At 36.9% G+C, this 72089-nt stretch overlaps 3 protein-coding genes and 1 pseudogene across 3 annotated transcripts; 3 read left to right on the forward strand and 1 right to left on the reverse strand.

Annotated features, from left to right (window-relative positions):
* Positions 1 to 2615: 2615 nt before the first annotated feature.
* On the forward strand, positions 2616 to 20900 carry LOC125580966 (annotated as a pseudogene).
* A 10277-nt stretch (positions 20901 to 31177) lies between these two features.
* LOC125579887 lies at positions 31178 to 31876 on the forward strand. The gene has a single exon (XM_048743785.1). It carries the CDS (start codon positions 31178 to 31180, stop codon positions 31874 to 31876), a length of 699 nt encoding a protein of 232 aa, XP_048599742.1.
* Positions 31877 to 36441: 4565 nt separating this feature from the next.
* On the forward strand, positions 36442 to 39658 carry LOC111209368. Its single transcript, XM_048743786.1, has 5 exons — positions 36442 to 37191; positions 37364 to 38068; positions 38338 to 38723; positions 38802 to 38883; positions 38966 to 39658. Exons 1-5 carry the CDS (start codon positions 36442 to 36444, stop codon positions 39656 to 39658), a joined length of 2616 nt encoding a protein of 871 aa, XP_048599743.1.
* Positions 39659 to 42969: 3311 nt separating this feature from the next.
* Positions 42970 to 44793, reverse strand: LOC106423993. The gene has a single exon (XM_048743787.1). It carries the CDS (start codon positions 44791 to 44793, stop codon positions 42970 to 42972), a length of 1824 nt encoding a protein of 607 aa, XP_048599744.1.
* Between the last annotated feature and the right edge of the window lie 27296 nt (positions 44794 to 72089).

The following is a 72089-nucleotide window of genomic DNA, read 5'->3' on the forward strand; positions in this document are numbered from 1 at the left end:
TGAGAACCCAAGGATTTCTCTGATTCTACTACGAGAAGACTACTAAAAAATAGTTTCTTTTGTCTAAATATGTTTTTCTTTATCAACGTCTAAATATGTTATACTTCTATTTGATCAAGAGTTATTCATGAGTTCCCGTACGGTAACAAATAAAAAATGGTAACAAATAAATATGTTTTTCATTATCAACGTCTAAATACACAGGATCACTTTTTTAAATAGTAACAAATTAAAAATTGCCACATGCTATATTTTTTTTATGAAAGAATAATAATTAAAATAATATTAATTGCAAAAAAATATTTGACATTACAAGATTCTACACTCTAAACTTTATAGCTCAAATTTTAAACACTGAATCCAAAATCCTAAAATTAACACTAAATCCTAGGGTTAACACTAAATCTTTGTGTTTGATTTACCTTGGAATCCTTTTGGGTCCATTTAAGTGTTTTTATTTTCAATTTGACATGTAAATCCGTTGCTTCGTTATGGGTCATCGTTACATGAATCGATTAGTGTCTCGATTTGATTTTAAGTTGATTGATAACAAGAGAGGTTTATATATTAGGAATTTATTCAATTATGATTCAAAATTTAGGGATTTATTCGAGTATGATTCAAAATTTGAAGTCAAACACAAAAATGATCAATGTTTTTTTTTTTTGAAATTTTCATTTGCCAAATTCGAGTAATTCACGAAAATGTAATTATTATTTATTATTTATTATTATTATTATTATTATTATTATTATTTATTTTTATCTTTTTTTTCAAAAATAAGTATTTTACTCATTGATCATCATCTTCCTCATTTATTTATAAAATTGCCATTGTCATCAAAACACCAACCACTATGAACAACCAATTTCAAGTTCTAAATGCACCTAAAATCAACATATACATCTTCGTATCCTCACTTTTTACACTCATAAAACTATTTTCCTTTCATTTTATCTCTTATTTCATCTCTAATTTTTTAATTTTAAAAACTATAAGCTTATTAGAGTTACTCAAGTTCATGATTCATGATCAAGAACGAGTGAGTAACTTCCGTTAAGAAGTTATGTGTGCTTGTAAAAGCTAAACATGAATTTCACTGGATCTAAAAATGATATTTGAATTTTTTCAGATCTGTTTCGCAGAGAAGACTTCTAGAGAAGTCTTTCTAGAAGTCTTTTAACTTTTCTTTGTCAACAAAAAAATAAGAAGACTTCTTGAGAAGTCTTCTCAGATAAACAAGTTAGTTTTGCAATTGACCGAAGTTTGTCAAAAAATTTGACTTTTTTATAGAGGAAAACTTCTCGGGAAGACTTCTTTACTGTTAAATGAAGTCTTTTCACTATTGCAAGAAGTCTGCGTAGGCTAGTTTTACAATTGACAATTAATAGTAAAAACTTTAATATTAATGAGAAGACTTCTTAAATTTTATTATGGGTTTTTGGTCAAACATATGGTTACGAAAGAAGACTTCAAGGCTACACTAAGAAAAAGTCAAATATGTGCAGAACTTTGGTTAATTGCAAAACTAACATGTTCACAGAAGTCTTCTCTGGTATTTTTGAGGATTTTTCAAATTCAAAAGTAAGCTAATATTTACAAAGGAAGACTTCTTAAAATTTTTGTTATAGAGTAGACTTCTCTAGAAGCCTTCTTTTGTAAATTTGCAATTGCAAAAATGATCTAAATGGAAGACTTCCTAAGAATTTTTCTTCAGGAAGACTTATGTAGAAGTCTTCTCTGAAAATTCCATAAAAGTCTTCTTATGAAGTCTTCTATGTTAATGTTTAATAAACTTTCATTTTCTGTACAATTAAAATGACTTTTTATATTTTTTTAATTAATTCATGTATATTAGTCAATATTTGGGCTCCTGAATAAAATTCATAAATTATTTGGTGATAATTACGAGATTTCAAATATTCATGTTTACTCATGTTTCTAGCTAAGAGAAGTCTTCTACGTTAGATTTTCAAGAGTGTTAAGTAACTTCAAGGTATGTTTATTTTAACTTTCAAAAGTGTTAAGTAACTTCAAAAATATCAAGTCATATGGTTTAATGTGTCTTTTTAGATCATAAGATATAATTTTTAACTTCCATGAGATTTAAAATTTCAATTTTCACTTAAAATTCAATTTTAATCTTTTGTGAATTTGACTAAGTTTACTTGAGAAGTCTTATCTCTTAGTTTTAGTAAATTTGACTAAGTTTTGGTGTTGTCGTATTTTGTTATGAGTGGGTAGAATGGTTAAAAAAAATTCTTGCTATGTTGTATCAATAACTTCAATAATGTCAACTACTTTTGGCGGAACATGAATGCATTTACCAAATTCTTTTGATTAACATCTCTTAAAATTTACAAAAGAATACACAACTAAAATAGTACACATAGAAATCATAAAACAGACCGTAAAGAAAACTATTACACAAGGAGCTAGATATCATTGCTCAACATAGATAAACTTGGACTCTGCACTTGACATCATCCCTTTGTACCACTTTGGGTAGAAAACTTCGGAAGACTTCTTGAAAACTTCGTGGGAAGTCTTTTAGCATAAAATACATTAGAAGACTTCCCAAGAAGTCTTCCGAGTCTTCCGAGTCTTCCGAGAATCTTCCGAGTCTTCCGAGAGTCTTCCAAAGTCTGACTCAAATCTGAAAAATCTGCATATTCAAAAGCATTCAAATGGCTTCAAAACAAAGGAAACTTCAAAAATAATTTATTATGCTTAAATAATAAATAAAACAGTCACATTTGGTTGAATCTATAACTTTTTAGAATCTAATATATAAAACACACAAAATACATATTCAAAATTTATAGTATTTTGGGTAGAAAACTTCGAAAGACTTCCTGAAGACTTCCTGAAGACTTCGTGGGAAGTCTTCTAGCATAAAATGCATTAGAAGACTTCCCAAGAAGTCTTCCGAGAAATCTTCCGAGAGTCTTCTGAGAAGTCTTTCAAAGTCTGTCTTAGATCTGAAAAAACCTTCAAATTCAAAAACATTCAAATGGCTTCAAAACATAGAAAAACTTCAAAAATATAATTTGTATCCTTAAATAATAAACAAAATAAGCACATTAGATTGAATCACAAAAAATACATATCTAAAATTAAAAACCACTTTGGGCAGAAGATTTCGAAAGACTTCATGAAGACTTCCTGAAGACTTCGTGGGAAGTCTTCTAGCATAAAATGCATTAGAAGATTTCATGGGAATTCTTCTAACATAAAATGCATTAGAAGAATTCTCAAGAAATCTTCTGAGAGTCTTTTGAAAAGTCTTTCAAAGTCTGTCTCAGATCTGAAAAACCTACAAATTCAAAAACATTCAAATAGCTTCAAAATAGAGAAAAACTTCAAAAATATAATTTGTATGCTTAAATAATAAACAAAACAGTCACATTAGGTTGAATCTATAGATTTTTTGAATCTAATATATAAAACACACAAAAATACGCATCCAAAATTTATAGATCTATCTTTGATTGAGTGAAAGATGAGAACCAAGCAATGAAAAACCTACAAAAAGAAGATAAATTAGTAAGAAGACAGAAGAAAAAAGTGAGAAATGGATTTAAAGTTTGGTGTTTGGATGTTCAAAGAGATTAGAGAGACGCTCGAAAGTTTTAAAGTGAGAAACAATACATTTTTGCTGCAGCCATTTGAGAGGAGGAAAAAAAATGACTAAATTTTCTTTATATATGGAGACAAAAATTTCAATTAAGTTAAATATTTTTGACACATAAGACTTCTTAGGAAGTCTTTTAGGGACCCTAAAATCAAATAACTAACTAAATAGCAAAAAACATTTCATTAAACTTAAAATCAGAGTTTAAAGTTTTTAATATATACAAAACTAAACACATATATGTAAAATTTAATCGGTTTCTTTTAAGTTAAGATTTCAAATCTAACCTTAAAAATACCAACAATACTATAACATATTTTACCAAACCATAAACCAAGGACTATCATGACTCAATCTACATTCACTCATATATGTTAAAAATAATTTAATTTTAGTAAAATTAAATTTACACCATTTAGAAATGTTTATATTTACATGATTTAGTAAAATAATTCAAATTTAAATAAAAAAATAAAAAATATTTACATGATTTGGATTTTTTCCCCATCAAAATATATTTTAAATTTTTTAAAAATTACTTTTAAGATCAAATACATGAGAATACTTCTGAAAGACTTCGCTTTAGGCGGGAAACTTAAATTCTTCTAAACTTTAGGTGGGAATATGTCAGAAAACTTTCTTGGGAAGTCTTCTGGAAGTCTTCCAAACCGTAACCTAATCAAATAACTAACTAAATAGCAAAAAATAATTCATTAAACTTAAAATCAACTTATAAAGTGTTTAATATACACAAAACTAAACACATGTAGGTTACTTTTTTAAAGTTAAGATTCCAAAATCAAACCCTAAATACAAAAAAATACTATAACATATGTTACCAAACCATAAACCAAAGTCTTCTGGGAGTCTTCCAAACTCTATAATCAAATAACTAAGAAAAAAAAAACACTTCCTTAAACTTAAAAGAAACTTCAAAAGTGTTTAAATCGAGTTATTAGATAGTCACTAAACACATATATGTCAAATTAAAAAAAAAATTTCAAAATCTAGCCATAAAAATACAAACAATACTATAACATATGTTACCAAACCCTAAACCAAAGGCTATCATGACTCAATCAACATTCACTCATTTATGTTCAAAATAAGTCAATTTTAGTAAACCTAAATTTCTATCTTTTAGAAATGTTTATTAATAAATGATTTCGGTTTTTTTCCTTTCAAAATATTTTCTTATAAAATTTATGTATTAGTTTTAAGATCTAATAGATAAGAATACTTTCCTTAGAATACTTCTGGAAGACTTCTCCTAGAAGACACCAGGAAAACTTTTGGAATACTTCGATATAGGCGGGAAACCTAAATTATTCTAAACTTTACGCGGGAACCCTAAATTCTACTAAAACTTAGGCGGGATATGTCAGAACACTTATTGGGAAGTCTTTTGTGAGTCTTCTAGACCATATAATCGAATAACTAAGCAAAACACTTCCTCGACCTTGAAAGATACTTAGAAAGTATTTAAATCCAGTTATTAGATAGTCATTAAATACATATAGGTCAAATTAAAAAAAAAACATATAGGTCAAATTAAAAAAAAAGATAAAATTTCAAAATCTAGCCTAACAATACAAACAATACTACAACATATGTTAACAAACCTTAAACCAAAGAATATCATGACTTTTCAGTCTACATTCACTAATCTATGTTGAAAATAATTCAATTTTAGTAAAACTAAATTTACATCATTTATAAATGTTTATTATTACATGAATTCAACTTTTTCCCCCATCAAAATATTTTTTTATAAAAATTTAAAATTATATTTAAGATCTGCTGAACGAGAAGACTTACAAAGAATACATTGTTTAAGAATTTTTTATTTTATAACAATTGATACTTAAACTATTTATTTGTTTGTATCATAAAAATATATATTACTATTATTAATGTATTTATTTTGTTTATAAAATACACAATTTTTTATATTATATAGATTGCTCAATACATATACACTACTATACCATACATTGCTATATACTACTATGAATATTTTATTTTCTCTTTTATGTGAATACATAAAGATTTAATCCATTGGCATAATAGCTCTTGTTTTGTATTTTTAAATTGTTTACGATGTGTGTGTGATATATATATATATATAAATTTTGATTGTTTTTATATATATCAAGAAATATTTTATATACATTTAAAATAACCAAGCCAGATTTTTTTATCTATCAAACAAATAAAAACTAGAAATTTAAAAAAATATTTTTGGTCAAATTAGATCCTTTTATACCGGAACTTTAGAAGATACATAGCTTAAATTAGATATGTTTCAATTTTTATTTATCTATAAATATACTTCTCTGTCTTTGTAATTTTAAAACACCTTTAGTTTATTATCTAAGATGAAAAATGCTTTTCAACCTCCGTTTATTGGTCTTGTTATGCTCACAATTATTATGTTCGGTTTGTATTTACATTTAAAATTTTATTAATATATTCTATAATCATTTAAAACTAAAGTTATTCTTATATCACATTATTTTATATACTTATATAATTTTTATATCAAATTCTATATATAATCTTGAGTTTAGCAATTTTCTCAGAATAATCAATGACTAAGAAAGAGATGTTCATAGTTAAAATTTTTATTTTACTATAAATATGCAAAAGAAAAAAAAATCTCTAAGCATATGTTTTACAAAAAAACATTAATTTTCTATTTTAAATATGAAAACTAAATTTATGTTTTAACTATTATAATAACAGGAGTCTTGAGACATACCCAAACAAAACTGGAAAATGTGATATTATCCAATGTAGAACTAAATGTACCAAAAAATGGAAAGGAGATGGTTATTGCGCTAATCCAATCCAAGGACCGAGTGAGTGCAGATGCCCTTATATTTGTTAACCCTGATTTTTTATCTACATCAAGACTCAAATATTATTTATGATAATACATGCCTTTATCAAAGAAAAAAATAATAACATTACTATTTGTTGTTAGTGTATGTGACATAATAAAGTGTATTAAGTTGCCGAATATATATAAAAATAACAAATATTGATACGTTGGTCATCTTTTGCCTTTTTCTTCACTAAAGTGAATTGACAAAATATTATATTAGAATTAATACTAAATTTCATGTAAAATTTGAAGAGAAAAATAATAAAAACATAATTTTTTTTTGCCGTGCACCAATCTTACAGATAAAAATGATTTTATTTTGTTTTTTATTTATTAAAAATTTAAATATTTTAGTTCTCAGTTAAATAAGAAATTAAAAGTACCGGTGAATATCCAACACGAAACTAGTGAAATATCAATGGAAGTAAAAAAACATATTTCATCGGAAGACGAGTAAATTTTTGAGAAATTGCTTGAAGTATATTAAATTGGATACAATTTTTTTAAAAATACACTCAATCAAAAATATTATTATCTTTAGGTTTAAAATTTTAGTGATTATTTTTTAGGATTTAGTAATTAGAGGTGAGGTTGAGTTTATAATTTTTTATAAATAATTCTTACACATTTACAAATGATTTAAGAGAGTTAATTTTGCTTTTTGTTTTCATAATAAACTTAAGGTCTTTATTAAAATGTTTATTATATAAATGTAAATTTGAAAAGTTAGAATTCCCTCAAAAATTTAATATATATGAAAATATGTGACCTTTCACAAAATTAAAATTAAATAATGATTTATAAGTTACTACTATATCATACATTAATTTTAAAATTCTAAATATCCATAACATATATATTATTATTGCGAAGTGATATTTTGCATTTGAGATCTCACGTTAAATATCTAGTTCATCCCACCAATCATCCAAGTCGGAGTCTTCTCAGCTACAATGATACCGGAGGCTCTCGAGATCACGAGGAAGTTTATGAGCAAACCGGTGAGAATCTTGGTGAAGCCCGACGAGATGTCGCTTGAAGGTATCAAGCAGTTTTACGTGAACGTAGAGAAGGAAGAGTGGAAGTTGGAGACTGTCTGTGACCTCTACGAGACGTTAGCTATCTGACATCACTCAATTTACCCTAATGAGTGACTTTTACTCTCTCAAATAAGAGGTTCAATTATAGTATTTAGGGATCGAATCCACAAGGAGTTAGGGCACACAATAGATCTAAGCAGTTTGTAATTAAGCTAGGTAAATAATGTAAATAGTAAATTGCAAGTCGAACAAGGCAGTTGTTCAGTTGATTGGATTGAGGTTTAGTAAACAATTATTAGAAAGTATTAGATCTAGGGTTTCTATTCAGGTAATCAGGATTATAGAGGTATAAAATACTTAGGTGTCAATCCTAGAACTCGACTTCTTATATAAAGATATCCAGCTTTCTCATGCGAGTCTTATGTTTTGACTAAGTCCAATATCTCAGCTGTCGCTTGTTGATACGGATCGAACGTTGATCGATGTTATGGTAAGAACGTCGATCGATGTTCTCTTAAACAGACGTTAGCGAGTTGATCGATAGGTTCACCAGTATTGTCTAAATCAGCTTCTACTTGGTTTTAACAATACTAGCTCAAAGGATTTAGTTCTGGTGGAGAACCTACCGTCGTAGTTGTCCACAATCCTAAGTTCAAGGTTCTATCTAGCTACTTTAGAACACATGCATTAACCACAATTCTTGGAAGAATATTTATCACCTTAGCAATTCTATATTTTGGGCTAATCCCTCTTGACCTATTTGAACCCTAAATCGAACATGTGAATTACTCAGACATAGCAAAGCAATTCATAAGCATAAACTGAATAAAATGCATATATAGATTAAGCTTAGAAATACCGGAGTTCCAATACAAATCTCTGAAGGAGTCTTGGATCTTCTCTCCAAATCTACTAAAAACCCTAAGTGTTGTTTGCTGTGAAAAGTAGAAAATAAGAAATCGTGTTTTGCCTGGAACAATGACAGAGCATCTAAATATTAGGTTAAAAGCGGTCATAGGTATTTCTGAAAATATGTCGTGACTTGGGATTTAAGCCGGTTGGAAACCTAGCTGGGTTTTGCGCACTTCGCTGCATCTATGTTTGTCTCTGATCGTCGACCTTTGGACATGTTCGGTCAGCTACGAGCTTCCTTTCATTTTATCTCTAAAATGCACCCAAATCATCATTTTTCTCCAAAACAATCTTGAACTTGTAAATGTTCTAAAAAGATTTCAAAACATAATAAATAGTTCCTAAACCACTTATATACATAAAATCCATGGTATATTACCATCACTCAGAGCGTCATCTTCCTCGACACTCGTCGCAACGTGGACTGGCTCACGGATAAGATGAGGAGCCGTGACCACACGGTCACTACAAGAAAACAGCAAGGATACTGAGGGAAAAAATCGTCGGAATTTTGTCGGAATAGCGTTATTCCGACGACATACCGACGAAACAAGTCCTCGGAAATAATTCCTCGGAATTTCTTCTTTCCTCGGAAATCTCTCGGAATTTTCCGACGGAATTCCGAGGAAACAAATTTCCGAGGAAATTCCGAGGATCACTAGTTTGTCAGAAATCTCCTCGGAATATACCGAGGGAGAACTTCGTCGGGATATTTCCTCGGAAGCTCATCGATCGATGCGTTTTTGGACATATATCCATCGATCGATCGGAATATACCGAGGGAAATCTTCCTCGGAATATTCCGAGGAACATGTCCCTCGGTATATACCGAGGAACATGTCCCTCGGTATATACCGAGGAACATGTCCCTCGGTATATTCCGAGGAACCGGTCCCTCGGTATATTCCGAACGTTTTTTTATAAACAGATCGATCGATGGATTTATATCCAAAAACGCATCGATCGATCGAGTAAAAAATATAATTAATTTCCTCGGAATGTAAAAAATATTAATTTTTTTTAAAAAATAAAAATTTTGAAATTTAAATTCGAAAATATAAAATTAAAATTAAAATTGAAATCATATTAATTAATATTCAAAGTTTCACAAATAAAAATAAAACATTCCGAGTTTTTGGAAAAAAAAAAAACTACGGGTCTGGCACGTCCGGGAACACCTCGTTCGGGTACATCCTCTGCATCATCTCCATCATTTGCTGGTTCAGCCTCCTCTGTGCCTCATAGCCCGCCTGTTGAGCCGCCAATTGGGTCTCCAACAAAGATATGCGATCATCCTTGGCCTTCAACTGAGCCGTAAGTACTTCTGGATCAACAAAGGGCGGTGGTGCAGAAGAAGGAGGAACCGACCGGGTGCGACGACCCAAACCGACCAAACGTCCCTTCTTCTTTGGAACCGACTGAATAGAAAATAGCCAAATTTACAAATTTAAACCAAGAAATAAATGAATTGAACTTTAAAAAAAAAGAACTTACGGATTCAACGATTTCGTTGATTCGAAACCGGGACAAGTTGGTCGAAGCCGTCGAAGCGTCATCCTCGGTTTGAAGCTGAGACACTTCGTCTACCACCTGAGTTTGGACCAGGTCGACCACGTCCCTCACAAGACCGTCATCAATCTGGCCGGTCTTCTTGTTGGTATACGCCCTCCTCATTAGGGCGAGATCATCAACCGGCTCGCCATCATTTTCTTCCGCCTTGAAAAAAAACATAAATTAAAAAAACATTAGAAATTAGAAGAAATGCACAATAAATTAAAATTCTAAAACTCAAATAATTGAAGAAAAAGCGGTTGAACTTACCATGCGATCTCCCAGAGTGGCAATAGATTGAGCACCCAAGTTATGCTTGTAGATGCCCTTCCCTTTACGGTCGCTCCTGCGGTTGGTGGAGTTGGTGGAAAAAGTTTCTTTCGTCTCTTCCTTATCCCAATGCGCACACAACTCCTTCCAGACCGTGTCGTTCATCGACTTTGGGACATTTTAATATAAAAAAAAAGAAAATAGTTTAATAAATTAAAAAAAGTTTAATAAATTAAAAAATTGTTTAATAAATTAAATCGAACCTTATTGATTTTCCACTTCTTCTTCCACTCGTGGATCTGCTTCCCATAGTTGTCCATAACTTTATGGACGAAGTGGTGATAGATAAAGAGCGTCTCATCGGAATTCCAGTTGAACTCTTGCTGAAAAAAACACAATTAGTAGAAAATTTATATTAAAGATTAAAAATATAAGTAAAAAATTAGAATACTTACCACAAACTGACGAAACCACAGAACCTGCTTGTCGGTAGGGAAGTGAGTGAAAGTCGGATGTCTCCTGTCGAGGGCCGAGTACATCATACGGTTGATCCATGCGCTGATCCCGTTCCCGGATTGGTTGAACCTAATAAAAAGAACAAACGGTTAATAATGAATCCAAATTTAAAGAAAAAAAATGTTTAATTACCATGTTTGACCCCGTCCATGTGGATACGGAGTGAGATACGGAAGATGGTCACGACCGGGCTGCTGAACCAACTCCGCAACACTCATCACTCCCGGAGGACCCGGAGGAGCAGGAGCGGATGCAGCAGCGGGAGCGAGAGGAGCAGGAGCGGGTGCAGCAGAGGGAGATGTATGGTTGGAGCTGTGGGGCGAAGGGGAATCCTGAAAATGGCTGGAATCCCGAGACTGGCTCCCCGTACCACCACGACCACGACGCTGTCGAGGCCGGGTCTGATCATCATGAGACCTGTAAATTAAAAAAAATATATTTAATAAATACAGAAATATATAAATTAATTTTTTTTTAAAAAAAAATCCCAAATAATTTAATCACAAAAAATGATTTATAGATATTAAAAATATTTAATAAATATATAAAAATAGTTCTAATAAACAAAAAATAGTTTTAATAAATAAAAAATAGTTTAATAATTACAAAAAATAGTTTTAATAATATATATATATATATTAAAAATATTTTTAAATCCCAAATAATAGTTTTTAATCACAAAAAAAGTTTTATAGATATTAAAAATGTTTTGTAAAATCCAAAAAATCGAATTTATATACAAGAAATATTTTGTAAAATCCAAAAAATCAAATTTATATAGAAAAATCGTTTTGTAAAATACAAAAATCAATTTTATATACAAAAATTGATTTTATAAATACAAAAAAAATAAAAAATTATAAAAAAATTCTAAATCAATTCAACAAAACAAATTATTCAACCAAATCACAATTCTAAACCTATTATACAACCAAATCACAATCCTAACCAATCACCCTAACAAAAATCTATCAAAACTACACAAAAACCTAACAAATAGAACCTAAGAGAGTGGGATAGGGTCCTTACATGATTTGTGTAAGAGAAGGGGGAGATCGCCGGAGATATCGTCGGATTTCAGGGGGAAATCGCCGGAGAGAAGAGAGGAGTCGCGCAGAGGAAGAAGAGAGAAATGGAGAAGAAGAAGGGGCTCGTGGTTATAAAACCTAGGGTCTGACGGACATTATCCATCGGAATTTCGTCGGAATTCTAATTTCAATTTTCGCGAAATATTTGCCCGGTAAAATGAAAATATTCCGAGGAAATTCCGACTGATAGTAAAATATCCGTCGGAATTTCCTCGGAATATTCCGAGGAAATACCGAGGAACTAGTGTTTGGGGTTTCAAAACATCAATTTTTTTTGCCGTATTTCATTTCTTATACAATTGTAATGCATACCATTGAGGATTCTTTGTATAGATGAGCATAAACCATGAAATAACAAATTTCAAAACTAATTGAAAGTATTCCCTTTACCGTTCATTAAAAGGTATAAGTGTTTCTCTTATGTTGTGGGATTTCGTTCATACAATCGGAAAAGTGTTAATTATACGGTAAGGAACAAATTTTTGACTTCATAATGAACGTAAGACACTTAATAAGGGTTATATAGGTGTTATTCAAACCGCAAAACGTTGTTTTCGGTTTAAAAACCCTATTTCCTCGGAATTTCCTCGGATTATTCCGAGGGAATTCCGAGGAAACCCTCTTCTTCCTCGGAATTCCGTCGGAATATTCCGAGGAAATTCCGAGGAACTAGTGTTTGGGGTTTCAATACGTCAATTTTTTTTTTATAAACGGATCGATCGATGTATATATATCCAAAAACGCATCGATCGATCACTAAGATGGACCAAAGCGTAACAATGTGATCGATCGATTAGATTATCCCATCGATCGATCGAGAATCTCAAGCGTTCCTCGGAATGTCCTCGGAAAATCTCGTACGTTTTTTTATAAACGGATCGATCGATGTATATATATCCAAAAACGCATCGATCGATCACTAAGATGGACCAAAGCGTAACAATGTGATCGATCGATTTGACTATCCCATCGATCGATCGAGAATCTCAAACTTTCCTCGGAATGTCCTCGGAAAATCTCGTACGTTTTTTTATAAACGGATCGATCGATGTATATATATCCAAAAACGCATCGATCGATCACTAAGATGGACCAAAGCGTAACAATGTGATCGATCGATTTGACTATCCCATCGATCGATCGAGAATCTCAAACGTTCCTCGGAATGTCCTCGGAAAATCGTGTAAGTTTTTTTTAAACGCATCGATCGATCCGTGTTTGTACAAAAACGCATCGATCGATGCGTGTGCGGGAAACAGAATTATAAGGCAAAACCCGAACTTTTTGGATCAAAACCTCAGAACTCTTATCCCCTCTGATTTCCCTATAATTCGACCCCCCCCCCCTTTTCTCTCTCTATAATCATCCGATTTGAACAATTTTGGGCTCTATTCCCCTTGATTTTTCGAGCTCTACCTGATTCCTACACTCGTTTTCACCCTAAGACAGGTATACTCTCTCCACATTCTGAAATCTTGTTCTTGAGCAATTTTTTGGGTTTTGTGAATTTCTTATTTCCGTGTTGATTCCTTGATCAAATATGCATGAAACAGATGTTTAAACATGGAATAGAACACAATTGTCTGTGATCAACGAGTTTGGAACAGGATTTGAGATGATTTAGGGATTGAGAATTTTTTTCAATTTGTTTTTTTTATCACAACTCGATTTCGCCTTTCATTTTCATGTTGATTTGAATTCTTAATTGATTATAACCATGTTGAGAGCAATGATTCTATTTTGTAGAGAATGAAGCGCACGAAAACATCAGCAAAGAAGAACACACAAGAAGAGGGTTCGTCTCAGCGAGAGAAGCAAAGGCCAAAGAAGTGGGATAAGTCTGATACCACCCACTACAACAACATGAAGAAGGTAGCCGTTCCGGCTACACAACTAGCATGTCCTGAGACGATGACAATATTGGGAATCAAATCAGACATTGAAGGGCTGTTCCAGAACATGGGTCTAGGCCAACTATGCAACCTCAACGAACCCACTTATCCGGAGTTGGTACGCCAGTTCATAGCATCCGCATACGTCAGCCATCCCGATGATAGCCATCAGGAAGGTTTTCTGGCATTCGTAGTGCAGAAAGTATACTTTGAGGTATCTTTCACAGACCTCTGCGGACTATTTGGATTGAGTGCAGGGGAGAGGACATCTGGTCTTTATTGGACTTCAGAGCTGTTGAACTTCTGGGAAACGATTGGCACAGGGGTTTATAGATCTTCTCAGGCAAAGGAGTCACTTATCCGGAGCCCAGTACTGAGATATGCCACACGCCTCATTGGCTCATTGCTATACGGGACAACCACAGCCGCATCAGTCACGCAATGGGAGTTGTGCCTCCTGTACCAAGGTGTGAGGCATTTGCTACCGGCATTTGGAAACTCTACATTCCCACCTGCTACTGCCTTCAACATGGGAGCGGTGCTGGCCGCAAACTTAGCAGGATACAAGGGGAAAGTAACCAAATCCAAGAGCAGTGCATGTGGATTTGGTGCAGTGATTACTCGGATCCTTACACATGTGGGTGTAGACTGCGAGAACCATCAGGTAGCACTGGACAGATCGAACAACATTGCTTGGAACTACCTGGATGTCATTTCTCTAGTAAGTAAGGAGTTCATAGCTGGTCCCCACTCGAGGATCGATCGGGATGGTCCTTACGTCTACGTATTCCAGGACCGAGCGAAGAAAACACTCTACTGCCACCTGCCTCAGATCGGCCTGACTGCTCTACTTTCAGAGGCTGCAGTTGAGTTCCTACCCCCTGCTACCGCACTAGTAGACAAGCCATCCTTCTTCACGCCAAAATATCAGACCAAAGGCAAGGCCGTGGTTGATGAAGAAGGAGAAGATGAGGCTGCACAAGCCATTCCAGATGATTCACAACCCCATCAGCTACTCCCATCAGACTCCAGCCAGTACAAGCTGCAAGAGCTTCCACCGAACGCCACTTCGCGCCAGCAACAACATTGGAGAGATCAGAGCATAAAGACAAACAACGACATGCTACACAAGATCTGGGCTGCCATTTCACGTATCAGGCCGTGTCGTTGCCAAAAGGATGATGTAGTTCATCGGGACAACTCTCCATCCAGCTCTGGTTCGGGTTCGAGTGGTACACACAGGGTAAGAAAGAGGTCCAAGAGACCCAAAGATGCAGGAACATCTGGAGCAGGAGACGAGGAGTAGGAGCTATCACCGGCCAGTATTGCCATTTGATTTCCGACCGCGCTATTTTATTTTCTTTTCTATTCTAACGTTTTATGGTCTTATTTTCTGTTAATTTTGAACTTAGTTTTTTTTTTTTTTTTATTTTTTTTCTTAATTATGAGTTCGTATTTCTTTTACATGGTTTCTTCGTTTTATTTGGTTGTGTTTTGAGTAGTTTTTAATTCGTATTCAGCTTTGCCTTGCTAGATAAACCAAATAACTAATATCCGAGGAAAGAGGTTATATCAAGTGTTCCTCGGAATTTCCTCGGTATTTCTTAAAAAAAAAAAAAAATCAATGGTAGTCTGTTTCCGAGTCATCATCACCAGATGAATCTGAATCTGGATCTTGGTGAAACTCTCCAATCACTGGTTCATCCTCTACGTGAACGACGGCTTCCTCTCCGAAGTCGGTTAAATCGACTACAAGGCCAACTCCAGCTAAATCTTCTGCTGCACTTAAGTTGCCGGATGTGCTTGGTTGTAGTGGGTCTTCCAGCTCAGAACTTCCCTGAACTCGGCCTCTCGGGTTGAGTCTTGTAACAGTAACCCATGGATCATCTCTGTTCCTTACCCGGGGGTACTTGATATAACAAACCTGTAACATTTAGAAAAATTATAAATTAATACACATGATGATGAATCATTCTGAATAATTAACATTTAATTACCTGATCGGCCTGAGAAGCAAGAATGAAAGGATCATAATATTGCAGCTTTCGCCTCGAATTTACTGATGTAACACCAAATGCATCTGTTCTCACACCTCGATCTGGAGTGTTGTCGTGCCAATCACAATAGAAAACAGTACAGCGCAATCCAACCATGCCCAAATACTTGATTTCCAAAATCTCATGTATGTGTCCGTAGTATACATCATCTCCTGATGCAGAACAAACGCCAGCATCATAAGTCGTACTCGAACGTCTCCTCTTCTGAGTTGTGAATGCATATCCTCGAGTACAAAATCTCGGATATGACTTCACAACAAAGTTTGGTCCAACGACCATCTCACGTATCCAATCGTCAAATGTTTCACCTCTGGCCAAACCAGCAGACACCTATTAATAGCACATATATATATGTTATATCAATAAATGTGAATTAGTATAAATATGTGATAAAATATATTTTAATTTGTTTAAAGCACTCACATAAGTAAACATCCATCCAGTAAATTCTCTCTGCTTCATTTCTTCTAGTTCGTCCTCTGTGGCGTATCTATACTCGAACCGCTTTTCTGCCATGAAAATCCTGTATATGATGACAATAATGTAATTAATTAAGATTTAAATTTCAACTTGTTAAAATAAAAATTTGTAAGCTCATTTATTTACCTCTCATATTGAAGAACGTCTTCGCAGTTGGTGAGCAAATATGTTTGCAAATGACTGCGCTCCTGCTCAGTAAGTCGACGGTCCTTTGGTTTTCCGCTAAGTCGTCCAACGTCTGTGAAAATGTCTGGAACCGTAACATGATATGTTGCCCGTTCGCCTCTATCATCATGCCGAGCAGGTCTTCTGTTTTTGGTCTGAACTTCTGCTGGAAAGTAGTACTCGGCAAAGTTTGAAGTTTCTTCATTGATCATCTGTGCGACTATAGAACCTTCCACCCTACTTAAATTTTTCACCATCTTCTTCAAATGGAACATATACCGCTCATACAGATACATCCATCTATACTGCACAGGACCACCAAGTTCCAATTCTCTTGCCAGGTGAATAACAAGATGCTCCATAACATCAAAAAATGAGGGAGGAAATATCTTCTCAAGGTTGCACTGAATCACGGCTATGTTAGTCTTCAAATTTTCAATACCTTCAAGAGTCACTGATCTCGTGCATAAATCGCGGAAGAAACCACTTATCCCTGCAATTGCTTCATGAACATTTCGTGGTAATAGTTCCTTGAAGGCGAACGGAAGGAGGCGCTGCATCATTACATGGCAATCGTGGCTTTTCAAGCCAGTAAACTTTCCTTCCTTTCTGTCGATACAGTTACGCAAATTTGATGCGTAACCGTCTGGAAATTCACATCGTTTGAAATCCAATCAAAGAACGCATCTTTTCCCTCTGCATCAAGTCGGTATATGGGAAAAGGAGCCCTACCATTCTCATCAACATGAAGTTCTGAACGAGCACATATATCGACTAAATCCAGTCTTGACTTCAAATTATCCTTTGTTTTACCTTGAACATTAAGGATCGTGTTCATGAGATTGTCAAAAAAGTTCTTCTCAATATGCATGACATCTAAATTATGCCTTAGCAGATGATCCTCCCAGTATGGCAGATCCCAGAAAATACTTTTTTTGTGCCAGTTATGTAGTTCTCCAACAGCATCTACCGGAAAACGCTCATGTCCACCGACGTCTGGCGTCCTTTCTGCACCAAAATCTCTTAGTTGTATCTTCAAATCTTTCCCACAAATTTCCGGAGGTGGACTGTCAAACACCCTCTTGTTCTTCGTAAACAAATTCCTACTCCTACGATATGGATGATCAGGTGGTAGGAATCTCCTGTGACAGTCAAACCAACACGTTTTCCTTCCGTGTTTTAGTTGGAAAGCATCAGTGTTATCTTGACAATATGGACATGATAGCCTTCCATGCGTTGTCCATCCAGACAACATACCATATGCTGGAAAATCACTTATTGTCCACATTAGTACTGCCCGCATTTGAAAGTTTTCTTTACACGAAACATCGTATGTTTCAGCACCTTGAGCCCATAGTTGTTGCAACTCATATATTAGTGGCTGAAGAAACACATCAAGTGATCTCTTAGGATGCTCTGGTCCGGGAACGAGAATCGAGAGAAACAAAAACTCTCGTCGCAAGCACAAGTTTGGGGGTAGGTTGTATGGTGTAAGAATGACGGGCCATAGAGAATACTGTCTTCCACTCTTGCCAAACGGACTGAAACCATCAGTACATAATCCAAGGTAGACATTTCTTCTCTCATACGCAAAGTCGGGATACTTTGATTGGAAATGCTTCCACGCTTTTGCATCTGAAGGATGTCTGATCTCACCATCTGTTGAGTGCTCCGCATGCCATCTCATTGGTTGCGCTGTGCGTTCAGACAGATACAACCTCTGCAACCTTTCCGTCAAAGGTAAATACCACATCCTTTTATATGGCACTGGAACTCTTCCACTCGTATCTTTATAACGAGGCTTTCCACAAAATTTGCATGTAACCCGCTGTTCATCCGCCCTCCAATAAATCATGCAGTTGTCGCTGCATACATCTATTACCTGATACGATAAACCAAGACCAGCTACGAGTTTCTGAACCTCGTAGTATGAACCAGGAGCTACATTATCCTCGGGTAGAATACCTTTTACAAAATCAGCAATCGCATCCACACAGTCTTCAGCCAAATTATAATCTGTTTTAATGCCCATCAATCTTGTAGCAGATGATAAAGCTGAATGACCATCTCTGCAACCTTCGTACAATGGTTGCTTTCCAGCATCCAACATATCATAAAATCTCCTAGCTTGTGCATTGGGTAAATCTTTCCCTCTAAAATGATCATTTACCATCTGCTCAGTACCTACACCATAATCTACATCCGTTCTAATTGGTTCTTCTAATCTAACCGCTGGCTGAGGTTCGCTAGTACTACCATGTTCATAATCAGTTTCCCCATGATGATACCAAATTTTGTAACTTCGTGTAAACCCACTCAAATATAGATGAGTCCAAACATCCCACTCTTTAATAACCTTTCTATTTTTACAATTAGAGCAAGGACATCTTAACATACCTGTTTTTGCTTCCGGTTGTCGGTGAACTAACCCCATGAATTCGGTTATACCTCGTTGGTATTCTTCCGTAAGCAATCTCGTGTTCGGATCCAAATGAGGTCGATCGATCCAAGAACGAAAATAATTTGAAGAAGACATATTTTTTATGAATCAAATTCGTGTGTAAATAGAGTAAGAGGGAGGATGAAGATATGGAGTGAATGAAGAGGAAGAGGAGTGCTTGTATTTATAGTTTAAATCCTGCCGACAGACCGAGGAAATTCCGACGGAATTCCGACGGAAAAGGCTAGTTCGTCGGAATTTCCTCGGAATTTTGTAAAATCCCCCAACGGCTATAATATTTCCTCGGAATTCATCGGTTTTTTCCGAGGAACACATTTTTCCTCGGAATTTCCTCGGAATATTCCGACGGATTGATATTTCCTCGGAATTCCGTCGGTATATTCCGAGGAAATTCCGAGGAAACACAAAATTCCTCGGGATATTCCGAGGATTTCATTTTCCGTCGGAATGTCCGTCACAATACCGCTGTTTTCTTATAGTGGGTCTCGGCGACTCACGGAGACATGGACCAGAACACTAGAGACATTATCATGAGAGAGTTCAGGGCAGCAGGTGTCTCTGGTTATGTTAACTTTGACTTGCCGATGCAGCCGGAGAATTACCTCACCGTATCGAAAGGAGTGGGAGGTTTGGGAGGAAAGGTGTGGCGATTAACTTTGTGACGAAGGATGATAAGAAGATGTTGTTTGATGTTCAGAAGTTTTACAATGTGGTTGTTGAGGAGACTTCCATCAAACGTAGCCGATTTGCTTTGAAGTAGAAAAGGTTACTTGGTTTGCAAGTTTCTTATTTGATTTTTGACCCATCTCTCTCTCTCTGAATCATCTCGAGACCAGTTTTTTCATTTTTCTAGTAGGAATATAATGCTTCTCTGCTTGCTCGCCACCCGCTGCATCGAACTTTATGTACACATGATGGAGCTAAGGATGCATAGCATTAGCAGGTAATTTCTAATTATTAATTGTTGGATGATAATTATGGGAAAGAAGGTCTATATTGCTTTGTGTGATCTCTCTCAATAAAACATTTATATATGCCGACGAGCGCAGCCGTTGCATATATGACATACAGTAAATTCTTTTGACATTTTTTTTCCTTCTGCTCTGAAAAATAGCGCACATGTTAAGTTCAAAATCTTCCTTTCCGCTATGGAATACTTGCCAATCTCTCATGTAGATGACTCGCAAGGAAATAATTGACAGGTATTCAAATGGTCTATTTCCTGGTTTGGTTTTATTTATATGATAAAATGTACAGTCTAATTTGCTTTTGGGTGCCTGCAACTCCTGTTGTGAACCTCAAAAGCAGCTCTCAGAAAATCCAGATACACTCGAGGATAATGGATCCGAGAATTTGCAGGAGTTCCAAGACTGCAGGCTATGCTTCACTTTGCATTTTTTACTTGTGGTTCTTGATTTGAACGTCAGTTGTATATCACATCACACTGCATGGTCATTGGATGATTTTTAATTTTGTTTTGTAGATTTTAAACCTCTCAAGATTGGAATTGGCCTCACTTCCTCTATTCTATGGTTTCGTAAATGAAGGGATTGTTCAAAGATTGACTCGGTCTTTTGAAGAGAATGGACTTGCAAGCCCTATTGGCATAGTCACATGAAGCATGGTAACATGATCAAAACAAAATAGGAAGGATCCTTTATATTTGGACCCTTCATTGGACTAGCTTCAAAACAACTATTTTTAGGTTTATTACACAATATCGATCCATCCAGATTCGATCTTTTTTTTTTAAGTCTTAAACATTTTGAAAGATCCAAAAAAGAGTAAAGAACATAGATAGTTTGATGGTGTTCTTCTTCTACAGCATCCCACTGCCTGATTCAATAATAAAAAAAGAAAAAGAAAACAAGGAATCAAAACCGATAACTAAATCAAACAAAGAATAAAACATTGTGTACAAACTATACATAGAAGAAAACTCTCGGTGAAACGATACACCGTTGGGTGGTTCACAAGTCCACCATGATTAGTCCTCTTCCACCTTCTAGTATCTATATTATAACGACACCATTTCTCCTCAGTCACGCATATGATCTTGTTCTCTAAACAAGTCATGGCTAAAACCATGTCATTGTCACCGACGGGCCGACGGGAGTAGTATCTTGGCATAGAAGTATCCAACTAACATTTTCCCCGCTTCCCTTTCTTATCCACACATCCATGTGCTCCGGATGTAGAATAACAACAGAGAGACATCCTTGTAAATTAATGAGATAAGTTGCTTGAGTGATCATGTCTTCCTCTTTTTGATCACCTTCATAAAGAGACAACTGAATAACCTCAAACCTCCCTTCAAGATCCACACTAAGGATTGCACCTTCACTACAAGAAAACACACCGAATTCCGACGGAGGTTCCGACGGACACCAATGTCGTCGGACATTTGTGACGGAATACTGACAAATTTCCGACCAAATCCAAAAAAATTAAGTCGTCGGAATTCCGTCGGCCATTTCCGACGGAAATCCGACGAAACATGGTTCGTCAGAATTTTCCGACGACTTTTCGACGACATTCCGATAAAAAATGTAACCGTTGTAGTCGTCGGAATTCCGTCGGTATATTCCGACGAATTTCCGACGACATTCCGATTAACAGCAAAGTCGTCGGAATTCCGTCGGTATTTTCCGACGGAATTCCGACGAACCATGTGACCATTGCCGACAAATATATATGACCGTTGTATAGCCGTTTGAGATTGGACAATACCGACGGAATTCCGACGGACTGCTTTACATCCGTCGGAATTTCGTCGGAAAGTCGTCGGAGGTCCGTAAGCAATTTCCTATAAATACAACCCCTCCTCATTCAACTCATTCACACTTCATTCTCTCTTCATTCTCTTTAGTCATAACAATTCCGTGAAAATCATGTCTTCAGAAGTTTATTATCGTTCGTGGATGGATAAACCTCATTTGGATCCGAACACCAATTTGCTTACGGAAGAATACGTTCAAGGGATTGGAGAATTCATGAGGCTTGTTCAACAGCAACCGGATGCAAAAAGTGGTATGTTAAGATGTCCCTGCTCTTCTTGCAATAATAATAAGGTTATAAAAGAATTTGATGTTTGGACTCATTTGTATATGAAAGGGTTTTCACGTAATTATAAAGTTTGGTACCTTCATGGGGAAACTGGTTATGAATATGGTAGTACTAGCGAACCTCAGCCTGTTAGTGAACCTCAGCCTGATATTAGGTTAGAAGAATCTAGAACGGATATAGATTATGGTGTAGGTACTGAGCAGATGGTACATGATCATTATAGAGGGGAAGAACCAAACCCCGAATCTAGGAGATTTTTTGACATGTTGGATGCAGGAAAACAACCTTTGTATCAAAATTGTAGAGATGGTCATTCAGTCTTATCATCTGCAACTAGATTAATGGGTATTAAGACAGACTATAATTTGGCTGAAGAATGTATGGATGCGATTACTGATTTTGTCAAAGGTATTCTACCTGAGGATAACCTTGCACCGGGTTCATACTACGAGGTTCAGAAACTTGTTGCAGGTCTTCAACTACCGTATGAAGTGATAGATGTATGTATTGACAACTGCATGATCTACTGGAGAGCGGATGAGACACGGAATGTATGCAAATTTTGTGGGAAACCTCGTTATCAGGAGACGAGGGGAAGAGTTCCGATCCCATTCAAAAGAATGTGGTATTTGCCTTTGACGGAAAGATTGAAGAGGTTGTATCAGTGTGAGCGCACAGCAAAAGCAATGAGATGGCATGCAGAGCATTCCACAAATGGTGAGATTAGACATCCTTCAGATGCAAAGGCTTGGAAACATTTCCAGTCAACATATCCAGAATTTGCGGAAGAGAGAAGAAATGTTTATCTTGGATTATCTACTGATGGTTTCAGCCCATTTGGAAAGCATGGAAGACAGTATTCTCTATGGCCAGTTATTGTGACACCGTACAACTTACGGCCGAGCTTGTGCATGCGACGAGAGTTTTTGTTTCTCTCAATTCTCGTCCCCGGGCCAGATCATCCTAAAAGATCACTAGATGTGTTTCTTCAACCACTAATATATGAGTTGCAACAACTATGGGCGCATGGTTTTGAGACATACGATGTTTCGCGCAAAGAAAACTTTCAGATGCGGGCAGTACTTATGTGGACAATAAGTGACTTTCCAGCATATGGTATGTTATCTGGATGGACAACACATGGGAAGCTATCATGTCCATATTGTCAAGATGACACAGATGCTTTCCAACTAAAGAACGGAAGGAAAACGTGTTGGTTTGACTGTCACAGACGATTTCTACCACCTGATCATCCATACCGCAGGAGTAAGACTTCGTTTACGAAGAACAAGCAGGTGTTTGATGGTCCACCTGAGGAAGTTAGTGGGAAAGATTTGTTGAAGCAGTTTAGGTATTTTGATGCAGAAAGGACGCCAGATGTAGGTGGACATGAAAACATTCGAGTCAATGCGGTTGGAGAGCTACATAACTGGCACAAAAAGAGTATTTTCTGGGATCTGCCATATTGGGAGAGTCATCTATTGCGGCATAATTTAGATGTCATGCATATTGAGAAGAACTTCTTCGATAATCTGATGAACACAGTCCTTAACATCCAAGGTAAAACGAAGGATAATTTGAAGTCAAGGTTGGATTTAGTCGATATTTGTGATCGTTCTGAACTTCACGTTGATGAGAACGGTACGGCCCCTTTTCCCATTTATCGGCTAGATGGTGCTAGAAAAGAAGAGTTCTTTGATTGGATTACAGATAAAGTGAAATTTCCTGACGGATATGCATCAAATTTGGGGAACTGCGTTGATAGAAGCGAAGGAAAGTTTACTGGCTTGAAGAGTCATGATTGTCATGTAATTATGCAGCGCCTCCTTCCGTTTGCTTTTTCAGCATTATTGCCACGTAATGTTCATGAAGCAATTGCAGGTATATTATATTTTTACAATTTAATTTATTTTTATATTTAACAATTATGCTTATAAAAACTTAATACTTACGAAAATTATGTCTTTTATCTATGTAGGGATTAGTGTTTTCTTCCGCGACTTATGCAGCAGAGTAGTGACTGAAGAGGGTATTAATAATTTGAAGACAAACGCACCAGTCAGCATGTGCAACCTTGAGAAGATATTTCCTCCATCATTCTTTGATGTAATGGAACATCTTGCTATTCATCTCGCAAGAGAATTGGAACTTGGTGGTCCTGTGCAGTACAGATGGATGTATATTTTTGAGCGTTATATGCATCATCTGAAGAAGATGGTCAAAAATCAAAGCAGGGTGGAAGGATCTATAGTGGCACAGGTGATCAATGAAGAAACTGCAATCTTTGCTGAAAATTATTTTCCACCAGAAGTGCATACAAAACACCGAAGACCTGCTCGGCATGATGATAGAGGGGAGAGAGCAACATATCATGTTACTGTCCCAAGCATGTTCAAGGAAATAGGACGACTTAGTGGAAAATTCACGAAGCGGAGACTTACGGACACTGAGCACGCTCATTTGCAAACATATTTGCTCACCAACTGTGAAGATGTTCTACAATATGAGAGGTAAAAATATTTATTCATTTATTGTTAGATTAATATTCAATAAATTTATTTCATATTGATAATATTTTTGTATATAGTGTATATATGGCGGAGTTGCGTATGACTCACAGGCATGCAACAGAAGATGAGCTTCGACAACTTAGAGATAACGGATTTGCTGCGTGGCTTCGTAGTTATGTGAGTCATATATCATATTACCCTATGCAAATGATTAGTTTAAATTTAATATATATAAACTAATTAACTTTTCAATCATATATGTTTTTAATTTATAGGTGAATGATGGTTTGGCCAGAGGTCTTGTGTTCGATGATTGGATACGCGAATTTGTGCAGGGACCAAACTATGTGGTCAAATCATATCCTAAATTTTGTACGCGAGGATATGCATTCACAAGGAAAGGTCATTCTAAGACAACATATGATGCTGGTGTTTCATCTTCTTCTGGTGACGATGTCTACTACGGCAACATAAAAGAAATATTGGAAATCCAATTTCCTGGAATGGTTGGATTGCGTTGTGTAGTATTCTATTGTGATTGGTATGACACCACCCCAGATAGAGGAGTGAAGATTGATGCGTTTGGTGTTACATCAGTTCATTCGCGGCGGAAACTTCAATATTATGATCCCTTCATTCTTGGTTCGCAAGCTGATCAGGTATGTCAATCTATTCATAATTTTTTACCAATATAATTAATTAATGTTATATATTTTACTAATACTTGTATAATTGATATGTATAGGTGTGCTACATCAGTTACCCTCGGGTGACGTACAGAGACGATCCATGGGTTACTGTAACGCAAATCAACCCAAGAGGACGAGTGGATGGAACTTCTGATGATGATGAACCATTGCAACCAGAGTCTACCAGCAACGCCCAGGCAGTTGAAGATTTGGAAAATGTTCAACTCGTTGAGAATTTGACTGTGTTTGGACATGATGCTGTCGTACATTCAGAGCCGGAAGCCGAGGTTGGGGAGTTTGATGAAGATTCAGAAGATTCTGATTAGTTTTTTTTTTTTTTTTATTGGTCCGTCGGAAATCCCTCGCAATATACCGACGACATAGCGACGACAATGGGTTTCATTGAAAATTGGAAAGGTCGTCGGTATTTCGTCGGAAAATACCGACAACATTCCGACGAACTGCAAGTTCGTCGGAATGTCGTCGGTATTTTCCGACGAAATACCGACGACATGTGTTTCTATAAAGTTTCAATCATAAAAATCTATAAATTTAGATGCCAAAACTATGAAAATAACACATAATAAGTGTTTAGTATAGTATTAGATCGCAACCGTTCAAATATAACAACTCATTAAAATATTTATGTATGCATATCATTGTTTTCATAACATCTCATCTTAACATTATATACTTATACAATTATATTTATATAAGCTTACACTACAAAAAATGTTATTGTGTAAAATCGTGTTATAAAACATTTTTATTGTTAAATCTTTATGCAAATACTATATATATTATCAAAGATTTGGATTTTGCATTTAGAAACTTGAAATCAACACCCTAAACACTAAGTCGTCGGAATTCTGTCGGAATATACCGACGGAATGTGTCCGTCGGAATATACCGACGGAATGTGTCCGTCGGAATATACTGACGGACACATTCCATCGGAATTTCAATTTGCCCGGGAGAACCAAACCGTTTGAAAATTTTCGCGAATTGGCATTTGGTATATTTTAATTATACCGACCGAATACCGACGAACCCGTGTCCGTCGGAATCGTCTGATATAATAACCCTCCTCCTTCTTCTTTCTTCGTTATCTCCTCATCTCTCTCTCTAAATTCCTCTCTCCACCGGCGATTCACCGGCGATTCCTCTCTCTACACCGGCGATTCCTCCCTCTACACCGGCGATTCCTCCCCCAAACCCTAAATCATGTAAGAATCATCCCAAACCTTCTTTAATCTCAATTGTTTAGGGTTTTGGATGTTAGATCTCGGATTTTAGGTTGTTTGATTGATAGTTTAGGATATATAAGTTAGGATTGTTGTTTGGATTGTTGTTTTAGTTTTTTTGGTACATTTTTTGATTTTTAAAAACGTTTTTTGATTTTTAAAAACGTTTTTTGATTTTTTAAAACGTTTTTTTTTTTATTTTTAAAAACGTTTTTCAAATTTCCAGTAATGAAATATATATAATAAAACATTTTTCAAATTTTTTAAAAATATTTAACAACATTTTTCTATATTTATAAATTTTTTATAATTTTGTATACATATATATATATGTAAATCTTGTATAATAAAAATTTTAAATTTTTTTATAATTTTTTATAAGTTTCCACTAATAAACTATGTATAATAAAACTTTTTTTAAAAAAAATATAAATATTTAACAACATTTTTCTTCATTTATAAATTTTTAACAACATTTTTCTATATTTATAAATTTTTTATAATTTTGTATACATATATATATATATATATATAAAAGGTTTAATAGTTTTTTTTAAAACGTTTATAAAACTTTTTGTAAATATATAAATGAAAACATTAAAAATAGAAATGATTTGAAAATATGTTTGATGTATTAATTTTTTTTTTAGGGCCGAGGATGAAGCCCGCCCCGCAGCCCGTCTTCGACGTAGTTCGGTGAGCAGTTCCCGTGCATCGGGATCGTCTCATGACTCGGTTCCCGCATATATTCCCGCTCCAGCTCCCTCTGCCCCTCACGCTGCCCCTCACGCTGCTGCTCAACAGGATCCGGGGGTCATGCCGGTTCATCTATTGGTTCAACAACCAGGTCGAGAGCATCTCCCGTTTCTCCAACCCAACCCACGACGAGGCCATAGCACTTGGTTAGTATTTTTTTTATTTGTACCGTTATATTTTTTCCTTTAATTAACTTGCTAACTTGTATTTTTTTTTAAAGGTTCACCAAGTCGAAAAATGGCATTAGCCGGAGCATCAACCAGATGATGTACTCCATGCTCCGTTTTGGATATCCAAAGTGGAGTGTGATCCCTTCCGACGAACGAGAGTTGTGGTTTCGTCAATTTGCGGTATAGTAACTCTTCATTTTTTAAAAGTTTTTACATTTTTTTAATATATTTACTTATTAAATTGTGTTTGTTTTGTAGCAAGAGTTCAACTGGCACTCCGATCTTACGGAAACAGTCCGTAAGAAATTCAACGAAAAGGCCATGGACTCTTACACAAAGCAGATAAACGCGTGGAAGACAGTTTGGCAGAAGAACAAGAAGCCACGGTTCATCAACGGGACGGTGTGGGAGCAGTTGATAGCTCATTGGGAGAAGGAAGAAACTGCAGAGACGTCTTCTAGGAACTCCAGGAACCGGAAGAGCGATCGTGGCGGGAAAGGTATGTATGTGCACAACCTCGGCGCTTGCTCTATGTCTACTAAGGAGGATGAACTTGTAAGTTTTTTATTATTATTTATCTTTATATTTTTTAAATAAATATTTTATATATTTCTTGGCTAATAATGGCGGTTTTTTTAGATCGAAGCAAATGACGGTAATCCCGTTGATCGTCTCCAACTCATTAAGGTGGCTCACACTAACAAGACGACGGGTCAAATTCAGGACCCCGTGATCAAAGGTGTAGTTGATTTGGTGGAAGCTGAAATAGTTTCTCAATCTCAGCCTCTCTCTGATGACGGCGACTCTACGGGAGCTTCAACCAACCTGTCTCTATTGCAAATAAATGAGATGGTTGAAAAGGTAATTTTTTTATTAATATATTTTTTTTATAATGTCGATTACTTACTTGTCCCTATTTACTTACTTTAAATATTTTTGTAGGCGGTTCCTAAAAGGAAAGGAGGCCGTTTAGTTGGGTTGGCCCGTCGTGCTTCTTCGTATCCGGCATCTTCTTCGCAAGCTCCGTATGCCGATCCCATGATTCTCGAGGAGCTACATGACAAAGATGAACGGATTGGGGCATTGGAGGAGCAGAACACCACTATCCTTTCGGAGAATGCCACTATCCGTTCGGAGAATGCCACTATCCTTGCTGAGTTGGCATCCCAGAAGAAGTTCAACACCGAGATTATGCAGAAGCTAGATCGTTTGATGTCTTCGAGTTCATCTTAGTTTATTTCGGCTTTTTAAAACTTTCGGAATGTTTTCTTTTCTATTTCGGTTTGTATGAATTTTAAACTTTCTGAATGTTTTTTTCCTATTTCGGTTTGTATGAATTTAAATTATATAATATTATTAGTTTTAAATTTCTGATTTTTTTAATTTATTAATATCAAAAAATATATAAAAATGCAAAATCAATTCGTTTTAAAAATTGGTATATACCGACGGACAGGGTCGTCGGAATATACCGACGGATATATATCCGTCGGAATGTACCGATGAACCACATTTCGTCGGAATGTACCGACGAACCACATTTCGTCGGAATGTACCGACGAACCACATTTCGTCGGAATATACCGACGAAACAGGTTCGTCGGTATATTCCGACGACAATTGTCCGTCGGTATATTCCGACGACCAGTGTTCGTCGGAATACACCAAGGATCACCCTACGTCGGAATTGTCCGAGGAACGTTGTCCGTCGGTACGTAGTTTTTCCGATGAACTCTGGTCTCGTGTGTCCGCATCGTAATATCGTCGGAAGTTCGTCAGAATGACGTTTCTCGGTATTCGTCAGAAAGTCGTCGGAAGTACTGACGAAATTCCGACGAATTTTTTTTTTCCGACGAAACAATACCGACGGACGGGTTCATCGGAAATTCGTCGGAATCGGGCTATTCCGACGAATTTCCGACGATTTCGGCCATCAGAATCCCCCTGTTTTCTTGTAGTGCTTCATCATCTAATGAAGACAGCCAATAAATCTTTCCTCCCACAAATACATGGCCACAGCTAAACGGGCTAAGATGGAGATACATTGGAACGCAAGGCACATGGCCTATGTTTTCCCAAACACCAGTGATGGATGAATACACCTCACATTCATAAGCGAGAGTGTAACGGTACACCGTATCCAATTGACCTTCACGGAAATCATATCTCTCAAATACCATTTCTTCAGGAACTTTTTTCCAGAGCAGTATATACGGAAAACTTTGTAGTCAGTGGAGCCATAAGCAACTCCAACACTTGGCTCAAACTGAAACGAAGGTCTCCCTTGGGGAAGAAGCAAAGTTTCCCCTGTACAAGGGTTAACTATCCATATCTTTAGATCACAGAACTCGTTTGCTTCTCTGACCCTGACCCGATTAACACAACAGATAAGTCCGTTGAAGGAAGATACCATGTACATGGATTCAGCTGAATCAATCGTATTCAGGTGAAATCTTCTGAAACTCCTTGGTTCCATCGTATCCAATACCATCCTAGTATCCATGCATGGACATGTAACACACAAAGGCTTCTCCTTAGATCTACAAAGCTGCTTTCTAGCAAAAAAACGGTTCGTAATGGAGCCGTACCAGTGCTTGTTCAAAGTTCGAAATGATCGGATACTGTAGTGGCAGACGCGATAGGATCTCCACAAAGACACTCTCCACTTGTTCCAAATCTGTCCATGTCGTTGTCCTAGCTGGGTTGCCACGCTTTGATCTAGTTTCAATCATCTTGTCTTTGCTTCCTATTGCCAAAGCTCTATAAAAAGAACATGCATTGATTAGCTCTCTCTCTCTCTCTCTCTCACACAGTTATGTTTCTTCTTCTTTAATTAATACGTGTTATCAAAACGCCAATTTAACCTTCTCCACTGTTTGACCAAAAAAAAAAACCTTCTCGACTCTGCTGGTGGGCCACGTAGACGGAGAAGATGAGTCACGTGGCGTTACGAAGACAAACATTTCAAAATTAAGCCTCTGGCTTAGGATACTACAATGCCTGTTACCCAAAAAAGGAAGGTTCGTAAAGAAAAAAAAAAGGGTATGTTTATATATTTTCATTCAGTGTGGATAACATGTGCAGCGATCAGAGTGATAAAATAAAAGGAAATCTGTTTTTTAGAAGAAAAAAAATGGTAACTATGTTTTTTTTGTTAAAAACCAAATGATAATCGACCATGGACCAGTTCGTATTGAAGGCCCAATCCGGGACATGATAAAAATAACCAGAGACTATGTGCTTATCTAGTATATATTCCATGTATATTTGTAACATAGTGTTTATCCTTATCCTTATCTTGTTAGGATAAACATGACCTTATGACGGTCTAATACCTTGTATATATATGGACATTCTGGTCGATAGTAATAATAACACAAGTTCCCCTCTTCATTCACAACACGTTATCAGCACGACGTTGCTCTCATAAATCCTAACCCTAAAAACCAGAAATAAATCCGAGCAGTAAAGACCCTAATTCCCGACAAACTTCAAACAGCTCTATCCCTCAACTCCGGTGGATCCAGACAACGAGCCAGATACCAAATTAAAGCTCTTGACGAGACGAAGCCAACGCCGCTAACCCCGCATCAATCGGAGTTCGGACGCGCCCCCACGCTCAGCTACAATACAGGCGGAAAATTTGTTCCAGAAACCAAAATCTCTCTCAACCATATACCAGTCTCCTATTCCAACAAGCAGAAACAAAAACAATAATTCCGAGCAATCCATCAGCTAACCAGGAAGATCTCTAACTGATAGACCGATCAACCCATCAAAAGTTTTCAGATGTCGTGTTTCATCCCCTCAGAATACAAAGCCCTTGATCTCTCTGGAGATAATTATCTTGATTGGGCTATAAACACTTCAGTCGTCTTGAAGTCTAGAGGACTTGGGAAGTGCATCAAGTATGGCAATGACACCCTTGCGTGTGAAAGACACAGAGCCATAATGATTATGCGACACCATCTCTGTGAGGACCTAAGAGACGAGTTTGGATATGTTAATGATCCTCATAATCTCTGGTCATTTTTGAATTCTAGATTCCGTGAGCCATTGTTGCACGAATCCAAAAAAAAATGGGAAGCTCTAAGGTTCCAGGATTATGAATCCGTGGACAATTATCACTCTGATCTTATGAGAATCACCTATAGTCTTAGACTATGTGGTGAATTGGTAACAAACGAGGATTTGTTAAACAAAACTCGTGACACATTCCATTCAGAGGAAGTGTTTTTATCACATCAGGCCAAAGGTTTCACCACCTATTATGACTTGTTCTCATATTTATTAGACATTGAGCAAAAGAAGCAGAAAAGGATGGATAACATCAGACGGTTTAATGACATCATGGAGATATATTATGAAGTACTAGACAGTGAGATGAAAATCCCTGAAGCTAATAAAGCCACTTTTGATAAGAAGAGATCTGAGGAGGATTCCGAGTGGACACTCATGGACCATGAGGTCGGATTATACATTGAATAATTTTCCGACATTCTGATTTTATGTTTTCATATCTGATTTGATTTATTTGTTATTCATTTATGTTATTGAAATAATAAAAACGATTTTGTCTTTATATATTACCTTGTTTGGTCTTGCTTGATGATTCTTGATTAAATAACAAATAAAACCTTAATAAAAGGATAATCAGTCCACTGATAGTTGATTTCATGCATGGTTTAACTTTACCTTGATTGTATAGGTCTAACTTTACCTTCCTGCAATCACATAAAATCAATTGTTGGGTGTAGACTAATGAGTCAGTTCACTGATAGATTGATTTCTCGCATAGATTTAACTTCATCTTGATTGTATAGGTTCAACTTTACCTTCCTACAATTACTTGAAATCAATTAATTGGTACTGACAATGGTAAAAGACACGACATTATTCAGACCCATTGAGTTATAAAGATTTATAACATTCTACATTGAACCAGTGAGCAAAGAAAATACGATTCCTTTCAGATTTTTGAAAAATCGCCTAAAAGCATTATGAATGCCTATACCCATATTTTCTACTGATTTATTCTATGCTAAGGATCAGTATGAAAGAGGCATAAAGCCATGGTAACCAGTATGGCTCACCACGAAATAAATACTTATGGCATGACCAGATTAGCCATCTTGATCCAAAACATGATGAAAAATTAATTAAGGCACAAAAGTGATCCCATAAAATCTCACAATGTGTTATAAGTACACAAAAGGGAAAATCACTAAGGCTCCACTGTCCTAAGCACTACAAATTATGAGTATGTTCATGAGGGGGAGAGAGGACTAAAACCCACAGTCCATGATCATATCATAAATTCGGATTCCATGGTTTACAACCATAATATACACGGCTGGAAAGCTTTAAAGCCCTCACTAATGGTACATCACCCACGTCCAGCCTAAAGCTTAAGGACATTATGTATATAAATATTGATTTACATCAGGCCATACATGTAAGCATAGACATTCCCACCTCTGAATGATTAAGGGTCATAAACCAGACATATACACAAACCATCTTAAGAAAATACGAATATTCCACCACATATATGTGTGCCATTTAAGATGGAACCTCAGATGAGGATTGGGAATATATATTAGATAAATAAGACTTCCTCCACGAAACTATAATGTATCTTGTGCCAAACATGGATGATTTAATCAAGTGGCCAAGAACACAGATTACAAAAGATAGTAATCTGATTATCCAACTTTGAAAGGAGAAAGTTATCAGGCTGATAAAGAGTAAAGAGTAAAAGAGAAATATAAGGGTATCAACCATAGTTGTCTTGGCAAGATCCTCAGACCAAAGATTATGATCTAGACGTTCTAAAAGAATATGATCAAAAGATATAAAAGCTAGCAGAAATATATGCCAGACACACTGACCCGAAAAGAAAAATGACTATGTCATACCAGCTTAAGCACCACGAATTAGATGTCTAAGAGACACAATCAAGTTGCTACAATGTCTATTAGAGATAGACAAATAAGTTCCAAATAATAAGAAACCTCGGAAAGTAATGAAAGGTGCTCAGAATCGTACAAATCCGAGTTCATAAGAGAAACCAGTTCAGACAGAGAAATAAGGTTGCGCAACCACACATCTAAGGTACCAGACCATGTAGTTTGGGATGCCAAACTGCGAGGTATAAAGGTCTTTAAAGGTCTTGGATAATAAGATCTCAAAATCTAATTAGATCATGTATGGAACAGTATGAAACTAAAGATAAAGAGTGTTAACACCAAAGATGTATTTACATACATAAGAGCTCATAAAAGATTGTAGTATTTGGGATTTGAAGGATATAACCTGAGGATCATGAACCCACGTAGAGTACTCATAAAACCTATATAGGGACGCGGGGTGTTCAAAGAATTCAAAGTAATTATAAGACAGATGGGCGTAGTAACCATGTACATACAGAAAAGCCATCTAAGAAAGAAACCAGTGAATGGATCCTGTGAGATAAGAAATTCCGTGAGATTAAAGGACATGACCACATGGTATAGTGTGTCCATGTTCCTTCTAAATAATGTTCAAGTATAGCTTGATTACACAAGGATACTCACAAGGACCAAGGAACAATTTATAAAGAGATATGCTCCTATATGGTGGATGCTACTACAGAAAATCAAGTTTGATTTTGTCTGGATATTTACTAAAGAAATAATGGTGTAGTAAGCAGCAAATGGATCACTGGATAAAGGTATCAACGTACCATAGAAATATGAGAAAGAAATTTTCATAGAACAAGCTTTGTTCCTAAGTTGTTTATGGATTGTAATATACAGCAGCTGTAAGTAATATGAAAGACTAAGTATTTACTTAGTGCAGTCAGTCCATACAGAAAATATTATAATTCCTTGTGATCATAATAAAGACCAACCGAGAGAAAAAGGTTTAATGGTTCAAAGGTTCAATAATACAAGTTATCGATTGATTAAACAGGCTATGTTTTACATATGGAAAGTCTGTAGAAAAATCATAGCCGTGTGTATGTGTGTATGATTAAGTCAGCACGTCTAAGTGAGAACCATAAACCAGGATAGTGACCAGAAGGATGTCTGGTCGTGGCTTAATGATTATAAGCATTGCTAAAGCAAGAAAAGATCGATAACCATGTACAAAGGACATGAGTGTATGACTGCAAATTCACTGTGTGATGAGTTTCATTGCAGGAAATAATTATTGATGGTATGACCTTAGACACTCATGATTATGAACGAATATAGACAAGTTCTATAGCTCAACATGGATCAACAAAAGAAAATAAAGAATGATTGGTTACAATGGATAAAGTCATTGGCACATACAAAGAGATATAAGTCCGAATGAATGAAAGATATGAAGTAAAGTTGTTCGTATGTGTTCTGGGTCTATGACTCAATATATATTGAATGTCCACGTTTTGGGAAAGCCATATAACCAAAGAGAATCCATGGGACATGAAAAAGGACCTGCAAGTAAAGTTTTATTGCAGATTATAAAGTCCATCTGAGCACCGTTTGAAGCACCATCAGTTCAACCAAGACATGGAGTGATCAGCAACAAAGATGTACATCCTGACCACATCTTAATGGAGTTCCAAAAGACATACCAACGTCCAAGACTTACAAGTTCATTCAAGGAGAATCCAGCTGATCATCTTCACCAAGTCATAGGCAACTTCAACGTTCAAGAAGACTCGGATACCAGATGGGAATGCGTCTACTACAGTGATGCATTCATCTGGGGGAGTTCATGTGTTGTACTCTTTTTCCTGTCCTTGGTTTCCCATTTTGCCACATTGGTTTTGGGGTTTTTCAGGAGAGGTTTTAATGAGGCAACATTAAGCATGCAATGAACCTGTACCGGATGTGTCGATCAAGGGGGAGTGTTAAAAACCAAATGATGATCGACCATGGACCAGCCCGTACTGCAGGCCCAATCCGGGACATGATAAAGACAACCAGAGACTATGTGTTTATCTAGTATATATTCCATGTATATCTGTAACATAGTGTTTATCCTTATCCTTATCTTGTTAGGATAAACATGACCTTATAACGGTCTAATACCTTGTATATATATAGACCTTTTGGTCGACAGTAATAATAACACAAGTTCCCCTCTTCATTCACAACACCTTTAGACTAATTTATACTACTTTATGTCCTATTAGACTAATGTTTTCCAAAATGGCAGTAATGCCCTTAAAATTGTAATTTTTTAAAAAAGATATATATTGAGTTCGACAAGGGGGATCGATCGATCCCACTTTACAAGTTGTAGTGGATCGATCGATCCCGATCATTATTCAAAACAAAAAAAAACGTGAAATATATACTGATCGACCTGGTCCATTTCACTCGATCAGCGAAGGTCGATTTACACAGATCGACCGATCTGTAAGAATAGATCGATCGATCCCGTGCCGAGGAAAGAATCCCAAATCGATTTTTTGGTTTTGTATGATTATATCCTGATTGATTCTCACTTGATTTGAAACGACCAAGCATGATTTCAACTCTTTAAACTCGATTTCTCTGGGATGAAACCCATAATTTCCCATTCACGAATAAAGGGAGACAAAATCAAATTCTCACCCAAGTTCATTAACCCTAACTCACTTAATTTCACTCTGATTTGGACGATTATTTGGCCTAACCCATACGATTTCGTGAGCTTTTTACGAATCTATCACTCTTTCGTTCGTTCTGCAAAGGTATGAAACTCTATCTCCACTTCTTTTTAGAGTTTAAGATAGAAAGGTAAAAGGTAAATTTTTTGAGTTAGTTAGGATGTTTAGGCTTCAATCATGTGTTAAGGTGATGATTAGAGAAGATTTTGTACACAATCATGGCTTAAATCATATTTTTGGGATAGATTTAGGAATTTTAGGTTTTGTTTTAAAAAAAAAATTAAAACACCATAAAATTGAAATTAATACAGTGAGAATGCTAATTCTTTGACATTGGTTATTGATAAAGTATTAAGAGACATTATTTAACTGAGCTGTGATATTTGTTATTAATAGATATATGTTGTATTGTTTTCAATTTTCAGGTATGGAGTTGGAGTTGCCTAATCGTTTATACGGTGAGGGATTGGAACCTCACGTTAAGAAGATTAATAAGAGCTGCCGACTAAAACTTCTCGAGTTGCTGAAAGAAAAAATGGAGCCAGAATTCGATGAAGTTATGAAAGATCCCATTTTTTCACAGATTATGGTTATCCAGAAGAATGATCTAAAGTTTTCGGCGAGGTTGGTACGCTCTTTCTTGTGTAAGGAGTTGATGACAAGCAAGAGACATGAGAAGTGGTTCACTTTCGCTAGGAGACCTCTGCGTTTTGGATTGCAAGAGTATCATGCTGTCACTGGTCTAAAAGTGAAGCGAGAGAATAACAGTGGGTTAGTGACATGGAAAGATGATGATGGTTTTTGGAGCAAGCAGATAAAGACAAATGGAAAAATAAATTTGCAGATCATTAAAAAGAAGCATTTGGAAGAGAGCAATACCTGGACTTGGGTTGATAGGGTGAGACTGATATATCTTTGCGTTATTATGGGTGTGGTGATGGGGAAGGATGAGAAGGTGAATATCCCGCATATGTACATGAAGTTGGCGATAGATTTGGAGAAGCTTCAGAATTACCCATGGGGTCTGTATTCGTTTGATTTCCTTCTGAAGCAAATTGATAAAACAATGCATAAATTTGAGCAGAAAGAGGGGTATCTGATGGAAGGATTCTTGTTTGGTTTCCAAATTTGGATAATGGAAGTTGTTCCTGCTTTAGGAGAGATTTGTGGCACAAAAGTCAGTAAAAATTTTACAGGTCCACTGTGTAGTAATTGGAGAGATGTGCAAAATGTTCTTATGAAGATATCATTGGCGTTGAGAACTTATTCCCAGAAAATGTATGCATATATTTTTCAAATTAAAATATTTATTGTCTTGTTCACTTTACTAATGATTTGATTGTTTGTAGGGGATTTTGCATTCATTCATGGAATCCCACATAGATGGAGTGGTCCTTTTGGCAACTGATTTTGTACAGAAGGATGAGAAGAAAGATGAAAGAGTATATCGCATTTTGGATATGATCAATAGTAAACATGATTGGAACAATCATGTTTGGGGAGTAAAAGAAGATACGAACTCTGAATTTGAGGAATCTGGCGAAGAGAAAGGAGAGGATCAAACAGCTGATACTGAGAGAGGTGAAAATAGTCATGTTGCAGGGAATGTTGATGGCACAGCTGATGTTTCGGGAAGAAACAAGAGAAAGCATGCAGACCGAGGAGCAGAGTCAAGGAAGAAAAATGTTTTGTGCCACCTAGCTGCTTCATCAAAAGGGAATATTGACATAGATATGAAAAATTTCTTGGAGGATCTGGTACAAGCTTCTTTTACTACTTTTGGGGAGAAATTATGTCAGCAGTTCTCGGATAGGTTGGGTAAGATTGAGACTGAGGTTACACAACTCAGGACAGCTTCGGAGAGAACTGAGCAATTTGAGACAGTTGTAACCGACAGATTGGGGAAAATTGAGGCTGAGGTTACACAGCTCAGGACAACTTTAGTGGTGACTGAATTGGTGGGAAAGAGTGATCAAGCAAGCGGTCCTAGCATGACCAAAATCAACAGTGGTCCTAGCACCAGCAAAAAAGGCACTGCTCCATCAAAGAAAAAGGTAACTACTAAGAGAAAGAGTTAAAAGTTGTTGAAAGCTTGGAACTAGGCGATGGAATGTAGGTCTTTGAAGCTAGGTTGTTGGAACTTGGAATGAGGCGGTAATATATATTTGAAACTTGTCGTTTATGTAATGACTATATTTAATGTAATATGTATTTGGAAGTTTGTATGTTTATTATGGATTTCGAACTTGTCGTTTATGTCTATTCTCTATTTTGAACTTGAAATTTGTATGTATAATTTGTAATTGTACGTGTTTGTCAATAGGCTGTAAAAAACCAAGAGTTAAAGACTGCTGATTCGTGTGTCAATTTACCTCGTGCAAAAGTTACTCAATCATCAGCTAGTGATCTTCGTATGGGTACACAAGAGTTTTTGGAAAGTTGCATGAAGAACCTTCCATTAGACACATTTGTGAAAGGTTTGAATCCTTCTCAAGCTAAAGTCGAAGATTCATTGGATTGGTTGGAACTTCCAAAATCATTGAAGAAGCCAACAGATTCATTGGAACTTCTAAAATCATTGAAGAAGCCAGCGGTCCGATTAGATGACCGAGATATAGAGCTAGACGGCGAAGATTTCCCTGATCGCTGCTTGGTGTTTGTGCATCCTACAGATTTTAAGAAGATGCAGGACTGGCAAGATACAAGAACGTATGTTATTCCTTTGTATATATCATTCTGTTGATTTTCTTAATAATTGACATCTCTACCATTGTATTTTGTTTACAGAGCTATACAGATTGGTCCATCTATGTTAGACGGTGATCTAGCCGGACGTATTATGTCTGCCAGCAGTTGGCTTAAAAACTACGTAAGCATTCAACCGGTTATTTCTATAAAATGTTACCTATTATATAAATGTATACATTACAGATTTGTCTTTGTTTTTGTAGGAAATTGATGCTATAATGTATGTTTTTCGGGAAAGAACAACATTGAAACGATGGAACGTATACCGTGTTGCCTTCATGACATGCGTCTTCAGCGACCTCATTCCTAAGGATTACCAGAATTTCTGTAAGGGTATTAAGAAATACACTATGGATCCATTATTACTGCAATACGGTAAAGGTGAACTGCCTTCCCATGGAAGAACACGGATGTTGTGGAATGTTGATGTGGATCGGATGTACGTTCCTGTTTGGGTCAATTGCAACCATTGGATCGCTTTATGCATCAGTTTTGTGACTAGGAATATCCAGGTGTTTGATTGCGGGGGTAAAAAAAAAATCAAGGAAGTGGAAGCTTTCGCGCAGCTTATTCCTCGGATTGTCAAGGCCGTGCAGTCATTGACAATACAGAAGCATCTCCACATCACTCCGTACAATGTTTCCTATGTACCTATGAGTAGTCTTAACCGACTTCAATGTCATTGTGGTGTGTACACTATAAAACACATCGAATGCCACGTGCTTGGGTTGGACATATCTATGGTGAGTGATGAGAACATCTGGAGAGCTCGGATAAAGATTATGTGGGATCTATGGGAAGCAGCTAATGATCTAGAACTGATTGAGAGAATGTCAAAGTATGAACCTATTAAGTATAGTAAGCCTGTCGAGTATGTTGAGATTGATGATTTATGATTTATTGTTGGTTATGCTTTTTTAAACTTATTTTGTAATGATTTTAGGAGTTTCTGTTATAATGGTATTTTTTCTATATTCAGTACTAGAGTTTACAAAATGAAAGATAACATTATCAATTGAGAAACCATAAAGTTCACTAAACACAAAAAACAATTGCAAATCCGGTCACCCTAAATAGATCGATCGATCGACACAAGCTGCTCGATCCGGAAAGCTCGATCTATATAGATCGATCGTTCTGTGTAGGACCAGATCGATCCAGGCAGTCGATCCTGAGCATTATGCAGAACAAACAAAAAACGCGCAGCATATTTTGATCGACCTGTTCCAGTACGCTCGTTCGGCAAAGCTCGATCGCCTCCAGATCGATCGATCTGTCTTACGGATCGATCGATCTGTCTTTCGGATCGATCGATCCCGCACCCAGATAAGTTTCTCAAATCGATTTTATGGTTTTCATCGGTTAAATCCGGTTTAATACCCACTTAATTTGAACCGGAATAACACGATTTTATGAGTAAAATCGTGAGACTTAGATCAAACCCTCACTTTTATCTCCTTCCCCAATTTTTCTTGAGAGTATGGGATCAAACCCACCTTCATAAACCCTTTCTCTCTCGATTTAACTCCGATTTGGACGATTCTTGAGCCTAACCCATACGATTTCGTGAGCTAATTCCGAATCTACCACTCTTTCGGTCGATCTGTAAAGGTATGAAACTCTATCTCCACTTTTATAGTTCGAAATTTTAATAGCAAAAAGTGAAATTTTAGTGTTTTTAAGTCGTTTTGGCTTTAATCGTGTGTTAGGGTGATGATTAGTGACGATTTTCCATATAGCTCTTGCCTTAATTCGTAGTTTTAAGTTTGATTTAAGAAATTAGGGTTACTTCTTAAAAAAAAAAATTCCGAAAATTTGGAATTAAATCTGTAATGTTAGTTGTTGAGTTGCATAGGTGTTGAATCATTGTCCATGTCAATTTACTCAGTTTTACCTTTGAGAACTCATTTGTTAAGGGTTGTGTGCAGTAAATGGTGAAAAAAGGAGGACAGAAAAAGACCAAGGAAACAGCACCGGCGGCAACACAGACACGTGACACAACAGCTGCTTCGACCTCAGCGCAGCCCGAAAGTGATGAGCCTCGGGAAGCAGCCCCTTGGCCTCGTGACCCATTGACTCCATTCTCTAAACTCCCTACAATTCATAACCGACATATCTCAAGTAAGAAGGAGCTGAGAGAACTTGCATCCTACACACACCGCGATTACTATGCTGGTTGGAGTGATTACCACTGCATTCTCTACAATGGTTTGCAGCGGATGAGATTGAAACCAACAAAGTTCATCTGCGATTACACTACAAAGGAGTTGGGAATTGTGCGGGATGTCAAAAAGATGTGGAAAAACATGGGACTTGGGACTCTTGGCTACAATCCACAACCCCTATATCCAGACTTGGTTATACAGTTTCTCTCTTCAGTTGAGTTGCACTACAAGTCCGAGGTAAACAAAGTTGCTAGCAAAGGTAAACTTACATTCCTATGTAGAGGACTGCTTTATGAGATGTCTATACACGAGCTGTGTATACTATTCGGATTTGAGACCCGACATGAGGCATGCTCTTTGCCCAAGTTCCCTTGTGCTTACTTGTTGTGGAGCAAGATTGCAGACAGTTCTTATGTATCTCGGGAAGCTAAACTTGCAATGCTCAGAAACCCGGTCTTGCGAGTGGTAGCAAAATATATGGGTCATCTTCTACTAGGAAAATCAGAAGCAGGATCACTTACTGAAGATGAAGCGCAGCTTATTCACTACGGGCTGCCATTAGCTCTCAGGCCGACGTATGACGTTGCAGATGAACCTCAAGCAGAGCTTTCGGTAAACATGGGAGCATTGTTTGCTCAGATGCTGTTTGAAAGGAAGTTTAGGGGTCTTCGTCCTCTTGACAGGAAGCCTTTGGATGAGTCTATTGGCAGACTACTTACTCGGATCTTCATGCACCATGATATTGATCTTTCGGATACTCCTTGTGTGGATACGATTGACAGATTTGATGCCCAGTTCTTCCTAAACACCAAGATCCTTCATTTTGGTAAAATATACCGTTTTACCATGCCTGATAGGACAATCCTTCATTGCAAGCTTCCACAACCCGCTATCACATCTCTGACGTCTGTGGAGAACATGGAGTTCATGCCTCCTGCTGAAGTTCTTTACACGCCTCCTCCACTAGCTTCAAAACGTCGTCGTGGTTCTTCTTCTTCTGGTCCTGCGCAGACACAATGTGAGGATGACACCATCCCGGATATCTCAGTCAATCATACTCCAAACCCTTCTATGGAGTATTTATTACCACCATATACTGGTCAGTTTGATTCTGGAGCACCACCATTAGATGGTACACAGCAGCAGCAGTTCGCATGGATTGCCGATACATTAGACAAGCTCTCGACGATGATGCAGACTGTGTGGGGTGCACTTGCAAAGATTAGATGTCCACCTACTCCTTCCTGCTGCCGCGCTCCAAAGACTTCAGAGGCAGCTGGTATGACTAGAGACGACGCAGGAAATGAACCATCTGATGAAGCAACCGATGAAGAGCGAGGTTCACGCCTCCATAGGAGCAGACGAGCACCAGGACAGAGTAGGAGCTGCAGTCCTGACGACCACCAATGATCAGTATCAGTTATATCTTTCCATTGTATTCCACCGGTTTTGTAAATTTTCTGCGCATTTCGAATTCGAATCTGGATTTTTTGCATGTTTTATTAGTCCAGTTTGGATTATAACTTTTATAAATTATAGAACATATAGTAAGTTATCATTCTATTAAGTATAGTTATGTAGGAGAAGATAAATGGAGGTTTTTATCATATTCTCTCTATTTTGCTGAGTTAAATTCGGTTCAAATAAGATGTATCAGAGTATGGGATCGATCGTTCCAAACTGTCAATCGATCGATCCAAATTTCCGATCGATCGATCCATATTTTCGATCGATCGGTCGGTAGGAGATCGATCGATCGAGAGAACTGTACCAGGTCGATCAAAAGATTGTTTGTGTTTTTGTTTGTTTTGCATATTGATCAGGATCGACCGATGGATCGACCGTTCTTCTAACCAAGTTAATACGGCATGAAAATTAAACAAAGTTGTCCCAAACTGAAACAAAGTTACTAAAATTCAAGCAAATATAATCAGAAAAACTGAAACAAAGTTGTCACAAACAGAAACAAAGTTACTAGAAATCAAGAAAATGAAGTTTGGAAAACTTTCACTAAATTGTGAAGAACACAGCAAACAAATCCACTATATTGGCATCTTGCAAGTTGCTCTATTATGACCACCAAGACCACATCTACTGCACTTACGAGACTGACCCCCCTGTGATCCTTGTGATGATCGGATTTTGTCTTCAACAGTTTCATATCTGCGTTTTCTATTTCTTCCAAGAGATCTTCTTGTCTCAGGCGGTAGCACTTCAGAATTTTCCACAACTTGTGGGACAGACCAACCATCTTCAGGAACTGAAATGGGATTTATGCTTTCTTGATAAGCTTCTCTCCAAGCTCCCGTGGTATACAAAAAATCAGTCAATGTATATGGTTCTCTACCAACAAAGAAACCAGCTTTTATTGCGTGTCTACAAGGGATTTTCAAGAGGTCGTACTTCCCACAAGAACAAGTCCGTTTGTCCAAATCAACAAAGCAGTCAATTGTATCGCCTTTAACAAGCAGCTGGCTATCGGTTACAGGGTAAACTCTGAAAGTTTTCCTCTTTCCAATTCTCCTATCAATCTTTTCCTCCACATCTATGGTCAAACGGTGGGTGTGCTTTGAAATCAACTTCTTACGCTTAAAAAACCAGCGTGTCAGCATTTCTCTAATACTGTCCAACAAAGGAATTACGGGAAACTCTCTCGGCGAACGCAACGCAGAATTTATCGACTCTGCAGGATTGTTTGTCCTAATGCCATACCTGTATCCATGAAATTGACATCTAGCCCACTTTTTGACATCTGCTTCCATAAGATAATTTCCAATTGCTGGACTGATATTGCAAACATGAGCGAACGTCATCTTGAAATCAACCACTCTATAAGCCTTTGAAGCCTTAGAAATCAACCCAGCTAATCCCTTCCCCTTCAAATATGATATCACATTATTCAACAAATGATGAATACAAATACCATGTCTCGCTAGCGGATACACTTTCTCCAGTGCCTTCGCTATTGACACTTGTCTATCCGAAATAAAAGCCAAACCATTATCATCAGCAACAACAACTTTTAATTGTCTCATAAACCATTCCCAAGACTGTTCATTCTCAGAGTCTACTATCCCAAATGCAATAGGATATAAATTTGAATTTCCATCTATAGCAGTTGCAACCAGTAGCACCCCTTTGAATTTACTCTTCAAGAATGTTCCATCGACAACAATGACACGCCTCATGACTGTGTTAAAGCCTCTGATCGATTGACCAAACGCTATAAACAGATATCGAAATCTACCATCGACGTCAGTCTTGTAAGAGGAATGTGTACCCGGATTGGCCTCTCGCAGCATGTGCAAGTATTTTGGTATTTTCCCATAACTTTCCTCTGGAATACCTCTAACAGCGTTGACTGCATATTCACGGGAATCCCATGCTAAAGAATCAGAGATCTCACATCCATAATCATTACGCATAATCTGAACAATATCTTTCGCTTTAGGCCCTTCCTTGATACCTTCATATTTATGCATTAGCAGACTGCCTATCGTTTTCGCTGAAGCTGTCTTTCCGGCACTGGTTTTGTTTGAAGGTGCGCAGGAATGTACACCGACATACTTCTTAATAATAAAATATGTGGAGCCCTTCAAACACTCAGCTCGAGCACCCCAAAAGCACACCTTATCAGCGCATCTAATACACCAAACTGATTTATTGGAGTTGGTAACTGTGTAGTGAAAGTTATGCTTCATTGCACATAACTCAAACCTCGCTTTCAAAACTGTTTTGTTGAGGAAAAGATCTCCCGTCTTAACCAATTCCACCACCTGACTCTTTGCCAATTTTTCTCTGTTTTCTTTTTCAGAATTGATCTTGTCAGCATCATAATCATCTCCTTCAACCTCGTCTTGCTTCATCTTTCCTTTCTTCTTCTCGTTATGCTTGTCAGCATCATAATCATCTCCATCAACTTCACTTTGCTTCATCTTCCCTTTCCTCTTCTCGTTTTGCTTAGCCGCCTTAACAATATTTGAAGCGGTCCCAATGTCACAAGGATTTCGCTCGTTCTCTTCACTAGTACTTGCATCAGTTGGCATCTTATTAAGATCAATGTCGATCTTATTTGGATTTCCTTGCTTTGCTTTATTGCTGACACACAATTGAGTTGACTGATGTTTCTTACAAAACCCTAGAAAATTTTGAACTTGCCTTGAGTTTCCAATGATCACTGGTGGACATTTTGATGAATTGATCAATCCAATATGAAGGTAACTCAACTCCAAATCAGCATATGTTTCTTCAAAACCAAAATCCTCTATAACGTTTTTCTGTAACTCTTCCAGAGAAGACTTCAATTCCAAAGCAAGTAACCTTCCCCCTTTCTTTTTATCAACATTAAAACTCCAACCTGAAGATACAACCAATTTCCAAACACCACATGAAGCATAGACATGAATCATGGTAGAAATAATGTGAAAATTTTGTGAACAATCAATGGAATATAGAAGACGGCGAAGAAGGTTGCCAAGGGTTTTTTTGTCGCTTTTTTTTGTTCCTTTTTCGTTTTTTTTTTTTTAAATCGATTTTTTTAAAAAATATAAAAGTGAATATTCTCAAATATTTTGTTTCCATATTTTTAGGAACTGATTTCTTATCCGTAGAATACAACTAATATGTAGAAATCAGTTTCTACAGTTTTTTAGAATTATAGTAATGTTTAGAATTTGATTTCTACATGTTTTAGATTTATAGTAAATCTGTAGAAGTCGGTTTCTACATGTTTTAGAATTAGATTAATGTGTAGATTTCGATTTCTAAGAATTTTAGAATGGTAGGTTAAGCGCGGAATGTGTATTCTACATATTTGTAGAATACTCCTATTTACGTAGATCACTTATTCTAAACATTGTAGATTCAATGAAAAAAGTAGATTTCGTTTTCTACTTCGTAGAATGTCATTTCTACTTTTTTTAGAACATAATCTGAAATTTATAATTTTAACTTTTTATAACTGGAAAATATACCATTAAGTTCATATACGTATTTTAACAAATGTTACTATTTTTCCAAAAAAAATTTGTTTGTAAAACTATTTATTAAAATTATTTTCATAAATATTAAAGGGTATTATAGGAAAATATGACACAAAATATAGATTAGTCTAAAGGGACATAGTTACTATTTTTTTGCTCTAAAAAAACAGTTTTCCCAATAATAAAATCTAAGGGTACTCTTCCTATATGCTAAAATAAAATAAAATCCAGGGTACTCTTGCAATATGTTAAAATAAAATAAAATAAAGAATGTTAGTTTTTACCTTTTATTAATTAAATTTTTATTTATTTACGTTTTACTTAACAATATTTGTAACTAAAATTAAAAATAAATTGTACTAAAATTATGTGGTATATAATTATGTAATAATCAACACTATTTAACATTATAATAACTATTTAACTTTTTAGTTGATTCAATTTTTAAAAATAAACTGTAATTTTTAATTGTAACATAATATATGCACTACAAGAAAACATATTTTTTACTAGGGCAGTATTCGTTGTAAATTTGTCGTAAACGGGGTGTTACGACGAATTAACGTCGAAAGACGTTTCGTTGTTAAACGTCCGTCGTAACGGAGGTTTCGTCGTAAACGACTCGTTACGTTTACGACGAAATATATTCCTCGTAAAGCGCAGGGAAAGGATTCGTCGTAAACGCCACGTAAGTCTTCGTCGTAAAGCCCACGTAATTATTTCGATGTAAAGCACACGTAAATACTTTCGTTGTAAATCACTCGTAAACATTTTGATGTAAAACTGTCGTAAATATTTCGATGTTAATCACTCGTAAACATTCGATGTAAACTCCATGTAATGTTTACATCGTTTCTTATTATATTATTATTAATTAGTATATAATAGATTTTAATTTATATTTAATATTCAGAATTTAAAATAATTTAAATTTTAAAACGAAATATGAAATTGGAAAACATATTTTAAAAAGTCATACAATAATATTTAAATTCATAATACAAACAGAAAAATAAAAAAAACTACATATTGTCGAAGTAGTTGGTGGGGTTGCTCGGCTGTTGACGGGTTGGATCGGACTCTTGGGGATCTCGTGGTGCCATTCCAAGAGCGGCTCGTCTCTCACTCAACATTCTCTGCATAACCGGGTTTCCCACGGCCATCACGTCTAGCAAATCCTCAAGAGAGTCTAAACGAACCTGCTGGCTATCCATTTGAGCCTTCTGGCTATCCATTTGATCCTTCATCTGAGCAGTCTCTTCATCCCGTCTCGAAGTGTATGACGAAGTTGCCCTTGCAACTTCATTAACAGAGCCTATACCGACTATCCGTCCCTTCTTTTTAGGAGCCACCTATAAAATCAAAACATATATTAATATAGTTAATTATGTTAAAATATTTAAAATAATGTAAACAAAAATTTTAAGTTACCTCTTCGAAGATTCTGTCGACCTCTTCGGTGGACAATGTGACTGGTAATCCATCGGGAGACTCCTGGGTTAGTTGCGTCTCCCGTTCTTCAATCCGACCAGCCACTGTTCGGAAGAGTTTCTCAGATGCAGGATCCACAAAAACTCCGTCGGATGTGGCGTGAGTCATCTTGAATAGGTCAGACAGAGAAGGTAAGACTCCCGTCTTCTCGAACTACAAAAAAATATTAAATTAAATATTATAAATTATATTAATTGAATATTTTAAAATATATATTTAAAACAAAACTTACAGCTTCTAGACAGACTCCTGCATGAGGTTTTTGTCCGGTTCCGTGAAGCATGGGAAAATAACCATCTTTATCCTTCGTCCTTCGAGAAGCCGAGCACGAATTGGCCTTTCTGATCGAAGAGGGGTGCTCCCAATAAGCGATGAGGCCATCCCACACATCCGTCGTGAGCTCAGTGGGCTTTCCCTCATACCCGTAGATCTCCCACTTGTCCTTCCAATCAGAGACTTTGTTGCAGAGGCGTATCTTTGCCTTTGCAACGAATTCCGCCTTCACCCTCTCGGTGATTCCCAAAGACCAATGCCACTTTTGCTGAAACATAAAAATTTTGAAAAAATTACAGTTAATAAAAAATATTAAAAATATATATATATATTTAAAAGTGAAAATTTAATTAAATTTAAAAATCTTAGCCCCAAAACCTGGAAAAAAAACAATTTAACCGTTACAAAATAAAAATTAATTAAATTTTAAAGTAATAAAAATTAATAACTTACCAATAAGTTCCTCGGGGTCTAGAACATCCAAACCCTCCCGTCCAGGCTGGGCAAGCAAATCCTCCACCGTATATCTCGCGAAGGGAGCATATGAAGGCACCCGCTAATCCGGATGAACTGCACCTTCTGGGACAGGCTCAGGTGAAGCCGCTGGAGGAGGAGGTGGAGGCATCTGCGGTGGAAGAGGAGGACTCGAAAAAACTCTCTGAGAAGTCTGAGAGTATGGAACTGCATCGGAAGACGATGGACCGGAAGAAGATGTACCGGAACCATCGCCAAACAACTGGGCATAAGTAGGTGCTGCTGGTTTCCTTCTAGGAGCCATCTAAAAAAAAATTAAATAAATTTAATCAATTATGACGACATAATTAAAAAATTATTCCGTTACCTAACTAATCACCTAAACTATAGGATTCCGTCATCTAACTAATCACCTAAACTAATTATCTAAATAATCACCTAAACTAATTACCTAACTAATTAATAACCTAAACTAACTTAAAAAAAAAAAAAGGAGGAAAGAGAATGTGCCTTAGAGGGAGAGGAGAGGAGTTTGGGAGGAATGGACGAGGCAGCCTCGTCTCGGCGTCCCAATATATAGAAAATGTTTCGTCGTAAACGCGATGTAATATTACGACGAAGTTACCAGGCCCGCGTTTTTTCATTTACGACGAAGTTACCAGGCCCGCGTTTTTCGATTTACGACGAAATTACGTCAAAACATCGGTTTACGACGAATTTACAAGGTCCACGTTTACGACGAAGTTACCAGGCCCGCGTTTTTCCATTTACGACGAAATTACGCGGAATAGATAACCATTTACGACGATTTTACAACGCTTAACCCTAAACACCGAGAATGAAATCCCTAAACCCCAAAGTCACATATCATCTAACATCATATCTCTTCTCTACTACTTTGTGCTCTTTCTCCAACTTAAACTCTAAAACCCTAAAACTCCAAATAATTTTTTTAAAATTAACACAAATACATATTATATAAAACAACATTTGTTACACATACATTAGGATGGTAAAAAAACAATATTTCTTTAAACATACGTTACAATAGAGAAATACAACATCAGAGACATATATTACATCACTCTAAATCATTTTCGTTCTCATCAATATTACATCACTCTAAATCGTTTTCGTTCTCATCACTATCATTACAATCATCATCGTCGCTTCTCTCGAACTCGTCTTCACGTGCTTCATCTGTCGCATCTTCGGGAATATCTTCATATTGAAAGTTTTGCGGGTCGATCAAAAGGATTTCATCAGTTGGTTGTTCTGGTACCTCAACTTCATTGATAGCGTCTTCTTCTTGCAAGGGCGATTCTTCTCCAGCGACAATGCATCCACGAGGTGTAATTTTGATAGCAGCTAACCAGTTTATCCCGGAAGTTCGAAGCCGAGGATAAGGAAGGAAGCTTACTTGCTCGGCTTGTGAAGCTAAAATGAAAGGCTCAAATTTGTTGTATCTTCTCCCAAAATTGACATCCACAACACCAAATTTGTTATACCGAATCCCTCGGTTCACAACAGGATCGAACCATTCACATTTGAAGAGGACGCATTTTAGCTTCAATAACCCCGGAAAATCCACTTCAATAATCTCCTGCAAGATCCCGTAAAAGTCCGTTTCACCTTTCACACATATTTCGTAGTTACTCGTTGCCCGATGTCTCCCATACTCGTATGTGTGAAAGGTAAATCCTCATGTGAAATACATAGGTGATGTGGTGACCTTTGAAACTGGACCTTGAACCAATTCGTGAAACCATACGGGATAATAAGGATCGTCATAATCAACCTGCAAAAAGCAGTTATTCTTAATTAATATTGAAGTATCAAAACACTTACTTAATTAATCAATGTATGAGATATATTACGTACCTGTGATTTTAACCACTTGACAAAGTGCTTATCTTTACGTGTGTCCACATCAGTTGCAGATATTCCTGGTATTGCTTCTTCAACTTGAGATACAAACATGCTGCAAATTAAACAAATAATCAAGTCATACATAATTAACTGCAATTCATATAATTAACATTCACAAAAATATTTACCTTTCAAAGTAACGGGTCACTGCATCTTCGCAGTTGAGCAGAATATAAGTGTGGGCACTATGTTTATCCTCTTCACATGACCACCATACTTCTTTCGTTTTACCACCAAACCGTGCAATTTCGCAGAAAATGTCAGGAACACCATCAATTGGATATGATGTCGGTACTCCACCATCATCATATCTTCTAGGAACTCTTTTCCTTGTACGAACAGTTGGAGCAAAGTAGTATGATGTGAAGTTAGATGTTTCGGCTGTCAATGTCTTATTTCTTCTGTACGGATGGGCAAGTGGAAGAAAGCGACGATGACAGTCAAACCAACAACTCTTCCTACCATTCTTCAGTTGAAAAGCATCCGTCGATCCAAGACAATATGGACAAGATAATCTTCCATGTGTTGTCCAGCCAGACAACATCCCATAAGCAGGGAAATCACTTATCATCCACAGCAGAACTGCTCACATCGTAAAATTGTTTTTCAAGTAACAATCGTACGTCCTCACCCCTTCTGACCACAATTGCTTTAGCTCTTCTATCAACGGTTGAAGAAAAACATCAAGAGACCGTTTTGGATGCTTCGGCCCAGGGATTAATATGGTCAAAAATAGAAATTCTTGTTCCATGCACATATCCGGCGGTAAATTGTACGGCGTAAGAATGACTGGCCACAAAGAATATTGTCTACCAGACATTCCAAATGGACTAAATCCATCGGTGCATAACCCAAGATAGACATTCCGAATATTTGTAGCAAAATATGCGTGTACCTTGTTGAAATGTTTCCACGCTCTTGCGTCTGATGGATGTGCAACCTCACCATCTCTCTGGACATGTTCCGCATGCCACCTCATCGACGCAGCAGTCCTCTCAGATTGATATAATCTTTTCAATCTGTCTGTAATTGGTAGGTACCACATCCTTTGGTACGGTACCCTATTCCTCCCACGGGCTTGCGGTTTGAATCGTGGTTTTTTGCAGAATCGACACTCTTCTAACTTGTCATCTTCTTTCCAGTAGATCATGCAGTTGTCGATGCAAACATCAATCATCTCCGAAGGCAACCCAAGACTATAAACCAATTTCTGAATCTCATAATAAGATTCAGCAGACACGTTGTCTTCTGGCAAATACTCTTTAAACAACTCCGCCCATGCATCCATGCAATTCTCAGGTAAATTATGATCCGTTTTAATATTCATCATCCTAGCTGCTAGAGACAATTTAGAGAGACCTTCTCTACAACCAGTGTAGATTGGTTGATTTGCAGCATCTAGCATTTCATAAAACCTTTTTGCATCCAAATTAGGTTCTTCTACATTTCCAGTTCCATCAGCTATTGTTGTAGTTGTTTCTAAAAATGTATCACTAATCATATCTTGAATCCTATCATGATCTACCATCTGCTCATGATCTTGATGATAATTATATTCATTATGCAAATGATTTGGTTCTTCACTATGATGACCATCCTCAAAATTATTATTACTACAACGATTTTACAAGGAATATTTTACATGGATTTTACATGGTTTTAACATATTATTTACAACGACTTTACGACGAAATTAGGTAAGTTAAAGCACATTGAATACACGTTTTCACCTAAATATAACGGTAACATGCTTCGTTGTAATGTCGATGTAATGATTACGACGTATTTCTCATTCCACGTACATTCGTCGTAAACTTACATGGAGTTTACGACGAAATCTATTCGTCGTAAATTTACATGGCGTTTACGACGAAAGTTAGATTCCGCGTAATTTCGTTGTAAACACCATGTAAATTTACGACGAAATATTTTCGTCGTAAATGTTCGTTGTTATGGGCACGTTTTCTTGTAGTGATGGTAATTCAACATAGATTCTACATATCGGAACCAAGCCAATTTTGGAGCTGCTTTGTGATAATGGAACCAACCAGCAAAAAGCATTAAGGCTCTGAAGACCATTGCGTCAATTACGGTACAATAAAGTTGTAATTCACAAGTTATTCCAGATGTTCGCCAAAGCTAAAAAAAACAAAAGTTATTTGTATTTCTCGGAAGCCTCTGCCCACATCTCCATTCAGGATTTCTTCGCCAACTATTGGTCAAACCATCTGAGCACTAGGTCTAATGTGAGTAGGATCACTCAGCCATGCTTCATAATGGGAAAAACGAGCACCGTGGAAAATTAGTATACTACATTTTTTAAAATAATTTAGTTTACTAATTTATAATTATATCTAGTATAGCCCTGTTCGTTTCAAGAATGCAGCGGCAGGGAAGAGCGACCAAAATTTAAAGAGAACCAAAAGGAATTGATAGGAAAGAGAAAGCAAAAGTGAAGGAAATTTATGTGTTTTCAGTCGCTAGAAAAGGAGAAAGAGGATGAACATTGACGCTGCTTTTTTTAGCGGCTGCGACACCACCGAATTCGTTTGATTATTTAATCGCAGCGTCTTCTGTTTCTCAGCCCACCGATGAGTCAAGAAGGAAATCATTAACAGTTTTTTGACGCTGACTCTAGTCGCAGCGTTGTCAAAACGAACAGGGCTTATATAGAATAAAATAAAATAAAATATATATATATATATATTGTGCCACAAGTTATACGGACCCGTCCATGATGATGTACGAGCATTGTTTTGAAACTTGATACGGACCCGCGGACCAACCAATAAATCGATGATTCAATATATAATTTGGTTTGGGTTTTATGAAAAAATCATTATTTAAAACCCAATAAAACCTGCAAACCCCCCCCCCCCCCCCCCCAATTAAAATCTGATATCCTGTTACATACTGAACTAGTAGGCACTTATGTTTTTCAAACTTTTTAGTTATATTAATAGAATCTGTTTTGTATTCTAATTAAGAAGTTATGTTTTCAATTTTATCATATACCGGTTAAATTATATTATTATGATTTTTAGATTTGATGAAGATTTAACTATTCTACTCGAAGAAAATAAAGTTAACGATGATAGAGAACCAAAATTAGTTAATGTGATTTGGTATTAGTTTATTTTTGCTATCTAAAGTCTATTACAATTTGATATTTTACTTTTGGTTTATTTTGGATGTAAACTATAACTTTATCACTCATATTATACTTATGGATTTTAAGTCTCGATATTCTTTATTAGAAATTACAAAAATTGTTAAGTAGTCTAAATTATGCTTCGCTTTGTATATATATATTTTACAATAAAGATCATCATGTTACTGGAAAAAAGATATTGCATGATATAATGACAACATGCATTATATTCCATAACATGATAATTGAAGAGGAACATGATATCAACGCATCGGCTAAGATGCAAGACCGGCACTATAAGCAACCATTGAAATACCATAAATGAAAATACTTGATTTTAATTGTTTTAACTCGTAATCTTCCGATAAAAAAATCAAGAAACTCATTTTTGTACTTCGAAATATGTTAGATTGAATATATATGGGAACACTATGAAAATAACAATATTGAGTAATTTTTTATTTTTTATTTTTTATGAATCAATTTGTGTTTTATATTATCTAAGCCGTTCACAATTCGCAATACGACTATGCTTTGCTATAGTGATCAACAAAAGCCAAGGCCAAAGCTTTAAAGTTTTTCTATAGTACTTGCCAAAACTAGTGTTTACTCACTCATTCAAATTGTATACACAAATGACACTATTAAGTTTACAACACATACAAGAAAAAAATATCCACAAACTATCTTTCTCATATCTATTTTCAATTATGTTATACATTTTTAGTTTCATATAATGAAAAGCAATTTTATGATAGCATAAACTCCATGTTACAATGAGGAAAAATTATTTATTTCAGTAAATAATAAGATATTCATTTGAAATACATCAAACAAAAAACTAATCAAAATTTCACATTAAATTTGGAACTTAAGAAAACTTAAACAAGAAAGTATGGGTTCAAGCAGATGGTTGCTCTAGTGATAAGGGTTCTGATCAAATCCTGAAAGGTGGTTCAAGCTCTAGTGAGGCCGTTCTTTATGATCATACGTCAAACAAAAAGAACAATATCAGGACAGAGGAGGTTGCTCATCAGGCTGGAGGAGAGAGTGGTTATAAACGACTGGCCAGTGCTATTATTACCCCGTCTCGGCAATCACTTCCTTTGGAGGATAACATCACAATTCGGGACAAGAACGTGGCCCTTACACTCACGTTCTCTCCGCATGCAACAGGAAATGAAATAGGGAATGATCAGATCATTGGTGCACTGAACGACATGGAGATAATGGATCCTAATGCTGATGCTATGATGGAGTATGATGGTCAAGATGATGATTATTTTGGGGAAGATCTCATGGACGTAGAGCTGCAATTGGACGATGTGAAAGGTCATCACTCTTCACCTGAAATTATCAATCAGAAAAGCTCAAAAGGTGCGAGAAGTCGTGCTAAATCGACTGCCCCTTTGGGCATTCAAGGCACAAAGATGGGTTTCCTTCGTCGAGGATCTCCACGCATTCGATCAGTCAAGTCTTCTGGACGCTCTCACACTGTAGAGAACGAGAGGCAAAGGCGACATGAGTCTAAAAGACTAAGACAAAATTCAACTATGGATGATGGTCAGATGGGTTCCAAAAACCCATCGAAACGTTATCCATGAGGATAATCAGTTGGAACTGTCGAGGTATTGGGAACGACCTCACAGTTTGACGCCTCACGAAGATGTGTCAGAAGCATCGCCCAGGACTTGTGTTCCTTTCTGAGACAAAGAACAGAAGGCTGCTGTTGCAAAACATTCAGGCTGACTTAGGATTTGATCATTTGTTTACTGTTGAGCCACTTGGACTCAGCGGAGGTTTAGCTTTGTTTTTTATGGATGAATTTTAAGTTAATGTTTTATTTTTGAATAACAGAATGATTGACATTAAGGCAGTCATTGATGGAATAAAAGTATTTATGACATTTGTTTATGGAGACCCTGTTTTAGATCGTAGGGATCATGTTTGGGAACGTCTTACGTGTTTCTCAACAACACGAGATGGACCTTGGTTCATGATAGGTGATTTTAATGAAATAACCGATCATAGTGAGAAGGAGTGAGGCAGAAGGCGTTCTGATAGCTCTTTCTCGCCTTTCAAGCAGATGTTGAGTGATTGTGGTATGTTAGAGTTTCCATTTACTGGAAAAATGCTTTCTTGGGTTGGTAAAAGATCAGGAGGGACAACCGTTAGATGCCGTCTGGATAGAGCAGTAGAGAATGAGAACTGGCATGAAAATTTCCCTCATACAGCTACTAAATCTCTTAGGCTTTGGGGCTCGGATCATCGTCCGGTCCTAGCGGATATTCTTACAAAACCAGTGCGGAAAAAAAAAGAAATTCAAATTTGATAAATGCTGGTTGGACAATGAGGAACTAAGGCAAGTCGTCTTGGAAGGTTGGAAGTCAGAGGATTTGCCACCGGAAGCAAATATAATGGATCATATTGCTAGTTGTCGGAAGGCATTGAGTCAGTGGAGGAGACAAAACAATGTGAATACAGAAAAGCAAGTGGAGGAGCTTAAGGAAAAGGTGGAGGATCTATATTCAAATGATGATGCTACCTCTGAGGAAATAGTGGATGCTCTTAAGGAACTATCTACTGCTCTTAAGGTAGAAGAGATGTTTTGGAGACAGAAAAGTAGGGTTCTCTGGTTAAGGGAAGGTGATAGGAACTCTAAATTCTTCCATGCACTGGTGAAACAAAGAAGAGCAAAGAATAGGATCACACAACTCCTAGATGAGAATGGAAATGTGGTGGAGGATGAGGAAGGATTAGTAGTCATTGCTACTAGCTATTTCAGGCAAATTTTTGAGTCTTCAAACCCAGAGGATATAGCTGATGCTTTGACAGAGGTCTCAACATCGATTACTGGGGCAGTAAATGAGGACCTTACACGACCAGTAACTGAATGGGAGGTCAAATTGGCCCTTTTCGCAATGCACCTAGAAAAAGCCCAGGGCCAGATGGAATGACGGCATTTTTCTACCAGAAGTTTTGGGATATTGTCAAAGAGGATTTAACTCGTATGGTTAATTAGTTTCTTTTCGAAGGAACAATGGCGCAGGGGTTAAATGATACTAATATCTGCCTAATTCCGAAGATGGATAAGCTGGAAGAGATGACAAAATTGAGACCTATCAGCCTGTGCAATGTCAGCTATAAAATAATATCTAAGGTCTTATGCCAAAGATTGAAGAAGGTTCTCCCACAACGGATATCAGAAACCCAGTCAGCTTTTGTTGCAGGAAGACAGATCACATATAATATCATGATAACTTAGGAGATGTTCTACACACTAAGAACCAAACAAGGTGGACGAGCAAAGAGAATGGCCATAAAAACGGATATGAGTAAAGCATATGATATGATGGAATGGTCATTTATTGAGGCTGTCATGCGGAAGATGGGTTTTTCAGAGATATGGATTGGCTGGATTATGAGATGTATCACCTCGGTCAAGTACAAAGTACTCATGAATGGAGAGCCAAGGGGAAATATTGTCCCAGATAAAGGTTTACGTCAAGGAGATCCTCTGTCTCCTTTCATATTTATTCTATGCACGGAAGCGCTCGTTAGCCTTCTTAATCATGCAGAGAATTAAGGGAAGATAACGGGGATGCGAGTCGCACGCGCTAGCCCCTAGGTATCATGATAGCCTTTTCTTTTGTAAGGCGGAGCCCCGTGAATGTAAAGAAGTTATGAAAGTAGTCAATCGAAATATGGGAAAGCATCAGGACAATGTATTAACTTTGATAAATCCTCATTACTCTTCGGTAAGAGGATTCCTGCAAATGATCGACAGCTGATTAAAGACACACTTGATATCCAAAACGAAGGGGGAATGGGATCCTACTTAGGAATTCCAGAGGATATCAGTGGATCCAAATGTAAGCTATTTGCGTTCTTAAAAGACAAACTATTACACAGAGTGAATGGATGGACAGGTAGATGGCTATCAAAAGGTGGAAAAGAAGTTCTAATAAAATCTATTTTGTTAGCTCTTCCGACATATGTCATGTCCAGTTTCTTGCTCCCCTTGGAGATATGTGAGAACCTTGCGAGTGCCATCGCACAATTCTGGTAGAGTTCAAATCCACCAAAGCGCGGGATCCACTGGGCTAAATGGGAGAAGATATGTGCCCCTAGAGAGGAGGGAGGTATTGGTTTTTGCATGATCCATGAATTTAATCTTGCTCTTTTGGCGAAACAGCTTTGGCGTCTTGTACAATTCCCAGCCTCACTAGTGGCGAGAGTTCTCCGGGGAAGATACTATCGATTGAGTTCGCCCTTGCGAATCGGTGAAGTGGATAGCCCATCGTATGTGTGGACGAGTATCATAGCGGCAAGGAAACTATTACTTTTGGGCATCAGGAGTAAAATGAACTCAGGATATGAAATTAATGTTTGGCAAGATCCATGGATTCCCTCGATTCCAGCAAGACCGGCGCGCCCCAGAGCTCTAGTAGTAAATCCAAAGATGACAATCAGTAATCTTATTGATTTTGAAACAAATGAGTGGGATACTCGAGTACTGGAACAATATATAGACCAAGAGGACATACCAATGATTCAGAGTCTGGCCATAAGCCCTACTCATCGACGCGATACCTTCTGCTGGAGTTACACCAAAAATGGACAATATACTGTCAAATCAGGATATTGGGTAGCTACAAATATACTGACAGATGTTGAGGAAAAAGAAGTTGTTGAGCCCAGCATAACCAAACTTCAAGCCTTTGCTTGGAAAGTCAATGCACCACAAAAGATTTGTCATCTTATATGTCAACTAATTTCAGGGCAGGTAGTTGTCACAAGGAATCTGGTACGTCGCAATATGCGATGTGATAACTACTGCCCAAGATGTGGAGAGCCTGAAGAGACGGCTACTCATGCGATCTTTGAATGCCCACCGGCAGTACAACCATGGGCACTGTCATCAACACCGTCAAGCTCTCAGACATTCCCTACTTCGAGTATCTACACCAACATGGATTATCTCTTTTGGAGGAAAAATATTATTATGGAACCAGAAAATGACAGAGACCCATATCTTTGGATAATTTGGTATATCTGGAAAGCGAGGAATGACAAGCTGTTCAGAGGTATAGATAGGGACTCCTTGGACTTAGTCAGATATGCAGAGAGTGAGTGCCATGCATGGTACAATGCAAATGACTCTATACCTGCTCCTCCACAGCCACAAATGGTTGAAGACACACAAGCCTTAAGCTTGGAGAATATATGTATGGTGGATGGTTCATGGACATCTACGGATCAATACAGTGGAATTGGATGGGTGTGGAAGGATGACAGAGGGAAGATCCAACTAATGGGGACAAGGAATTTAAGGAGGCGTGAGACGTCACTACACTCTGAACTGGAAGCATTAAGATGGGCAATGGAGAGCATGCTACAGCACTCGACATGTCAGAGATTTGGGATGGAGTGCAAGGACCACAAGCATGGCCAAATTTCTCAACTGAGCTGAAGGTCATTCAACTTCTCAAGATGTGTTTTATGGACTTCAAAATTGAATACTTCCCAAGGGTGCAAAATGGTATTGATGACTCGTTAGCTAGGAATGCCCGTTCTTTTCATAGATCTTTGTGTTTTGTTGGTTGTTCTATTCCGGTCTGGTTACCCAGACCACCTCAAGTTTGAGTAATAGAATAGCCGTTTGTTGTAAAAAAAAAAAACAAGAAAGTATAAACCACAAAAAAAAACATCACATACATGTAAAAATGATAAGTTTTGATATATTTAAAATGCACAATCCGCACACGTACCAGCAACATTGATATTTATTTAATCCTTCTCTTTTGGAGATCACACCATCTGGAGACACAGAATCTCCATCATTAATGTAGGGAAAGGCTGCTTCAAGATCCTTTCCGGTCTCATTTACTTGCAACTTTCCAAAAAGTAATTAAGATTGGAAGGAGCCGTAGCTTTATATTTTTGTTTTAGAAATAAAATTGTAGATTTTTTTCTGTGGGTGTAGATAATTTTGTTGTAGAATGTTAGCTGTAGGTTTAAAAAGATTCAATGACTAAATATAAATTTTCTAAAGCAAAAAATAAGTGCTCTAAATTTATGCCTTTCCACAGGTAAAAATAAATAAAAAGGAAAGAAAAATCTGTAACTTTAAAAAATCTTTACAAAGCATGATTGGCAAAAATTTGAGCCGTAGAAATAATTTAGGTCGTAGAGAGATCTTACAAGACTTCTAAAGCACTTGCCAATCAACCCTTTCTCTAAGCCTAAGACCCGACCTTGATCGTATATCCAGAATTCCAGATCCCATTTTAGCCAACTCGATCATGTTCACGGCGTAATCTTTGAAACCAGGTATAGGATCTCCATTGGGTAGGGAAGGGTCAACCATGACCAATCTCCTCTGATGATCATTTTCCACAAGTCCACTACTCCGAGGTTTACATGTTTTTATCAGAGAACAAAACATCAGTTGGCTAAGCAATAGTATTAAGAATAAGCAACCAATTCGAAAAACAAAGGAAGAGTCCAAATACATGGATACATCAAGACAAATAATATGCACATGATTGGTTATAGATCGTCAGAGCCTAGCTGCTTTAGATTGAAGCCTCAGGCACTCAGTATAGGTTGGTCCATATGCTGATGATTTGCATACCAATGCAAGCATTCTGTCTTTCCCAAAATATACAGATAATACCCAGTCATATCAAATAACTTGAGGTTGAAGATTCGCCCCAACTGTAGACTCTGATCAGAAAAAAAAAACTTGGGTTATAAATTGATCTCACATGCTTAGTGAGGTTGAGGCAACTGAACCAAGAAGGGCTACAATACCAAACACTCCTTTGTTTAACTACAAAGGTGGAACCTTTTCGGTCAAAGAACAAAAAACTGATGCTATAGTATCATGATGCTTTTTTTTTTTTTTGAAAAAGGGCATTCTACAGCATCATGATGCTCCTCTTCAGTGTGTTTAAAATTACATAAGGATCTAATTCAGTCAGGCACTCAGTATAGCTTGGTCCATATACTGATGATTTGCATACCAATGCAACCATTCTTATGTATGTTTAGAATTACAGCAGGAAATTTGGCGAGTATCCAGGAGCGGTTGCACAGCCAATGCTAAGGGGCATGTGCCCCTGACTGATTTTAGTTTTTAAATAATTTATTATAGAGTTTAAAAACTCCGACGGATATTTTGACCGTTAAGAACTTCGACAACTTACCGACGGAAATATTCCGACGCCCATATTGACCGTTCGGATTCCAACAAAATTCTGACGGAGAAATTTGACCGTTTTAGAAATCCGATGCATTTCCGACGAAATTCCGACTAATATTTTTTTGACCGTTCGGATTCCTACGAAATTCCGACGGACATTTTTTTGACCGTTCGGATCCGACAAAACATTTGACCGTTTAACAATTCCAACGAATTTCCGACGAATTTTGTTATGTTTGTCGGAATTCGGTCGGAAATCTGTCGGAGTGTCGCATGAACTTTTCCTATAAATGCGACCTCCCCACACCACATTTCCCTCGTTCATTCTTTTTTCTCTTTTCGCTCTCTACAAATCCGAAAAAATAATCATGTCTTATGGAAATTATCATCGATCGTGGATGGATAAACCGCATTTGGATCCAAACACCAATTTGCTTACAGAGGAATACATGGCATGTATTGGCGAATTCATGGCGCTTGTTCAACGACAACCGGAAGCAAATACCGGTATGTTACGATGTCCATGCTCCTCCTGCAATAATAATAAGGTTATAAGGGAATGAGATGTTTGGACTCATATATATATGAGAGGGTTTACACAGAGTTATAAGGTTTGGTATCTACATGGAGAAACTGGTTATGAATATGGTAGTACTAGCGAACCTCAGCCTGTGGTTAGATTAGAAGAACCAAGGATGGAAGTAGATTACAGTGTAGGTACTGAGCAAATGGTAAATGATCATTATAGAGGGGAAGAACCCAATGCAGAATCTAGGAGATTTTTTGACATGTTGGATGCAGGAAAACAACCTTTGTACAAAGGTTGTCGAGATGGTCATTCACCCTTATCATCTGCAACTAGATTGATGGGTATTAAGACAGGTTATAATTTGGCTGAAGAGTGCGTGGATGCGATTGCTGATTTCGTTAAAGGTGTTCTACCAGAGGATAATCTAGCACCGAGTTCATACTACGAGGTTCAGAAACTGGTAGCGGGTATTGATTTACCGTATCAGGTGATAGATGTATGCATCGACAACTGCATGATCTATTGGAGAGCGGATGAGAACCGGGATAGATGCAAATTTTGTGGGAAACCTCGTTATCAGCAAACAAAGGGAAGAGTTCCGGTGCCATTCAAAAGGATGTGTTATTTGCGTTTGACGGAAAGACTGAAGAGGTTATATCAGTCTGAGCGCACAGCCCAACCAATGAGATGGCATGCAGAGCACTCCACAGATGGTCAGATTAGACATCCTTCAGATGCAAAAGCTTGGAAACATTTTCAATCAACATATCCAGAATTTTCCCATGAGCTATCTTGGATTATGTACTGATGGTTTCAGCCCGTTTGGAAAGCATGGAAGACAATATTCTATATGGCCAGTGATTGTGACACCGTACAACTTACCACCCAATTTGTGCATGCGACGAGAGTTTTTGTTTCTCTCCATTCTCGTCCCCGGGCCAGGGAATCCGAAGAGATCACTTGATGTGTTTCTTCAGCCACTGATATATGAGTTGCAACAACTATGGGCGGATGGTGCTGAAACATACGATATTTCGTGCAAAGAAAATTTTCAGATGCGGGCAGTACTTATGTGGACAATAAGTGATTTTCTAGCATATGAGATGTTATCTGGATGGACAACACATGGGAGGCTATCATGTCCACATTGTCAAGATAACACAGATGCTTTCCAGCTAAAACACGGAAGGAAAACGTGTTGGTTTGACTGTCACATAAGATTTCTACCACCCGATCATCCATACCGTAGGAGCAGGACTTTGTTTACGAAGAACAAGAAGGTGTTTGACAGTCCACCAGAAGAAATTAGTGGGAAAAAATTGACGGAGCAGTTAAGGGATTTTGGTGCAGATAGGACGCCAGACGTTGGTGGACATGAAAATATTCGAATCAACGCTGTTGGAGAACTACACAATTGGCACAAAAAGAGCATTTTTGGGATCTGCCATATTGGGAGGATCATCTGTTGCGGCATAATTTAGATGTCATGCACATTGAGAAGAACTTTTTCTTCAATCTGATGAACACAATTCTTAACATCCAAGGTAAAACGAAGGATAATTTGAAGTCAAGACTGGATTTAGTGGATATTTGTGATCGTTCTGAACTTCACGTTGATGAGAACGGTGTGGCTCCCTTTCCCATATACCGGTTGGCTGCAGATGCAAAGGAGGAGTTCTTTGATTGGATTACATATAAAGTGATATTTCCAGATGGTTATGCGTCAAATTTGCGTAACAGCGTTGACAAAAGTGAAGGAAAATTTACTGGCTTGAAGAGTCATGATTGTCATGTAATGATGCAGCGCCTCCTTCCGTTTTATTTTTCCTCACTATTGCCACAAAATGTTCATGAAGCAATTGTAGATATTTTATATTTTAATATTTTAATTGGTTACCAATTCAATTAATTTATTATGTTTTATAGGTACTTATGAATGTTTTTTTTCTTTATATATGTATCCAGGGATAAGTGCTTTCTTCCGTGATTTATGCACTAGATCCGTCACCGCGGATGGTATTAGTAATTTAAAGGATAACATACCCGTGAGCATGTGTAACCTCGAGAAGATATTTCCTCCTTCGTTTTTTGATGTAATGGAACATCTTGCTATTCATCTCGCAAGAGAATTGGAACTTGGTGGTCCTGTACAATACCGATGGATGTATCTTTTTGAGTGTTTTATGCATCATCTGAAGAAGAAGATCAAAATTTTAAGCAAGGTGGAAGGCTCAATAGTCGCACATGTGATCAATGAGGAAAGGTGATCAATGAGGAAACAACAAACTTTGCTGAAAACTACTTTCCATCAGAAGTGCAGACAAAAAAACGGAGACCTTCTTGGCATGATGATGGAGGGCAAATGGCAATGTATTATGTTACCGTTCCAAACATGTTCAGAGAAATTGGACGACTTAGTGGAAAACCAAAGAGGCGAAAACTTACTGAGAGGGAACACGCTCATTTGCATACATATTTGCTCACCAACTGTGAAGATCTTCTACAATATGAGAGGTAAATAATTTTATTTCATTTAAAAGGTCATATTGTTTATTAAATTTTATTTGTAGATTAATTAATGACATCACTTTTGTATAGTATTTATATGTCAGAGCTGCGGTTGACTTACATACACGCCACAGAAGAGGAGCTTCAACAACTCAAACATGAAGGATTCTCCGTTTGACTTCTTAATTATGTTAGTGTACATGTACAAATAATTAGTTATATATTTAATAAAATAAATTATCACCGCTATGAGCACTGACATGTTTTATTTATAGGTGGCTGAAGGTTTGGCTAAAGGGGAAGTGTTCGATGATTGGATACTCGAATTTGTGCGGGGACCAAACTATGTGGTCAAATCATATCCAAAATATACAACTCGAGGATATGCATTCTCAAGGGAAGGTCATTCAAAGAAAAGTTATGATGCAGGTGTTTCGTCTTCATCCGGGGACGATGTGTACTACGGCAACATACAAGATATTTTGGAAATTCAGTATCTCGGTATGATTGGGTTGCGGTGTACTGTATTCTGTTGTGATTGGTATGACAACACTCCAGATCGAGGGGTGAAAACTGATGCATTTGGTGTTACATTGGTTCATTCGCGAAGGAAACTTCAATATTATGATCCTTTCATTCTCGCTTCTCAAGCAGATCAGGTATTCCAATATATTTATTTAAATAATAATGGTTTAATAATATGTATATTTCTCATTTAACATATTACTAATACCTTTAATTTTATTTAGAGGTTTGCTATATCAGTTACCCGCAGATTACGTACAAAGACGATCCTTGGATCGTTGTAATGTCAATCAACCCAAGAGGACGAGTTGATGGAAGTTCTGATAGTGATCCATTACCACCAAACTCCACCAGCAACGTAAGCCCAGTTGAAGATTTAGAAGATGTTGAACTCATTGTCGATTTTATGCAGTTTGGAGATGATGTTGTTGTGCACTTGGAGTCAGAGGCTGAAGTTGGAGAGTTTGACGAAGATTCTGAAGATTCTGAGTGATTTATAGGAGTTATTTTTATAAGAAATTGGAGTTTTTAAAAAGTTGTTGGAGCTATATATATATATATATATATGTTTTTGAAATTTTATAAAAGTCATTGGAGTTTTTTTAATAAGTTGTTAGAGTATTTTAATAAGTTGTTGGAGTTATTTTTATAAGTTATTGGAGTTTTTTAATAAGTTACAATAGTTTTTAAATAATTTGTTGGAGTCCCATTTTAAAAACAAAAAATTAGAATAAAAATGAAGTTCGTCGGAATTTCGTCGCAATATTCCCACGAAATTCTGACGGAGTATCATAGGAGTTATTTTTATAAGATATTGGAGTTATATATATATATAAGTTTTTGAAATTTTATTAAAGTCATTGGAGTTTTTTTAATAAGTTGTTGGAGTATTTTAATAAGTTGTTGGAGTTATTTTTATAAGTTATTGGAGTTTTTTAATAAGTTACAAGAGTTTTTAAATAAGTTGCTGGAGCCCCATTTTAAAAACAAAAAATTAGAATAAAAATGAAGTTCGTCGGAATTTCGCCGCAATATTCCCACGAAATTCTTTATAAAACTTATTATTTTTTTGGGATTATAAACATTTAAATGATATAAAAGCATTTTACTAGTATTAATATATATGTTTATATGAACTTGTTACAAAATTAGAAACATTTTTTAAGTTATATTTAGATTTTAAGAATTATAAACATTTATAATATTTTTCATTTTATATATATGACTAATTTTGACGGATTTTATTTTGTAGGTCTGACGGTCCTGATAGACCACCAGCAGCACAGCGTCGTCCCGTACCTCGGAATCGAGTTCATTCAGGGAGTAGTTCCCATGTATCGGAATCATCGCAGGAGCAAAATTCGATTCCTCCTCTTGCAGCTCCACCTCAGGATCCATCTACTCGATATGAGCCCGGTGTCATGCCAATTGCGACATTGGTTCGACAACCTGGTCGAGATCATCTCAAGGTGCTCCATCCCCAACCACGAGGATATACTATGTGGTAACTTTTCTCATTTTTTTTTTAGTATAATCTTTGTTTTTTTTTTCATTTTTTAACTTAATCTTTGATTTTTTTTTTTAAGGTTCAACAAGTCACACAACGGCATTACCGCTTGCATTAATGCAAAGATGTATTCCATGCTCCGCAAAGGATACAAGACTTACAGTGTGATGCCTTCCGAAGAAAAGGAGATATGGTTCCGTAATTTTGCGGTAATCTTTTAATTTTCAATTTTTTTTTTACTTTTAATTTTTTTTTTTTTACTAATTTCGGTTTTTTTTAGCAACAATACAATTGGGAGTCTGGGCATACCGAAACTGTTCGTCTGGCCTTCCACGAGAAGGTTGCGGAGTCCTGTACGAACCAGATCTATAAGTGGAAGCAACTATGGCTCAAGGGCAAGATACCGAAAAATATCAACACCAAAGTTTGGGAGGACTTGCAGGTGAATTGGGGGAAGCAGAAGACTAAGGAAAAGTCCGCCAAAAACGCAGCCAACCGCAACAGTGATCGTGGCGGGAAAGGTGTTTTTGTCCTCAACCTCGAGGCTTGCAGTATGTCTTCTAAGGAGGATCAGCTTGTAAGTTCTATTTATTTAAAATATATATATTTTTAATATTTTTACATATTTATTGATTAACTTTGTGTTTAGGTTGAAGCAAATGGCGGTAATCCCGTTGATCATGTTGATGTCATGAGGGAAGCATATACTAACAAGAAGACAGACGAAATTCAGGATTCGCTCATCAGAAATGTCATAGATTTGGTGCAAACCAAAAATGCAGAACTCCTAGCTTCTCAGCCGATGAACTCTGATGACGATTCTACGGCAGCTTCCACCAACCTTTGCCGAATTCAAATCAACGAAATGGTGGAACAGGTAACTTTATAATTTTCCTTTCATTATTATTTTAATTTGATTATTAATATTTAATTTTTTTCTATATAGATGGTTCCAAAGAAGAAAGGACGTTTGGTCGGTTTGGTTCGTCGTGCGTCTTCGTGTCCTTCTTCTTCACAAACTCCATACACAGATCCCATGATCATGGAGCAGCTGCAGAACAAGGATGAGCGGATTGAAGCGTTAGAGACGCAAAACGGTACAATTCTTGCGGCATTGGCAGATCAGAAGAAGACCAACAACGAGATCATTGACAAGATGAAGTGTTTGTTCCCAGATGAATTCCAATGAATTTTAGTTTTTTTGTTTAAAAACTTGAAAATGTTTTTTAATTTATGTATGTTTAATAACTTGAAATTTTTTTTTTAATTTATGTAAAACGTTTTTTTAATTTATGTAAAACATTTTTGTTTAATATTATTTTTAATTTCAGTTTTTATTGATTTATAATAAAAAAAATTAATTAAATTATTCGAAATAATAAAAAAAATATCCCGACGAAACTTTCTCCGTCGAAAATTTCCGACGGCAAATAACGTCGGAAATTCCGACGATCATATTTCCTCGGAAAATTCCGACGAACATGATGCGTCAGATATTTCCAACGAAATAGTCCGGACTCCGACTGATACGGGCTCTCGGAAATTCCGACGGATTCAGGTGTCGTCGGAATATCGGAGTAACATCATCATCGGAATTTTGTCGGACATTTTTCCGACGACTGCTTCTGTCGGAAATATATTCCGACCAATTACCGACGGAACACTTCCGATGAAAAATATTGTTTGAATAGTGTATGTCGGTACTTGTCGGAATTTCGTCGGAATTTGTGAAGAATTTCCGACGAACTTTTTTTTTCCGACCAGATATTTCCGACGACGGTTTTCGTCGGAATATCTTCGGAATATGGCCATTCCGATGAAATTTCGACGAATATGGCCGTCGGATTTCGCGTGTTTTCTTGTAGTGACACTACTATAAAAAATGGCATTAAAAATTATTTACCCCATGATATTTATTAATAAATACACAAGTATTTGAAAAATCAAAAAATTTAAATAAAACATTAAATTTAACTATTTTTTAATTTATCAATTTCTTAATTTTCTAACTTTTATTAATTTAAAACATTATTTGGTTGACAACAGTGATATTTTTATTTTAAAATATGTTGTTGTCTTTAACCATGTTTTTACTATATTAATTTATAAACAATTATCTAATTAAATAAATAAATATATAATTGTTAATATAAAGTGATGCTATTAAACTAAATTTTTGGAATTACTAAAACCTACAAAATCTCAAAATAAATCAAAAGCACAAGAATATTTAACCAACCCAACTTTACATATTATATTAATTAAATTAAAATTATTGATATATGTATGATTATATTGTGAAATACCATCCATAATAACTGAATAAACACTCAATCACACCAACCATGTTGACAAACAAAACATTAATATGTAATGTACACTACAAGAAAACAGCGGTATTCTGACGGACATTCCGACGGAAAATGAAATCCTCGGAATATCCAGAGGAATTTCCGAGGAAATTCCGAGGAAACACAAAATTGGGTTTCCTCGGAATTTCCTCAGAATATACCGACAGAATTCCGAGGAAATATCAATCCGTCGGAATATTCCGAGGAAAAATGGGTTCCTCGGAAAAAACCGATGAATTACGAGGGAATATTATAGCCGTTGGAGAGCCGTTGAGGGATTTTACAAAATTCCCAGGAAATTCCGACGAACTATTCTTTTCCGTCGGAATTTCCTCGGGCTGTCGGCAGGATTTAAACTATGAATACAAGCACTCCTCTTCCTCTTCATTCACTCCATATCTTCATCCTCCCTCTTACTCTATTTACACACGAATTTGATTCATAAAAAATATGTCTTCTTCAAATTATTTTCGTTCTTGGATCGATCGACCTCATTTGGATCCGAACACGAGATTGCTTACGGAAGAATACCAACGAGGTATAACCGAATTCATGGGGTTAGTTCACCGACAACCGGAAGAAAAAACAGGTATGTTAAGATGTCCTTGCTCTAATTGTAAAAATAGAAAGGTTATTAAAGAGTGGGATGTTTGGACTCATCTATATTTGAGTGGGTTTACACGAAGTTACAAAATTTGGTATCATCATGGGGAAACTGATTATGAACATGGTAGTACTAGCGAACCTCAGCCAGCGGTTAGATTAGAAGAACCAATTAGAACGGATGTAGATTATGGTGTAGGTACTGAGCAGATGGTAAATGATCATTTTAGAGGGGAAGATTTACCCAATGCAGAAGCTAGGAGATTTTATGATATGTTGGATGCTGGAAAGCAACCATTGTACGAAGGTTGCAGAGATGGTCATTCAGCTTTATCATCTGCTACAAGATTGATGGGCATTAAAACAGATTATAATTTGGCTGAAGACTGTGTGGATGCGATTGCTGATTTTGTAAAAGGTATTCTACCCGAGGATAATGTAGCTCCTGGTTCATACTACGAGGTTCAGAAACTCGTAGCTGGTCTTGGTTTATCGTATCAGGTAATAGATGTATGCAGCGACAACTGCATGATTTATTGGAGGGCGGATGAACAGCGGGTTACATGCAAATTTTGTGGAAAGCCTCGTTATAAAGATACGAGTGGAAGAGTTCCAGTGCCATATAAAAGGATGTGGTATTTACCTTTGACGGAAAGGTTGCAGAGGTTGTATCTGTCTGAACGCACAGCGCAACCAATGAGATGGCATGCGGAGCACTCAACAGATGGTGAGATCAGACATCCTTCAGATGCAAAAGCGTGGAAGCATTTCCAATCAAAGTATCCCGACTTTGCGTATGAGAGAAGAAATGTCTACCTTGGATTATGTACTGATGGTTTCAGTCCGTTTGGCAAGAGTGGAAGACAGTATTCTCTATGGCCCGTCATTCTTACACCATACAACCTACCCCCAAACTTGTGCTTGCGACGAGAGTTTTTGTTTCTCTCGATTCTCGTTCCCGGACCAGAGCATCCTAAGAGATCACTTGATGTGTTTCTTCAGCCACTAATATATGAGTTGCAACAACTATGGGCTCAAGGTGCTGAAACATACGATGTTTCGTGTAAAGAAAACTTTCAAATGCGGGCAGTACTAATGTGGACAATAAGTGATTTTCCAGCATATGGTATGTTGTCTGGATGGACAACGCATGGAAGGCTATCATGTCCATATTGTCAAGATAACACTGATGCTTTCCAACTAAAACACGGAAGGAAAACGTGTTGGTTTGACTGTCACAGGAGATTCCTACCACCTGATCATCCATATCGTAGGAGTAGGAATTTGTTTACGAAGAACAAGAGGGTGTTTGACAGTCCACCTCCGGAAATTTGTGGGAAAGATTTGAAGATACAACTAAGAGATTTTGGTGCAGAAAGGACGCCAGACGTCGGTGGACATGAGCGTTTTCCGGTAGATGCTGTTGGAGAACTACATAACTGGCACAAAAAAAGTATTTTCTGGGATCTGCCATACTGGGAGGATCATCTGCTAAGGCATAATTTAGATGTCATGCATATTGAGAAGAACTTTTTTGACAATCTCATGAACACGATCCTTAATGTTCAAGGTAAAACAAAGGATAATTTGAAGTCAAGACTGGATTTAGTCGATATATGTGCTCGTTCAGAACTTCATGTTGATGAGAATGGTAGGGCTCCTTTTCCCATATACCGACTTGATGCAGCGGGAAAAGATGCGTTCTTTGATTGGATTTCAAACGATGTGGAATTTCCAGACGGTTACGCATCAAATTTGCGTAACTGTATCGACAGAAAGGAAGGAAAGTTTACTGGCTTGAAAAGCCACGATTGCCATGTAATGATGCAGCGCCTCCTTCCGTTCGCCTTCAAGGAACTATTACCACGAAATGTTCATGAAGCAATTGCAGGGATAAGTGGTTTCTTCCGCGATTTATGCACGAGATCAGTGACTCTTGAAGGTATTGAAAATTTGAAGACTAACATAGCCGTGATTCAGTGCAACCTTGAGAAGATATTTCCTCCCTCATTTTTTGATGTTATGGAGCATCTTGTTATTCACCTGGCAAGAGAATTGGAACTTGGTGGTCCTGTGCAGTATAGATGGATGTATCTGTATGAGCGGTATATGTTCCATTTGAAGAAGATGGTGAAAAATTTAAGTAGGGTGGAAGGTTCTATAGTCGCACAGATGATCAATGAAGAAACTTCAAACTTTGCCGAGTACTACTTTCCAGCAGAAGTTCAGACCAAAAACAGAAGACCTGCTCGGCATGATGATAGAGGCGAACGGGCAACATATCATGTTACGGTTCCAGACATTTTCACAGACGTTGGACGACTTAGCGGAAAACCAAAGGACCGTCGACTTACTGAGCAGGAGCGCAGTCATTTGCAAACATATTTGCTCACCAACTGCGAAGACGTTCTTCAATATGAGAGGTAAATAAATGAGCTTACAAATTTTTATTTTAACAAGTTGAAATTTAAATCTTAATTAATTACATTATTGTCATCATATACAGGATTTTCATGGCAGAAAAGCGGTTCGAGTATAGATACGCCACAGAGGACGAACTAGAAGAAATGAAGCAGAGAGAATTTACTGGATGGATGTTTACTTATGTGAGTGCTTTAAACAAATTAAAATATATTTTATCACATATTTATACTAATTCACATTTATTGATATAACATATATATATGTGCTATTAATAGGTGTCTGCTGGTTTGGCCAGAGGTGAAACATTTGACGATTGGATACGTGAGATGGTCGTTGGACCAAACTTTGTTGTGAAGTCATATCCGAGATTTTGTACTCGAGGATATGCATTCACAACTCAGAAGAGGAGACGTTCGAGTACGACTTATGATGCTGGCGTTTGTTCTGCATCAGGAGATGATGTATACTACGGACACATACATGAGATTTTGGAAATCAAGTATTTGGGCATGGTTGGATTGCGCTGTACTGTTTTCTATTGTGATTGGCACGACAACACTCCAGATCGAGGTGTGAGAACAGATGCATTTGGTGTTACATCAGTAAATTCGAGGCGAAAGCTGCAATATTATGATCCTTTCATTCTTGCTTCTCAGGCCGATCAGGTAATTAAATGTTAATTATTCAGAATGATTCATCATCATGTGTATTAATTTATAATTTTTCTAAATGTTACAGGTTTGTTATATCAAGTACCCCCGGGTAAGGAACAGAGATGATCCATGGGTTACTGTTACAAGACTCAACCCGAGAGGCCGAGTTCAGGGAAGTTCTGAGCTGGAAGACCCACTACAACCAAGCACATCCGGCAACTTAAGTGCAGCAGAAGATTTAGCTGGAGTTGGCCTTGTTGTCGATTTAACCGACTTTGGAGAGGAAGCCGTCGTTCACGTAGAGGATGAACCAGTGATTGGAGAGTTTCACCAAGATCCAGATTCAGATTCATCTGGTGATGATGACTCGGAAACAGACTACCATTGATTTTTTTTTTTTTTTTTTAAGAAATACCGAGGAAATTCCGAGGAACACTTGATATAACCTCTTTCCTCGGATATTAGTTATTTGGTTTATCTAGCAAGGCAAAGCTGAATACGAATTAAAAACTACTCAAAACACAACCAAATAAAACGAAGAAACCATGTAAAAGA

This window comes from Brassica napus, chromosome C1 (assembly GCF_020379485.1).
Source record: "Brassica napus cultivar Da-Ae chromosome C1, Da-Ae, whole genome shotgun sequence".
NCBI classification, from domain to species: Eukaryota; Viridiplantae; Streptophyta; class Magnoliopsida; order Brassicales; family Brassicaceae; genus Brassica; species Brassica napus.

Bases quoted from the DNA above. Each gene is read 5' to 3' on its own strand.
- LOC125579887 (XM_048743785.1), top strand. From the start codon at position 31,178: ATGTCGTGTTTCATCCCCTCAGAATACAAAGCCCTTGATCTCTCTGGA.
- LOC111209368 (XM_048743786.1), top strand. From the start codon at position 36,442: ATGGAGTTGGAGTTGCCTAATCGTTTATACGGTGAGGGATTGGAACCT. The intron at 37,192-37,363 runs GTCAGTAAAAAT...GATTGTTTGTAG, and splicing joins GAGAGATTTGTGGCACAAAA to GGGATTTTGCATTCATTCAT. The intron at 38,884-38,965 runs GTAAGCATTCAA...TTGTTTTTGTAG, and splicing joins GCAGTTGGCTTAAAAACTAC to GAAATTGATGCTATAATGTA.
- LOC106423993 (XM_048743787.1), bottom strand. From the start codon at position 44,793: ATGAAGCAAGACGAGGTTGAAGGAGATGATTATGATGCTGACAAGATC.